The sequence below is a fragment of the Pleurodeles waltl genome, chromosome 12, assembly GCF_031143425.1.
Source record: "Pleurodeles waltl isolate 20211129_DDA chromosome 12, aPleWal1.hap1.20221129, whole genome shotgun sequence".
NCBI classification, from domain to species: Eukaryota; Metazoa; Chordata; class Amphibia; order Caudata; family Salamandridae; genus Pleurodeles; species Pleurodeles waltl.
The window spans coordinates 420,610,932-420,683,020 of record NC_090451.1 but is presented as its reverse complement, the minus strand read 5'-3'; positions in this window follow the sequence as shown (position 1 = coordinate 420,683,020).

The window sequence follows — 72,089 nt, the reverse complement described above, 5'->3', positions numbered from 1 at the left end:
AGGCAATCATAAACCTTCCCCTTTCTGTATTTAAATATAGCATTATATTTACATTCTGTTTTTATTTTGTTATAATGACAGATTTATTTTTTAGGGGGGGCTATGTCCTGTCACTATTTAGGATTGTAAAGGGATGGAAGGAAGCTTAGTTGCAAGAATATGCATGTAGAAAAAAGATAAAGACTTCCTGTTTCTGCATGTGGCACATTACACTTTATACATCCAACTCCAGTTGATTCTGGTAGTTGATCTGGGCCACAGCAATGGTTATATCTAAAAGAAATGTTTTAATTATATGATCTTCTATGACTGGTGTATGTGCCATGATGTTTTTTTTGCTGTTTCAATGTGCTAAATTATTATAGTTTCACATAACTAAAAACAATCAAATGTGCTTACTTACTTGCTATGTAAAGAGCCAAAGTTAGTTCTGTTAGTGGACCAAAACACTGCTTTATAACCTTTGATGTTTCAGCAAGGCTTTTTTTCAACATTTTCAGAACTGCTTATGGTCGTTACCTGTAATTGCCTACTGAATTTTCCCCCATATTTGAATTTCTCCATTCTATTTTATGTGCAATGCAGTTTATTAGGGTTTGCTTGTTGATACTTGTGAGAAATTGGTTTGTTGTTTGACTAGGGTATGAGCCCTGGTCAAGCAGCAACTACAATCGGTGGCCCGGTGAAGCACAGGCTAACTCTAAATTAACTTGTGCTCAACCCTCTGGTAGCTTGGCACAGAGCAGTCCGGTTTAACTTAGAGGCAATGTGTAAAATATTTGTGCAGCACTTTAAACAGTAATGAAATGAAAACACCACACAAAAATCCCACACAAAGTTCTAAAACAGGATTATCTTTAATATATAAAACAAAACTGAAATGACAAAAATCCAATCAGTAAAACTGGAGATATGCAATTGTAAATATTTTAGTAAAAATTGTGCCAAATGATACAAAGATATCTGGTTGTGTGGAACAGGGGAAATGTCAGAACTTCAGGCCGACCATGATGGAGCTTGAGCCTGCTACGGGGACCAAGCTAGACCTGCTGAACAAAGTACGTTAAATCCTGATTTGTGGACCATTTAGAGGATCTGAGTTTGAAGATGTGCCAAGCAGTGCTTTGGTTCTTCTGAGATAGGGCAAGGCTTCAATGTGAGAGCCTGCGTTGTTGTTAAAGACCCCATTGACGGGGTTTGAGATGCGAAGTCCAGCATTGTGGATGTGGAGTGCAGTTGAGTGATGCACCAGTTCCAAAGAGCTGTGCGACTCAGATGCAGAGTCTGTTGTCAAGGCTACCTTTGATGATGGATGCAAGTGTGTGTGCCAAGGAAGCAACATGCAGTGGAGGAGTTGAAGGGGTACCAACTGCGGAGGCGATGCGAGGTGTTGTGGTGGGTCCAATCCACACAACAATGGATATACGTTGGTTCTGCTCAGGGCTGCTCTGCATAGTAGAGGAGATGCAATGTCTCCTCTGGATCCACAGAGGCTGGCAGAACACCTTAATCCTATTTCTGAGGGTCCAGGACATGGGTGGCACCACTTGCCATGTACAATCACAGATGGCAGAGTCTAGGTGCAGCAGCAATGCTGTTGGAAGCCTGTTGTGTCCCTGAGGCTTCAGATCAGGAGGCCAACCAACTAGTCCTTGGAGTCACTCCGGGGTCTGGGTTGAAGAGGAGCAGATCCAATTCTTCTCATTAGGCAAAATGGAAGCTGGTAGCACATCAGTACAACAGGGCAGCAGTTCTTTCAGAGCAGCAGTCCAGCCAAGTGGCAGTCCTTTCAGCAGCACAGCAGTTCTTCCACCTGGCAGAGTATCCACAGGTCCAGAAGTGTACTGAAGTGGTGGTGTCTGTGGTCCTGTATATGTACACAGTTGTCCCTTTGAAGAGGGGAGAAGCTTCTACAGACATGCCTTTGAAGTATACAGGTGCCCTGCCTTCCTGGTCCCGGGTCCTGACTCCAGACTAACTATATGGTGTATTCATCACTTTGTATGGAGGCATAACACAGTCTATTCATGTGAATTGGGGATGGGCCCAGTTTCTCCTTCCCATCCTGCCAGTGATGGCCCACCCAGTTACCCCTAAACTTCCCATTGTGTCTGGCTGTCTAGGAGGAATGTACAAAGTCCATCACCTACACCAAGTGACGTGGCTGAAAGACAGGCTGCAGGCAGCAAATGGCTAAGGCAAGAAAATGGCAACTTTCTTAAAGTGACATTTTCAGAATCGTAATTTAAAGTTCTACATCACAATAATTTAGGATTTTAAGTTGCGATTTCAGAGACTCCAAACTTGAAGGGGTTGCCTGTTCCTATTTGGAAGTTACACTTATACAATGCAAAAAGGCAATTCTAACATTATCCTATGTGAGAGCTTGTCCTTGTAGTAGTAAAAAATGAATTTACAAGGTTTTCGCTATCAGGACATGTAAAATGTCCTAATTTTAAATACACTGAGCCCTGTCTTCCGGGCTGTCTGGGGCATACTCTTTGATGGATATATGCTATAAAAATGAAGGTTTGGGCCTAGCAAAAGGCTCATACAGGCTGCAATGGCAGGCCTGAGACATTTTTAAAGTGCAACTTAAGTGGGTGGCACAACCAATGCTGCAGGCCCACTGGTAGCATTTAATTTACAGGCCCTGGGCACAGGTAGTACCGCTTTACTATGGACTGACAAGTAAATTAAAAATGCACATTGGGTACAAGCCAATCTAACATTCAAACTAACATAATAGGTTATCAAGCCACCTATTGTCACCCAAATTGGTGTGAAAATAAAGGGAATGGACAGAAACTGGCAAAAGTACTGAACAGTCACATGTCAGGAAACCATTCCAAGGCTTGCTTGTTGTCTAAGCCAGTGGGGCTATATTGTAAAAGGGTAGGGATAAACATTGTTAGACCACTGCACCCAAGAAGCCACTTACAGCACCAACACATCTTATGTGTTGTTGATTGTACTTCCAAGTACCCTAATGGTGTTCTTGGTTCTAGCAATAACAACCCATTAGTCACTAGGACTCTGAGTGCAATTTTCTGAAGAGTGGGTCTCCCATCAAAGTTATACGCAACAAAGAATCACATTTCCTCTCTGCACACCTAAAAAATATGTTGTATAAATGTGAACTTGTCAATTGCTTTGCCCCAAAAGAACAATAGGGTTGTGTGTTAAAATAAGTTAAACAAGACACTGAGGGCCATGATAAATTACCTCAAAGAGCCCCCCTAGGGAAAGGTGTGAAATCTACAGATTTAAAAAAAAATTAATATTACTACAAAACTCAGTACCATTGTTATCAATACTGTAGAAATATTTGTAACCCTGCAGGGATTCAAAGTATGCCAATCAGCCAACAAGTAGATGTTAAAGCAGGTACATAATACAGAGAATCATGTTCTGGAATAGAAACGTATGACTCTGCAAAAATGAAATGAACTTATTGAGAAATCATTCTTGGATTGTAACCTGTGATATGCAGATTACATCCAGTGCTGCACACAAGGCACAATACCTTTGCTACTAAACTGCAAGACTGCGGAAAACAAATTGCTAGTAAAACAATGAAAAGCACAAATGTGTGCTTAGGCAAATATAGCAATGTGCTATGGCTAAAAACATTAATGGAGGATATGTGCTACTTTCCCGTAAGTAGGACTCATTGGGCCAGAGAGCAGAGATAAAGCTATTATGGGGTTACATGGGCTGCAAGAGCTACAAAAGTGTCTTTTAATGTCTAAAGGACTTTGGGGCACTGAGTAGGGACAGAGCCTTTTCACTCAAGTGAGAGTCTGTAGACTAGCAGACATGCTTAGATGATGTATGAGAATTAGAAGAGAGGGTATGTGAGTCAGATGATGTTGTCTTCCATGCTATATACTAGGCTCAGAAAGACACAATTGGAAGTCTGAGCAGCTCTATTGGTTTGCAGGGGTCAGTGAGAGTCTTTGTGGGCCACCAAACAGTCAGTTCTTTGGGGGCTAGCTATTGGTCAGTGATGGATGACTGTTGAAATCTGGAGCTCAGCTTTTGGCTTCTCAGATTTATCTTAGCTCTTGGCTCTTGGCTATCTACAGTATCTTTGGGTATCTGAAGGCCAAAAGAGTGAACATATAAAGGCTGATGGCAGTTTAATGGTAACTGACAATGGACACACTTATAATATGGATGACAGTGACATTAGAGGGATGGGTCTAAAGGACAGGCAGATACTGTCTTAAAATGAGCTGAGTGTCACAGAGGGCAACTGAGGATATGGTTGTGTGAGATCTACCATGGAATATTCTGGGTGTGGCTTAACATCTATAATGGCTGATTTGGGATGTAGAAGGTCCTGAAGAGGCGCTGTGGGCAGCTGTCTGTGAATGAATTCGGGCTGAGAGCATCCAAATAGCCAGGAGCTGTCTAAGGAGCTTGAAGGCAAAGAAGCTCTGGGAGAAGACAGATGTTCTAGGGGATGATAGATGCCTTAATAGCAGGACGGTATCCCAACATTCAAAGCAGACTTCCGCCCATACCTAATCCCTTGTAAATACAAACAAAGTGTAGCCAAGGAAAATGGGTCTTCTAAAGTTCTGTTTGGTGGTACAATGGCAATAACTGTGGTGAACTGAGCTGCAAGAAACACTCCTCCCCTGGTGCCTATGCATCTAGGGCACTAATAATTGATGTGCTTCTGTCTGTACCAATGCTGCTTATGCTGTTCATATTCTTTGAAAGTTGTAAATGTTTTCCCTTCTCACAACAGCATTGTGCATTTTGACAGTGTATGCAGGACACATGCTTCTTCAGTAGATTCTTGTGCTGTAAACATTGTTGGTCAAACTTTACACAGAATGGTTAGAGGATGAGGTGGAATATGTACCACTGAATATAATTTTCTTTCTGCTAAATGATTTCTCCAAACAAAACCCGTTGACTTTGAATGCAATATGCGGGTTATCCAAACCATTGATTCTGTGGAGGGGAGATAGTTTCCAATACATTTTTTTACTCAAGGAGGACTTGACATTTTAGGAACTGTTTAGAATTCCAGATTGAAAGCCAAAGAGGTCTAACATAATATAATAACCATCACTATAACATGGTGGCAGATTTATCAATCTTTCACACAGGGCAAAGCAGCAAGCCACCTTGCTGTGGTGCGTGAAAGGGAAAAGGCAGAAATGTGCCAGATTTACCATTGTATGGTGCATTGCTGTCCTTTCTTAGCACTGGTGCTCTTTGGCTGCCTAATGCCAATGCAGGCACCCTTGTGTCATGTTGCAAGGGTGCCTGTATTGTAGAATTATATTTGTGCTGGGAGGGGCACCTTCTGGCACTAAAACAATCTTGAGAGGCACTTTTCGCTTTTTATGTGTGATGCAGAATGCAGTACACATAGAAAGAGAAAAAATTAGGATAAATAAAGATGTTCCTCCTCTGTACGCCTCACTGGGGGGCGCGTAGCATTTTGACACATTCCTAAGTCTACCGCTAGTGATTAATCTGGAAATGCTCCAGAATCCATGGATGGACTCTTTGGAATACTCACATGCCATCCCTGGAATGCTTCCCTGGGGCAGAGTATTGCAAGGCAGTGATTTGCGTTGCCTTGTACACCTCTAGATTTATTAATCCTTGCAGAGCCACACAACGGCGATGCAAAACCTTGATAAATATCGGTCAAGATGTTTAACCCACTTTCACATATAAATGCATCTGATTGTATTGTAAGCTCCTTGTGCTTTACAGTTAATGGATACAAAGTAATGCTAGGAAAAAAATAAGCATGCTTGCTCACTCACACAAAGACAAAAAGGAGTGCCTGAGTGTAGGAAGTTGGGTCTGTATGTACTATTTAAAAGTAAAAAATAGCATGCACAGAGTCCAAGGGTTCCCCTTAGGGGTAAGATAGTGGCAAAAAGAGATAATTCTAATGCTCTATTTTGTGGTAGTGTGGTCGAGCAGTAGGCTTATCAGAGGGTAGTCTTAAGCATTTGTTGTACACACACAGGCAATAAATGAGGAACACACACTCTAAGACAATTCCAAGCCAATAGGTTTTTATATAGAAAAATATGTTTTCTTAGTTTATTTTAAGACCCACAGGTTCAAGATTTACAAACAATACTTTAAATGAAAGGTATTTCACTCAGGTATCTGAGGAACATTGAATCATCACAATAGCATGTACAGTTGTGGCACAAATGGCAATAAGCTATTTTAAAATTGGACACAATGCAAAAATCAACAGTTCCTGGGGGAGGTAAGTATTTGTTAGGTTCACAGGTAAGTAAAGCACTTACAGGGTTTAAAGTTGGGTCCAAGATAGCCCACCGTTGGAGGTTCAAGGCAACGCCAAAGTTACCACACCAGCAGCTCAGTGCCGGTCAGGTGCAGAGGTCAAAGTGGTGCCCAAAACACATTGGCTTCAATGGAAATAGGTGTGCCCCGGTTCCAGTCTGCCAACAGGTAAATACCCACGACTTCGGAGGGCAGACCAGGGAGGTTTTGTAGGGTACCAGGGGGGACACAAGTAGACACAGAAAGTACACCCTCAGCAGCACATGGGCGGCCGGTGCAGAGTGCAAACAGGCGTTGGGTTTCCAATAGGATTCAATGGGAGACCCGGGGGTCTCTTCAGCGATGCAGGCAGGCGGGGGGGGGCTTCCTCGGAGTAGCCACCACCTGGGCTAGGAAGAGGGCCGCCTGGGGGTCACTCCCGCACTGGAGTTCGGATCCTACATGTCCTGGGGGCTGAGGGTGCAGTGTGTTTCCCAGGCGCAGGGTTGTTTGAAGCAGGCAGTCGCGATAAGGGGGAGCCTCTGGATTCCCTCTGCAGGCGTCGCTGAGGGGGCCCAGGGGGGTCAACTCTGGCTACTCACGGGCTCGCAGTAGCTGGGGAGTCCTCACTGTAGAGTTAGTTTTCCGCAGGTCGAGCCGGGGGGGCTACTGTCCTTGAGGGTGGCTACACCCTCTTTGTGCCTCCTCCCTGAGGGGAAGGGGGCACATCCCTATTCCTATTGGGGGAATCCTTCAAAATCAAGATGGAGGATTTCTAAAGGCAGGGGTCACCTCAGCTCAGGACACCTTAGGAGCTGTCCTGACTGGTGGGTGACTCCTCCTTGTTTTTCTCATTATCTCCCCTGGACTTGCCACCAAAAATGAGGGCTGTGTCCAGGGGGCGGGCATCTCCACTAGCTGGAGTGCCCTGGGGCATTGTAACACGAAGCCTTAGCCTTTGAGGCTCACTGCTAGGTGTTACAGTTCCTGCAGGGGGGAGGTGTGAAGCACCTCCACCCAGAGCAGGCTTTTCTTTCTGTCCTCAGAGAGCACAAAGGCACTCACCACATGGGGTCAGAAAATCGTCTCTCAGCAGCAGGCTGGCACAGACCAGTCAGTCCTGCACTGAACAATTGGGTAAAATACAGGGGGCATCTCTAAGATGCCCTCTGTGTCCATGTTTTAATAAATCCAACACTGGAATCAGTGTGGGTTTATTATTCTGAGAAGTTTGATACCAAACTTCCCAGTATTCTGTGTAGCCATTATGGAGCTGTGGAGTTTGTTTTTGACAAACTCCCAGACCAAATACTTAACATGGCTCCAACTGTACTTACAATGTCTAAGAATAGACTTAGACACTGTAGGGGCATATTGCTCATGCATCTATGCCCTCACCTGTGGTATAGTGCACCCTGCCTTAGGGCTGTAAGTCCTGCTAGAGGGGTGACTTACCTATGCCACAGGCAGTATTTTGTGTGCATGGCATCCTGAGGGGGATGCCATGTCGACTTTGCCTTTATCTCCCCACCAACACATACAATCTGCAATGGCAGTGCGCATGTGTTAGGTGAGGGGTCCCTTAGGGTGGCACAACATATGCTGCAGCTCTTAGGGACCTTCCCTGGTCACAGGGCCCTTGGTACCACTGGTACCTTTTACAAGGGACTTATCTGTGTGCCAGGGGTGTGCCAATTGTGGAAACAATGGTACATTTTAGGTGAAAGAACACTGGTGCTGGGGCCTGGTTAGCAGGGTCCCAGCACAGTTCTCAGTCAAGTCAGCATCAGTATCAGGCAAAAAGTGGGGGGTAACTGCAACAGGAAGCCATTTCCTTACACAAGCCCCCCCAGCCCACAGGCCAGGAGACTCAGCCAAGCTGGGAGAGACTTCCTAGTCTGTCAGGCGAGGAAGAGTAGAGGAAATAGGCTGGTTTGTTGCAGGGCCTACTCTGCCTTACATCTTCCTGTTCAGGTCATTCCTTCTGGGGAACTGACCCACTTCCACAGTGATAGGACCTAGTCTGAATTGCCTCTTGTCTGTGCTTTTAATGTCTTCACCCATTCTCTCTATTTTGGGTTTAGAGGTATTCACCTCTGCTAATCTTATCTTAGACCGGGTCACCCCTAGCTTACTCAAAGAGGTTACCCAGAGCTGGAGTAACCCCACCATGACCAACAGGGTCAGGGGGCCTAACTTGCTATTTGGCATGGGGTCAGACCACCATGCCAAGGATAGTGCAGCCTTAAAGGCTAACACCCAGCAGAGGCCACTGACAGCTGTCAGTGCCCAGAACCACACCTTTAGCTCTTCACCTGCAAGGAAAGGAGTTAAGTTACAGTCTTCTTTGGGTTCAGGGTGCCTGTCTGGTGTGTAAGAGTGGGGGGTTACTACATCTTGTAGTAAACACCCTTCTTCCACTCTTTCTTCTGTTAACTGAGGAGCCACCCACTCAGGTTTAACAGTTGCCTGACTAGCCAGGACTTCTTATGGGTCAGGTTGTACTTTACCAGTGCCATTTTTGGAGTTCTCCCCTACTGGGGCAGAATCTCCTTGGCTTGCTGGAACCTTGGCTAAAGGTTGTCCACCTTTCCTACTCTGTTTTTCTTTCTTTTGGGGCCTACTTGCAGTTACTGCAGGGGTAGCACCTCCAGAATCCTTGGGAGAGGACTGGCACTAGACCAGTTCCTCTCTTGGGCTCTGACTAACCTCTGGGTAGTCATTTCCAAGGAGACAATCAAGGGGGAGGTCTGTACTGACTACCACCCTTCTCCAGCTAAACGTCCCACCCACCTCTATTGGCACAAAAGCCACAGGCCTATCAGTGACCCTGTCTGGGCTAACTCTTACTCTGGCAGTCTCACCTGGGATATACTGGTTTGAGAACACCAGCCTGTCATGCACAATAGTATGAGTGGCGCAAGTGTCTCTCAGGGCAGTGGCTGGGGTTCCATTCACCAGTAGGTGCTGGAAGTGTCTACTTCCCTCTGGAATCTCCAACTCACCTGTTGGGCCCTTTTTCCAGTTGAAGGCTCTGAAGACCTCCTCATCTGAGGAGTCATCCTCAATGGCTACACTGGTCCCCCCTGGGATTTTGCTAGGGGGTTTGTTTTTGGGACAAGAAGTGTCCTTGGTGTGGTGCCCTGTCTGTCTACAGTTTTGGCACCATGCCTTAGTGGCATCCCAGTTCTTACCCTAGTACCCACCTTTGTTTTAGGTTGTGTCTTGGGGCCCACCCACCTGGTCTGGTTTTTGAGGGCCTACAGAGGACTCTTTTTCTTTATTTCTAGTGTCACCCACTTTCTCCTTGGGAGGCTTTGTAACTCCTTTCTTTTGGTCACCCCTGTGGAAGTTTTGGTTACCCTAGTCTTGACCCAGTGGTCTGCCTTCTTTCCCAATTATTGGGGAGAAATTGGACCTAGGTCTACCAGATACTGATGCAACTTTTCATTGAAGCAGTTACTTAAAATGTGTTCTTTCATAAACAAATTATAAAGCCCAACATAGTCATGCACTTCATTTCCAGTTACCCAACCATCCAGTGTTTTCACTGAGTAGTCTACAAAATCAACCCAGGTCTGGGTCGAGGATTTTTGAGCCCCTCTGAACCTAATCCTGTACTCCTTAGTGGAGAATCCAAAGCCCCCAATCAGGGTAGCCTTCATGAGGTCATAGGATTTTGCATCTTTTCCAAAGAGTGTGAGGAGTCTATCCCTACACTTTCTAGTGAACATTTCCCAAAGCAGAGCTCCCCAGTGAGATCTGTTTACTTTTCTGGTTGCACAAGCCCTCTCAAAAGCTGTGAACCATTTGGTGATGTTATCACCATCTTCATATTTTGTTACAATCCTTTTGGGGATTTTTGCATGTCAGGAGTATCTCTGACCCTATTTAAATTGCTGCCACCATTGATGAGAGCTAAGCCCATCTCTTGTCTTTCCCTTTCTATGGCTAGGAGCTGGCTCTCCAAAGCCAATCTTTTGGCCATCCTGGCTAACAGGAGGTCATCTTCATTGAGGCTGCCCTCAATGCTTTCAGAGTTGTTGGACTCTCCTGTGAGAGAAGCAGCATCTCTGACTATCACATTTGGAGTCAGGGTTTGAGAGATCCTGGGCTCCCTATCTAGGACTGGAGGTGGGAAATCCTCCATGTCACTAGGGTCCCCCTCTGTGAGGCCATCATCAGAGGGGTTGTTTCTAGCAAACTCTGCCAAGAGCTCCTGGAGCTGTACTTTGGTAGGGTTTGAAACAGTTTTTATCTTTTTGATTTTGCAGAGAGTCCTTAACTCTGACATCCTAAGATGCAGGTAAGGGGTGAGGTTGAGCTCCACCACCATCTCTTCTGCAGTAGACATTATTTCTCTAAAAGTTGGGATACTTTTTAAGAATCTAAAACTATCTCTAGAACTTAATCCAAACTTTTACAAAAACTTTTAAACTCTAAAAGAAATGCTAACAGGGACTAACACAAGGCCCTAGCAGGACTTTTAAAAACTTAGAAAAATAGCTCAAATTTCAAAAATCAGTTTCTAATGACAATTTTTGGAATTTAGTCATGTGATCAGGTATTTTCCTGAGTAGTCCAGCAAATGCAAAGTCTTAGACCCCACCGCTGATCCACCAATGTAGGAAGTTGGCTCTGTATTTACTATTTCAAAGTAAGAAATAGCATGCACAGAGTCCAAGGGTTCCCCTTAGAGGTAAGATAGTGGCAAAAAGAGATAATTCTAATGCTCTATTTTGTGGTAGTGTGGTCGAGCAGAAGGCTTATCAGAGGGTAGTGTTAAGCATTTGTTGTACACACACAGGCAATAAATGAGGAACACACACTCAAAGACTTACTCCAGGCCAATAGGTTTTTAGATAGAAAAATATCTTTTCTTAGTTTATTTTAAGAACCACAGGTTCAAGATTTACAAACAATACTTTAAATGAAAGGTATTTCACTCAGGTATCTTAGGACTTGTTAGGTTCACAGGTAAGTAAAGCACTTACAGGGTTCAAAGTTGGGTCCAAGGTAGCCCACAGTTGGGGGTTTAAGGCAACCCCAAAGTCACCACACCAGCAGCACAGGGCCGGTCAGGTGCAGAGGTCAAAGTGGTGCCCAAAACTCATAGGCTTAAATGGAAATAGGGGTGCCCGGTTCCAGTCTGCCAGGAGGTAAGTACCCACGACTTCGGAGGGCAGACCAGGGGGGTTTTGTCGGGCACCGGTGGGGACACAAGTAGGCACAGAAAGTACACCCTCAGCGGCACAGGGGCGGCCGGGTGCAGAGTGCAAACAGGCGTCGGGTTTGCAATAGAATTCAATGGGAGACCCGGGGGTCTCTTCAGCGATGCAGGCAGGCAGGGGGGTGCTCCTCGGGGTAGCCACCACCTGGGCTAGGAAGAGGGCCGCCTGGGGGTCCCTCCTGCACTGGAGTTCGGATCCTTCAGGTCCTGGGGGCTGTGGGTGCAGTGTGTTTCCCAGGCGTTGGGTTCTTTGAAGCAGGCAGTCGCAGTCAGGGGGAGCCTCTGGATTCCCTCTGCAGGTGTCGCTGTAGGGGCTCAGGGGGTCAACTCTTGCTACTAACGGGCTTGCAGTCGCCGGGGAGTCCTCCTTGTAGAGTTAGGTTTCTGCAGGTCGAGCCGGGGGCGTCGGGTGCAGAGTGCAAAGTCTCACGCTTCTGGTGGGAAATGTGTGCTCTTTAAAAGTTGCTTCTTTGTTGCAAAGTTGCAGTCTTTGTGGAACACAGCAGCTGTCCTCAGGAGTTTCTTGGTCCTTTTAGATGCAGGGTAGTCCTCTGAGTCTTCAGAGGTCGCTGAACCCTAGGGGACGCATCGCGGTTGCAGTTTTTCTTGAAGTGGGGAGACAGGCCAGTAGGGCTGGGGCCAAAGCAGTTGGTGTATCCGTCTTCTCTGCAGGGCTTCAGGTCAGCAGTCCTTCTTTGTCTTCAGGTTGCAGGAATCTAGTTTCCTAGGTTCTGGGGAGCCCCTAAATACTGAATTTAGGGGTGTGTTTAGGTCTGGGAGGGAAGTAGCCAATGGCTACCGTCCTTGAGGGTGGCCACACCCTCTTTGTGCCTCCTCCCTGAGGGGAGGGGGGCAAATCCCTATTCCTATTGGGGGAATCCTCCAAAATCAAGATGGAGGATTTCTAAAGGCAGGGGTCACCTCAGGACACCTTAGGGGCTGTCCTGACTGGTGGGTGACTCCTCCTTGTTTTTCTCATTATCTCCCCTGGACATGCCGCCAAAAGTGGGGTCTGTGACCAGGGGGCGGGCATCTCCACTAGCTGGAGTGCCCTGGGGCATTGTAACACAAAGCCTAAGCCTTTGAGGATCACTGCTAGGTGTTACAGTTCCTGCAGGGGGGAGGTGTGAAGCACCTCCACCCAGAGCAGGCTTTTGTTTCTGTCCTCAGAGAGCACAAAGGCCCTCACCACATGGGTCAGAAACTCGTCTCTCAGCAGCAGGCTGGCACAGACCAGTCAGTCCTGCACTGAACAATTGAGTAAAATACAGGGGGCATCTCTAAGATGCCCTCTGTGTGCATGTTTTAATAAATCCAACACTGGAATCAGTGTGGGTTTATTATTCTGAGAAGTTTGATACCAAACTTCCCAGTATTCAATGTAGCCATTATGGAGCTGTGGAGTTCGTTTTTGATAAACTCCCAGACCATATACTTAATATGGCCACAACTGTACTTACAATGTCTAAGGATAGACGTAGACACTGTAGGGGCATATTGCTCATGCAGCTATGCCCTCACCTGTGGTATAGTGCACCCTGCCTTAGGGCTGTAAGGCCTGCTAGAGGGGTGACTTACCTATGCCACAGGCAGTATTTTGTGTGCATGGCATCTTGAGGGGGATGCCATGTCGACTTTGCCTTTTTCTCCCCACCAACACACACAATGTGCAATGGCAGTGTGCATGTGTTAGGTGAGGGGTCCCTTAGGGTGGCACAACATATGCTGCAGCTCTTAGGGACCTTCCCTGCTCACAGGGCCCTTGGTACCTCTGGTACTTTTTACAAGGGACTTATCTGTGTGCCAGGGGTGTGCAAATTGTGGAAACAATGGTACATTTTAGGTGAAAGAACACTGGTGCTGGGGCCTGGTTAGCAGGGTCCCAGCACACTTCTCAGTCAAGTCAGCATCAGTATCAGGCAAAAAGTGGGGGGTAACTGCAACAGGGAGCCATTTCCTTACACTGAGCACATAGTGGGAATGGTACTGACATTCTTCTTTCCACACCACTACTTTTTTGCAGTTTTGTTTTTATACTATAAATGTGGCCCACGGTCATTAGAGCACTTTAAAAAAGAGCTAGGCGCTACACTTTTATTTACTTTTACCAAAAGGGAGATTAGGTGGGTCACCCAGGATTAAGACTGCTGAGTCGAAGCTGAGAATGGAAACCATCTCCCCATTTTCAAAGTCAGCAGCTCTTACTGTTAGGCCATATCCCCTCCCCCATGCAGTCCTTTAAGGGTTAGGTGCTCATTGAGTTCCCCCAAAAGAGGCAAAGCAATGGTACCAGGAATAAAAGGAAGTAGTTATCTATCTAGGAGAAGTCTTGCAGCCATGACCCCAACAGCACAAATGTACATGGAAACACTGTCTGACTATAGCATAGAAACCACATCAAATTTTGAGTGATATGAAAGAGGATCTAGAAGGTGTAAATATCTAGAGGACATAACCTTGAGCATACAACTATAGAAGGAATCTGTAATGCCTGTTGATAAAAGTAACAGAAATAGATATTATTAAAACACTTTATTAACAAGAAAAACAGTAAAGTGACAACATCTGCTTTTTTTAGATTCTAGAGTAAGAAAATGGCAAACACTAAGTAGCCCTTTATGGAGCTATGGATAACAAATGTAATGACCCCAAAATAGTGGGTACTACTGCAAATATTTAGAGCATATATGATTATCCCATTAACCTGAAGTATTAGGAGTGTGTACTGTTGTGCTTGTCCTACCATCATTCCTCCCCTTCATTGCAAACATCAAATAAACACTAACTCACACAGCTTGGTTACACTGGAACTGGTGCCATTTGGATACTGCAACTGTAGGGTAAAGTATTATGAATATTGTGGTTGTTGGGGAAATTGCAGTCAAAACATCATGCAGCATCTGGAGACAACAGCACCATGTGGGGGATGCCACTGTCAGGCAAGCTCTGCTTTTATACTACAGCTCACTCTGATACCCCCATTATACACCCTTTCAGGATACCTAGAACCAATTACCAGTTTTTGAAAGGCTTATACATATGTACAGCCTCTGCAACAGTATTGTTACAGGACCTGCCTTTATTGCCTTCCTCTTTAATGAGAATGCTATTGATATGTGTTCCTCTCTATTCTTGGACCCTTCTCATGTCCTCCATTAATGTGCCTCATTTGCATTCCTGATCCATTGAAGTCTTCCTTGGGGGTTCCCTCAGACCTATTACACTGACTTACACTGGTGTTAGCTTACAAAAAACAGCACAGTACATCACGACCACCATAAAATGCACCACATAACATATGCCCAAACATTGTGGTCTCAAATAATCACCTCCACCCACAAATGTGATTTCATAATAGTGGCAAACGTTGTGTTGAAAAAACACTGCATGCATGCCATGTGTACCAAGCACTGCGTTACTTACTATCATGGACATGGCCCACAACCAGCAATAAATATTTTGTCTTCAGCCTTGGTGTTTGGGTAACACTGAGAGAGATGGATTTATCTTTATTGTAATGTGATTTCTAACAAAGGCATGGTTTCTCATCACAGGATTTTCGATAGGAGATGTGATTGTGTTAGAGGGTGGACAGGGAATTAACATTTCATGTAGCTTTTCTATGTTACACTGTGAAGGCAAAGAAAGTTTCACTTTCTTGATTAAATAATTTCTAGTTCTGAGTGGAACTCATGGAGTTCTGTGACTGGGCGTAATTCAGGCATGTTGAGCTGCTTTTTAGTGCTGGGAGCTTATTCCAAGCAGCAAAATTAGCACAAAGGGCACCACGTGGCATGCCAGGGGGTGATGCTGCTTTCATCCACTCAAGTAGATTTTCTACTCGAGGGGCAGCTTTCTCAATGTGAACGGTTGCCAAATGCTGCAACAGCCCGCATTGAGACATCTCGCCGGGAGGCATTCTAGTGCCCAAAAAGTGTGCTAGAGGATGGAAAGTCCTGCTCACCAACTTAATGTTTGTGAGCCGTGTGCAAGAAAAAAACTCTGCCATACAGAATTTAGCTAGAACTCTGTGCTCCAAGTGGATTGCAAAGTTGGCAAAGCTTTGCAAGCTCTGCCAGCAAAGAGGAATTTTTTACCCACCCCTAATAATTTCAATCAATTCAAGAACAGCTAATATCCATTTCGGGGTCACATGGTAGTGAATTTAGGAAAAAGCAGAAAAGAAGCTCACAGCTCCTCTTGAGCATCTTGAGAAGCTATGACCAAGAAGGTAAGCAAAACAACACTTCTTTTAGCACCACTGCTGCAAATGAATAATTAAAATAAAGACAGGCCCTCATTGCGACTAAGGCGGTCAATTCCCACAATTCGACCCCAAGTGCTGGCGGTCAGCAGACCACCATATTACGAGTGATGTCAGCACACCCCCATTTTTGAGGTGGAGGGCAGCCATTATTCGTTCTGGCGGTCGGTGGTGCAGAGGCTGTTCCCTCTCCAGCACCGCCATTGCCAGCTGGACTCCGCCTGCCGTATTATGAGCCATAATACAGCTCGGCTGTGTCCTGCTGGCGTGGTGGTGGCAGAGAGGGAAGACCGCCAGGATCCATCCCCTCCTGGACGTCCTCCTCGACGGAAGAGGTAAGTGGGCATCTGAAAAGGAGGTGGCGGGAGAGGGGTTTGTGGTGTGTTTGGGGGCGTGTGTGTGTGTTTGCGGAGGGGATACTAAATGCATGCATGTCTGCGAGTTTATGTATGTGTGTGGGTGTGTCTGAAGGCATGTATGCTTATGCTGAATGGGTATGTATGTGAATGCATGCGTGCATGAAGGAGTGGGGGGTGCTTGTGAGTGTATGGATGGGTGGGGATATGTGTGCATGTGTGGTGACAAGTGTGTGTGCCAGCGACAGGAATGAAGATTCCTGCCGCCAGGTGCGAGACTGCCAGGATTTTCATGTGGGGGTGACCGACACGGAAAGCCTGGCGGTGTGCAACCTCGGATTCTGGACAGCGGCCTGAGGCCTGCCGCCGGATTGCGAAAGGTCACTGCCGGCCGTGGCGGTGCACACACACCGGTGGGCCAGGCGGAGTTGTGGCGATTTGGCTTCATCCAAACCCTACAACACATATTACAGCGGTCTTTATCGCTGGCTCTGCGCCGGTTAGACCGCCACGGCGAGCCTGCCATTCTCAAGACCACCAGACTCATAATGAGTGCCTAGAATGTCAGTAGTGTCCTTAGTTTGGGACAATAATCAAGCAATATGAATGGGCACTATGCTATATTTAAGTCAAGTTTATCATCTTTTCTTTCATAAACAGAATAACTAATGCAGCACAGAGCAGAACTTGTTTATAAAATCTAAGATAGTCATTTAGGGTTTGGTGGGGACAGGTCAACCACTGGAAACCTCTGTAAATCAGCTATTTACCCTTCACACAAAATTCTTCATTTCCCATCTCCATTTAGAGTGGTGGAAATGATGATTGACTCTTAATGGAGCAACACGAAATGGAAGGTCAAAGAAGGTAATCCATCTGCCACTGAATCACTGCCTGTCATGCATCAGAAGGCCTTCCTGTCTAAGTTGGACGGCCGAATGCGTATTATCCCTGCCCTCATCCTCCAAGTCAGGAATGGCAGTCCTAGGCAGGGAAAACAATCAGTGAATCTCACATGCAAGTAGAAAATCAATTTGTTTTCACAAACAGACTTCTTGTATGAAAGGTTCATAGTGAAAAAACACGAAGAATGCACATGGATGAAAAACATGGCACACTCTCGGCATTCAGCTTTTAGCATTTAGCTGCCATGATAGGCAGGCATGGTTCTCTTGTTAGGGTGGACTGGTGCATGCAGGGCATGGTGGGTTGCCTATAAAACCCTTGAAACGAGAATATAAAAATAAAAAATAATACTTATTCTTAGAGTGTAAGTTTTGACTCAAGGTCATCAATTATTGGTGTCATTTTATAGTAACTCAATAAGGGAAATAACAATACATGTATTGTATTTGAACTATGAGGTTAAACCGTAGGGTAGCGTCTATGAGAGAGTTAAAACATTTGATACCTGACATAGTGCTCCGCAAAAGGTCTACAATGCTATTGTAACATTACACACATCAAGGATAGAATGTATTGAGTTAAATAGGATTTAAATGTAATAAAAATAATATAATGCTGGATTAAAATGTATATATCAGCCTTTTCCATCTTCTGCATTGCCGGTGTCTTTAATGGGAGTTATCCTGACAATTACAATCCGCACCCCTATCATATTAGCAACAGTGTTTGTCAGTCTGAAGAATCAAAGCCCTATCATTTATTGCATTTAAAGAAAAGAAAAAAAGAATTCCCCTTGTTTGCCTGAGTTTTAGCAGATGGTTCTTCAGTGGACAGAATTCCAATCCACATTATTAGCCCCGAGATTCAAGATCTTGCTTATGAAAAAAAGGTATGGATACCTGATTTGTTAACAGTATTGACGAAGTTGATTATCTTCAATGTAAGTCTGTAAATCTTGCTGTGGCTTCATGAAACCCCTTTTGCCTCAATACAGTTTTCAATTAAACGAATGTATTTTGCAACACGTCTGGTACAATAATTACTGTACAGTTATTTTTCTGATGCAACATCAAATTCCTACAATGTTTTCTGTGTGGGCCTTTACCAATTCATCGCAGAACACACCTACTTATAAAGGTCAGATCTTGGATGTCAATTTTACTAGATTTACCTTTGTGACTATTAGCAATATTGTTAATGGACTGCTCCGTGGCCACGCTCACACAGGAATATAACTATTGTGCCCACTGTGTGGTCTGATCACTTTGTTCCTGCAGATTGAGAAGTCGAACATCACTCGACCTGTCTAAAAAGACCAGCCTTCATCCACTCTGATTAGTGACCAAATCCAACGTATTATTATTAGAATGTCAGCTACAACTGACTGACAAGAGACAAGACCTGGGAGGGATTTTGGAAAATGTGAACAGAATTGAAGGTTTGTGTAAACTGCAACAGAGACACCTAATAAGCCTATGATGCCTGTTCCAGTTGTATGTGGAAAGAAAGGTGGCAGGTGGGTGAGGCGGAATTATCAGTTAGGAGTGAGAGACAGTGTTGGACTTTTGCTTTTGCAGGGTCATCCCCAGACTTTTTTGCCTCCTGCCTCCTATATTTTTCTGACATGTTGCTGTTGGCTTTTCAACTCTGAGCACTTTACCACTGCTAACCAGTGCTAAAGTGCATATGCTCTCCTGTTTAAATTGTATGTAAGTGGTTTATCCATGATTGGCATATTTGATTTACTAGTAAGTCCCTAGTAAGGTGCACTAGAGGTGCCAGGGCCTGTAAATCAAATGCTACTAGTGGGCCTGCAGCACTGGTTGTGCCACCCACATAAGTAGCTCTGTAATCATGTCTCAGACCTGCCACTGCAGTGTCTGTATGTGTATTTTTACACTGTTAATTCGACTTGGCAAGTGTACCCACTTGCCAGGCCTAAACCTTCCCTTTCCTTACATGTAAGGCACCCCTAAGGTATGCCCTAGGTAGCCCCAAGGGCAGGGTGCAGTGTATGGATAAGGTAGGACATATAATAATGTGGTTTATATGTCCTGACAGTGAAATACTGCCAATTTCGTTTTCACTGTTGCAAGGTCTGTCTCTCTCTCATAGGATAATATGGGGGTTACCTTTAAATATGATTAAAGTGTAGATTCCCCTAGAGAGTAGATGGACAGGTGGAGTTTGGGATCCCTGAACTCACAATTTAAAAATACATCTTTTAGTAAAGTTGATTTTAAGATTGTGAGTTTGAAAATGCCACTTTTAGAAAGTGAGCATTTTCTTGCTTAAACCATTCTGTGACTCTGCCTTGTTTGTGGATTCCCTGTCTGGGTCAGTTTGACAGTTGGGTTGTTTTTCACCTCACACCAGACAGTGACACAAAGGGAGCTGGGGTGTGATCTGCATTTCCTGATTAGCCATCTCTGCTAGGAGGGAGGGGTGGAGTGGTCACTCTCATCTGAAAGGACTGTGCCTGCCTCTGACAATGCTGTCTCCAACCCCCTGGTGTGTGTCTGAGGCCTTGCCTGGGCAAGGCAGGATTTCACAAGAAGGTGTGAGTCCCCTTTGAAGGAAGGTGACTTCAAAGACTAAAATGGGTATAAGAAGGGCACCCAAACTTACAAACTTTAGAAACACTTCTGGAATCAAGAGGAACCTCTGCCTGGAGAAGAGCTGATCGCTGAGGAACAAGTGCTGCCCTGCCTGTGACTGTGCTTTGTGGAGCTTTCCTGCAGTGCTGCTTCTGCCAGAGTAAGAGGGCAAAGACTGGACTTTGTGTGCCTTCCATCTTGAAGAAGAAATCTCCAAGGGCTTGATGTAGAGCTTGCCTCCTGTTATTGAAGTCTCAGGGATAGCAAAGACTTCTTCCTGCCAGCACCTGGAGTCTCTGGAGAGACCCCTACTCTGCTCTGTGGTGCCCTTCCAGTTCCTGGGACCCTGAAAGGAGAGGCTGGCAGCCTAAGGACAAAAATACACGCACCGAGCACCGTGCGGAGAAAAGATCGACGCGAATCCGATCGCGGCTGAGAAAACGACGCGACGCCGGCTCCGCAGCTGAGAAACGACGCCGCAGGAAACGCGACCGGAGAATCGACGCCCGGAGCAGGAGAAACGACGCGCAGCATCGCTGACGAAGGCTGAGAGATCGCAACCTGCGCCGCGGGACTTTCGGACCGTCGCGTGGCTGGCTTTTTCGACGCGCATCGCCGTGCCGAGTTGTTTTCGACGCATATAACCGTGCAGGGTTATTTTCGACGCACACCGCCCGTGCGGGGTTATTTTTGACGCAAACCAGGTACATTTTCACGCTAGCAGCGCTAGTGTGTTGTTACAACTACCTAAAGACTCTTTTTATTTTAAACCTTTAAAAAATCATAACTTGACTTGTGTATGTTGGATTTTTGTCGTTTTGGTCTTGTTTTGTCTAGATAAATATTTCCTATTTTTCTAAACTGGTGTTGTGTCATTTTGTAGTGTTTTCATTAAGTTACTGTGTGTGTTGGTACAAATACTTTACGCCCAGCACTCTGAGGTTAAGCCTACTGCTCTGCCAAGCTACCAAGGGGGTAAGCAGGGGTTAGCTGAGGGTGATTCTCTTTTATCCTAACTAGAGTGAGGGTCCTTGCTTGAACAGGGGGTAACCTGACTGTCAACCAAAGACCCCATTTCTAACATTGGTGACCAGCGGTCGGGATTTGGACTTGTATTTGTACTTGACATACAGTAATTAAGTGTACACTACTGTTTTGATCTCAGACCACTACGTGACCACATACTACTTGTCTTGTGATTCTGCTTTTTGTTCTCTGATGTCCTCCTGGAAGTATTGATAATATTTTTGGACTTTGTTTTTTGGTTGTGAAGCCTTTGCAGAAATGGAAGTCAATTTCTGGCACCTATCTATGTATAAAAAGTGGCAGCTTAAAGCATTCTGCATGGAAAGGGGACTGGCTGTGAACAAGGAATCCAGAAGGGAGGATCTTGAGTCAGCCCTGTTTCAGGATGAATTGAAACGTTGTCAGGCAACACCACCAAATGAGTCTGAGGAGGATAACTACTCTGAGGAGGAGGATTACTCCAAAGAGGAGGGCAGTGGCCCTGAGGAGGGAACAGAAAGAGATGATAGGCTCCTAGCTCGAATCCGGAGTCTGGAAGAGTTTAAGAGGGCCGAGGAGAAGAGAGCCTTAGCCCTGGCAGAAAGGAGGAGGGACTTAGAGATTAAAAAAATGATTTATGCTTACGAGCTTAAATTGAAAGAGCTGGAAGTCATGAGGGCTGAGTCCAGCTGGAATGGTGGCAGCAACAATTGTATATCCAGTGATGCTGCAGAAGTACACATGCCCAGAGAGGTGGTGCCCTACTTGAAGGAGGGAGTTAACACACGCCAGGAGGTTCAGGGGTATGAGGTAGCTCCAGTGATGCACAGGGTCCCTGAGGTGGATTGGGGAACTGGCATGGGGAGTCATATTCCTACTGGTGGGAGGGACACTCTACTGACTCTAGTTGAGAGTGACAGGGAGAGGGGTTCCCCCCAGGTAGAAGTCCTGGTTATGGAGTGTGAAGACATCCCAGAAGAGTGTGGGTTGAGTGTCAGGGACAGTCAGGTACTGTCTCACCAGTCTCAGGAGGGTGATGTGGGGTGCTTTTTCAAAGCAGAGTCACTGGATGGTTGGGTGAAGGGTACTTTGGTTAATTCATGTGAGGGGCTGAGTGATGTAATTGCTGGAGAGCATATGTCTAGTCCTTATTTTCCAGAGCTATGCCAACACCAGGTGGAGTGTGAGTTCTCTGACCCCAGGGAGCTTACAATGGAGGCAGACTTCTGGGTGAGTACCAGAGAGTCTGAAGAGGCATTTGGGGGTGCTCCTGAGAGGAGTGGTCTAGGTAGTTCCCAACCAGGTGAGGTAGGGAAGGATTGTAGTGTCCCAGGTAGGTCCCAGTGTAGTGGGATGGGTGAGGGACCCCATGTCCAGTCTCAGAGGAGAGGGAATGGGGATGGGTTGAGGCCCAAGGTGCCCGAGATCCGGTCCCAGGTCCTGGAGAGTTCCCTGCGGGAACCCCAGGAGGGGAGCCTAGCCTGTACCATAGGGCCATCTGTTGAGGGAGACCCCACAGTGTCAGGAGAACTTGGGGGGGCGGCTGTAGCCAGCGTCCCACCAGTTCTGGTGTCTGGCAGTACCACTCCTAGTGAGGGGTTGCAGAAGTCCAGACAGAGGGTTGAGAGGGGGTTGCGGACCCCAGTGGAGAACCTGGAGGGTCAGGGGTCAGCTCTGAGTGCAGAGCCCCCCAGGAATGACCTTGGTGAGACCATTTCTGGGCTGGGGGGAATCCAGACTCTGTCAGATGGGCAGAGGTCAGGAGACCTGCGCCAGCCAGACTCTTGTATGGCCCTTGGGGAAAGTGTTTCCCTTGTGGGGGGTAGGTGTGCCCCCCAGGAAGTCCTGGTGCGCCAGGCAATGATTCAACCGCAGGATGGTGACTCTGGGTTGGATGATCAGGTTCAGGGGGTAAACTCTGACCTGATGGGGAGTACGTGTGCTCCCAAGGAAGTCCTGGTGCGCCAGGCAGTGGTTCAACCGCAGGGTAGTGACTCTGGGTTGGATTGCCAGATTCAGGGGGTAAGCTCTGATCTGGTAGGGGGTAGGTGTGCTCCCCTGGAAGTCCTGGTGTGCCAGGCAATGGTTCAACCGCAGGGTGGTGACTCTGGGTTGAAGGATCAGGTTCAGGGGGTAAACTCTGACCTGATGGGGGGTAAATGTGCTCCCAAGGAAGTCCCGGTGTGCCAGGCAGTGGTTCAACCGCAGGGTGGTGACCCTGGGTTGGATGACCAGGTTCAGAGGGTAAACTCTGACCTGGTAGGGGGTAGGTATGCCCCCCAGGAAGTCCTGGGTTGCCAGGCAGTGATCCAGTCTGTGGGTACAGACCCTGGATTGGGAGGCCAGGTTAAGGGTGTCCCCCCTGACCTGGAGGAAGGGGCTACTGCTAACAGTACCCCTACCATGTTGTCTTCTGGGGGGGCCGCTCCTAGTTGGGTGGTTCAGGACCCCAGAAGAGAGGGCAGGGGGAGGGAAGCCTCACCCCTGGCCCTGGTCCAACCTGAAGGTACAGACCCCAGGTTGGAGGATCAGTTGCAGGTTAACATCCCTGCACTGATGGAAGAATTGTGCAGGACTGCTTCTACAAGCACCCTGACAGTTTTGGACTCTGGGGGTGCCGCTTCTGCAGGGAGGGTACAGAGCCCCAGAGGGGAGGGCCAGGGTCAGGTTGTCATCCCTGACCTGGTGGAAGAGAGAGTGGTCAAAGGGTGCCAGGCACCTGGGGCTACCACCCCCCACTCTCCACGGTCACCGTGGTTAGAGAGGCCTGAGGTCGGGCTCTCATCCCTGACAGTTGTCTGGGGCCACTGTGGCTTGATGTCCTGGTGGACAGAGTTGCCCCTGGGGGGGGGAGGACGAGAGTCACACCCCGGGGGTGGAGTGGGCAACACCACTGTGTTGGCCCTGGTGGTACTATCTGCCCATTGCAATACATCTGTGAGCAAAGTAAAGTTAGGTGTTGCACAGATGGTGTCTGTAGATGCGGAGAAGGGTTCCCCATGGGTTAGCTTAGTGGGCCCTGAGAGTATGGACAGAGGGATCCAACTGGAGTCAGGAAGGCGTAGAACTGGAGCATGCCCCTGCTGTTGTGGGCCTGGGTCCCTGTTCTATCGCCCCAATCAGGGAAGTACATCAAGGTATTGATTGTTCTCCCCTGGCTTTAGGCTGGTAGGGGGTCGTGTTGGACTTTTGCTTTTGCAGGGTCATCCCCAGACTTTTTTGCCTCCTGCCTCCTATATTTTTCTGACATGTTGCTGTTGGCTTTTCAACTCTGAGCACTTTACCACTGCTAACCAGTGCTAAAGTGCATATGCTCTCCTGTTTAAATTGTATGTAAGTGGTTTATCCATGATTGGCATATTTGATTTACTAGTAAGTCCCTAGTAAGGTGCACTAGAGGTGCCAGGGCCTGTAAATCAAATGCTACTAGTGGGCCTACAGCACTGGTTGTGCCACCCACATAAGTAGCTCTGTAATCATGTCTCAGACCTGCCACTGCAGTGTCTGTATGTGTATTTTTACACTGTTAATTCGACTTGGCAAGTGTACCCACTTGCCAGGCCTAAACCTTCCCTTTCCTTACATGTAAGGCACCCCTAAGGTATGCCCTAGGTAGCCCCAAGGGCAGGGTGCAGTGTATGGATAAGGTAGGACATATAATAATGTGGTTTATATGTCCTGACAGTGAAATACTGCCAATTTCGTTTTCACTGTTGCAAGGTCTGTCTCTCTCTCATAGGATAATATGGGGGTTACCTTTAAATATGATTAAAGTGTAGATTCCCCTAGAGAGTAGATGGACAGGTGGAGTTTGGGATCCCTGAACTCACAATTTAAAAATACATCTTTTAGTAAAGTTGATTTTAAGATTGTGAGTTTGAAAATGCCACTTTTAGAAAGTGAGCATTTTCTTGCTTAAACCATTCTGTGACTCTGCCTTGTTTGTGGATTCCCTGTCTGGGTCAGTTTGACAGTTGGGTTGTTTTTCACCTCACACCAGACAGTGACACAAAGGGAGCTGGGGTGTGATCTGCATTTCCTGATTAGCCATCTCTGCTAGGAGGGAGGGGTGGAGTGGTCACTCTCATCTGAAAGGACTGTGCCTGCCTCTGACAATGCTGTCTCCAACCCCCTGGTGTGTGTCTGAGGCCTTGCCTGGGCAAGGCAGGATTTCACAAGAAGGTGTGAGTCCCCTTTGAAGGAAGGTGACTTCAAAGACTAAAATGGGTATAAGAAGGGCACCCAAACTTACAAACTTTAGAAACACTTCTGGAATCAAGAGGAACCTCTGCCTGGAGAAGAGCTGATCGCTGAGGAACAAGTGCTGCCCTGCCTGTGACTGTGCTTTGTGGAGCTTTCCTGCAGTGCTGCTTCTGCCAGAGTAAGAGGGCAAAGACTGGACTTTGTGTGCCTTCCATCTTGAAGAAGAAATCTCCAAGGGCTTGATGTAGAGCTTGCCTCCTGTTATTGAAGTCTCAGGGATAGCAAAGACTTCTTCCTGCCAGCACCTGGAGTCTCTGGAGAGACCCCTACTCTGCTCTGTGGTGCCCTTCCAGTTCCTGGGACCCTGAAAGGAGAGGCTGGCAGCCTAAGGACAAAAATACACGCACCGAGCACCGTGCGGAGAAAAGATCGACGCGAATCCGATCGCGGCTGAGAAAACGACGCGACGCCGGCTCCGCAGCTGAGAAACGACGCCGCAGGAAACGCGACCGGAGAATCGACGCCCGGAGCAGGAGAAACGACGCGCAGCATCGCTGACGAAGGCTGAGAGATCGCAACCTGCGCCGCGGGACTTTCGGACCGTCGCGTGGCTGGCTTTTTCGACGCGCATCGCCGTGCCGAGTTGTTTTCGACGCATATAACCGTGCAGGGTTATTTTCGACGCACACCGCCCGTGCGGGGTTATTTTTGACGCAAACCAGGTACATTTTCACGCTAGCAGCGCTAGTGTGTTGTTACAACTACCTAAAGACTCTTTTTATTTTAAACCTTTAAAAAATCATAACTTGACTTGTGTATGTTGGATTTTTGTCGTTTTGGTCTTGTTTTGTCTAGATAAATATTTCCTATTTTTCTAAACTGGTGTTGTGTCATTTTGTAGTGTTTTCATTAAGTTACTGTGTGTGTTGGTACAAATACTTTACGCCCAGCACTCTGAGGTTAAGCCTACTGCTCTGCCAAGCTACCAAGGGGGTAAGCAGGGGTTAGCTGAGGGTGATTCTCTTTTATCCTAACTAGAGTGAGGGTCCTTGCTTGAACAGGGGGTAACCTGACTGTCAACCAAAGACCCCATTTCTAACAGACAGGAATATCATCTGACAGAGGGAAGGAGCACGGAAAAGTATAAGATAATTCGTTTTGGCAAATAAAGAAAATTAACTCATAGCATCTTGGCAGACGTCAGTAAAACACCGCATTCTCAAGCCAAATGCAACCAAATGTATTTAAGTGTCCTGAAGTGCAATTGAGTTTCTCCACCAAAACAGGTGTTTCAGTTTCCAGACATTTCTCTTTTCAACTCACCGTCCTCTGTTACCCATGGACACGTCGTTTGGTGCACAGATTAAAGAAGTAGCGTGAACCTGGGGGAAATAGCGGCAGGTTTTTATTTATAGTGATAAGAAGTGGCAAACTGCAACAGAAAGCACTATGTACTCCCCAAATATTGGAATAAGCGTCAAGTTGAGTATTTTGTTCAAAAGCTGACTGCAGAAGCATGATAGAAGAATAATACAGCGCACACAGTTGAGAAGCCTTTTATTTATCAAAGCAAGGTTAGCCAAAAATAGGTTTTACAGCTGCTGGAAAGAAAATCACAAAACACTGTATTTTTCAATACAGAAACATATGAGAATACACATTGCAATGCAGCGTTGGAAGATAGTTAATTTTCGCAGAAATACCTGCTAAAACAATGTTTTTAGAATACTACATTCTCTGTGATCTACACGAGTACATTTTGTAAATGGAAATTTATTAGATTATATCTGGCTCACCTCACTAGAAACAAGAGAATGGTGCAAGAACTTCCACCCATGGGGGTAAGTGTCAATGAATGTGTTGTATGTAATATTACTCCTAAAAAAGCAAGCCGGATCAGGATTATGAAATAAAACCAGAGGGTTTTGAAAGAGTTAATGAACTATCCATGGGTAAGGTTCATACTGACCTGACCCGTATGGTAATGTTTCATCTAATATTACTGTAGGGAGAGAAATCAAATTTCAGCTTTGCACATGATTGACAGGTGAGGGATAGGATGAGAAAGGCATTTGCTCAGATGGGGAATTTGGGAAAGGGAAGGCCAAATCGTGGAAACCAACCAAACTGCATGCACAATGAATAGTTGTGCACTTTATGCTGTAATGAAACGTCTTTATAGAGATTTTCCCCAGAATATCAACTGAATACACTGAATTGCAAAACTCTGTACATATGTGACCTGCGTTGCTTTTGCTGAAAATTGCATAGTGTTATTTATGCGAAAAGGATGAATAAGGAAAATCGTGATATCTGACTCTACATGTGAGTATTTATTGGGGTACCTAGCGTGTTTTCAATAAATCGAACACCTTGGTTTTCATACTTATTACTTGGAATTGTGCATCATAAATATCTGCTGCCATGACACCTGCAGACATCGTGTGTAATTCCCATTCCAATTTCACGTGTAATTTATTAAATAACACTTCTGAGATACTCCTATTTAGTAACTCCGAGTTTTATATACGTGCTTGTTTTCTATTGGGTGATGGTATAAATGCAATTTCTTTCAGTTTACTAACTTAGAAATGTTTTTCACACTGTTCTATAGAGCAGAACTCGGAAAGAAATGCCATTAAAAATGCGTTTGCACAACTTGCTTTGCAATAAGAGTCTGTTCCAGTGCAAGAAATGTACATGGGCTCGTGCCAGGGTACAGATGTATGCAAACCCCTTATTTTACCCAGGAATGGTCACAGTTGGCCCCAGCACACAACTACATCACCGCCACAAAAACACACGAGCTAATCCAATGCCGTTTTCCCAGTGTGTAACTCGTGAAAGAAAGTGTGCCGTGCCGAAACACTTTAGAAGCCGGCGGCCGGTGCATCTATTCGTCGGCGCGCCCATTACCAATATTGATAGTCTTTCATCCTCTACCAGAGACTCCCTGTCCCTTCTTCTCGCTCTTGAAGGTTCGTCCTTTCTCCATTTTTGAGGGCTTTGCAGCCTTTCTTCTCCCCCGTCTTTCTGAACTGTTGGTCGGTAAATATCTAATGTGGGGAAATAAGTGCCGGTGGCACCCAACCGGCACCTACCGGCTCAAATTAAGGACTGCTTTTTCCCCTACTGTTCACCATACCCCTTTAATATGGAACAGACTTTAAAACTAAAAGGAATAATTGAACTTAGTACTCCCACGAAGTGAAAACATTTTAAAATAAAGCACAAGGCAACCACGGTAGCATATTTAAAATTGAATGTGCTGCTTTATATTTCTATAAATATTGGTCTTGTATGCTAAGCGTGGGAGCTGGCACATAAAACCATTACCATTTAACAAGATACAAACATTTCATTTACTCAGTGAAAGCAAGCTGAGTGTTCTGCCTGAGACCAAAATATGCATCTCAAAAGCAGCCTTTAATGTGACCACTTGTACATGTTCTTTGAGAAACGGACATGCTGCCACTAAAGTTTCTATTAAATGATTTACTTGGTTGACATGATTTTACGGACCCTTTAGCTCCTGGTTCCGTATGCAAATTTCGGAGTGTCCCAGAGTACACCTCCTTCCCCTAGGGTATTTTAGTCTGGCACTGAACTCGTGCAGTGAAACAAGAAACGCAGGAAGTCTGGGGCCCAGCTCCAAACCTGCATCTCAAACCATAAGCCTTGGTTTAAAGGATGAGATTCTCGCCTCTAATTTAGGAGAAGGAATGTGCCACTGTCCTCATGGACTCTTGCAGGATCAGTGCAGCAGAATGTACTGCTTGGCACACGTGAGTACGATGGTGGTGGGACTGTTGGGGCTGAAGTACATTGTTCCCTCACCTAAGTTGCTCGTGGGAGGCAATAGAGATTTCAGAAAGTAAGCACAAACCTGTTACTTTACTGTTAATTATGGGTCTATGGTAAAAAGACAGCCTAGCATGAGTTACTAGCCTGGTTCAATATGTTCATTCAGAGGGCAAAATACCTTTAAAATGGAAGGAAGTCATATAACTGTACGAAAATATGTATCTAGTTTTCTTATTATAGTATTGTTCACAGGTCTTCAAATGTTTTTGTGCTTCCCTGAAGGGAGCGAATTGTTTTCATTTTCGGAATGTGCACATTAAGGGACCCCAACCAAGTTAAGTTTGCACTCGTAGATAAGTGTAAAGCTACTCCTGCACCTACGTGCAACCCTACCTATTTTCACTATTTACCATTTCTGAGTGTCTTTTTACACTTAAGTGTGCACTTGCCTATTTACACCCCATCAGTTGAAGTAAATCCCCCTTCATCATTATTTACGTCTATAAAGTTACTTTTAGTACATTTACAACCATATTTTATGTTTCGCCTACTTGGCTAGACATGTCTACAACTGGGATGAAGACTTCTGCCACAGGCATGGAGGCCTCCACCACCAAGATGGAGAACTCGGAAAGGAAGGGAATGTGCACATATTAAACAAATTATCCAAATCACACACAACTGACACCCATTCACTGAAAAAAACATAAATACAGTGCAAAGCCTCTGGTGTGACTATTTCCTATAGGACTACCTGACCCTGTAACCACCAGGAGCAATACTCTGCTTCCTTGATGCAGGCAACAACTCTGAAGAAGAAGAGGAATTTTACTGTGAAGGGAACAACTCTTGTAGTGAAATTTGAAGTAAAACACAACAACCAAACCATCTATGCTTCCTTCTTTGACCCTCCGTGGAGCAGAGAATACAGCCTTTTGGTCGGAGGTGGCAAACTCTTTAATTGCATTAGAGGCAAGCTCTTAAATCGGAAAATCAGTGAGTGAAAAGGATATTCTCCAGTATTCAGTTAGCTAAAGCTCATCCTGGAGGTACACCTGTATTCCATCTGTGCCTCACCACACTTGAGGAGGATTTGTTTTCCAAAGTGTTCCCTCACCTATATAGGAAGCCTGTTGCACACAATGATAATGTTACACCAAACATGGATTAAACTCCCCCCTCTGTCCCTAAAACTGAATCTACAACCACTCATCCAACTCTGTCCTTCCCCAGACCTACACTGTTTTGCTGCTCTGCGAGAAAGGGAGAGGGAAGGAATGCACTATGGGGCATATTTATACTCTGTTTGCACCAAATTAGTGTCATTTTTTTTTACTCTAATTCGGTGCAAAACTAACTCCATATTTATACTTTGGTGCTAGACCCCTCTAGCACCAAATTTATGGAGTTAAAGTCATTTTTTGAAAGTGGAGTCCTACTTTGCCTTAATGAGATGCAAGGTAGGCGTTCCCGTGCAAAAAATGACTCTATGGCCTTAACACCATATTTAGGGGCATATTTATACTCTGCGGCGTATTTATACTCTGTTTGCACCGAATTAGTGTCATTTTTTTTTACTCTAATTCGGTGCAAAACTAACTCCATATTTATACCTTGGTCCTAGACCCATCTAGCTCCAAGGCCCTGATTTAAACTTTTTTTGCACCGCATTAACGTCATTTTATGACACAAAAGTGGCGCAAACTTACAAAATATTGTCCCTTATTTATACTTTTTGCTGCAAAACTCCACTAACTCAGTTTTGCACCAAAAAGTTGAGCACCGGCTTGCACCATTTCTGTGCACCAGCCGGGCACCATATTTATGGAATGGTGCAAGCCGGTGCAAAGGGTAGGCTAGAGTTTAAAAAAATGACTTTAGTCGGGTGGGGCTGGCAGTATAGAAGAAGAGGGTTTAGCACCAAAAAATGGCTTTAGGCAGGTTAGAGTAAAAATAAATGACTCTAACCAGATTAGCGTCATTTTATGGTGCTAAACCTACCATGCCACATGACTCCTGCCTTAGGAAAGGCAGGAGTCATGCCCACCACCCCAGTGGCCAGCACAGAGGACAGGGGTCCCCTGGGCATGGCCATTGCACCCGGTGCCATATATGGGGGCCCATTTCAGGGCCCCCTATGGCACTTTCAAAAATAAAATGCACTTACCTGTACTTACCTGGGATGGGGTCCCCCATCCTCGCAGTCCCTCTAGTGTGGGTGGGGGTGCCCCTAGGGCCTAGGGAGGGCACCTCTGGGCTTATTCCATGGTGTTCCACCATGGAAATAGGGCCACAGGTCCCCTAAGACCTGCCCTGACCCAGGTCTTAAAAAATGGGGCAAAGCAAGCTTTGCCCCATTTTTTGACCCTTCCTCCCTCCCTTGCACCATTTTTACATGGGAGTATAAATATGGTGTTAAGGCCATAGAGTCATTTTTTTGCACGGGAACGCCTACCTTGCATCTCATTAAGGCAAGGTAGGTTTCCACTTCCAAAAAATGACTTTAACTCCATTAATTTGGTGCTAGACGGGTCTAGCACCAAAGTATAAATATGGAGTTAGTTTTGCACTGAATTAGAGTAAAAAAAAAATGACGCTAATTCATTGCAAACAGTATAAATACTCCACTTAGCGTCAAAAAATGATGCTAATCTGGTCAGAATCATTTATTTTGACTCAAAACTGCCTAACGTATTTTTTTTTTTAAGCTAGCCTACCCTTTGCACCGGCTTGCACCATTCCATAAATATGGTGCCCAGCTGGTGCTAAAAAATGGTGCAAGCCGGTGCAAAACTTTTTGGGGCAAAACTGCCTTAGTGCAGTTTTGCACCAAAAAGTATAAATAAGGCCCTATATGTATCAAGATATGGTGCATGCCTGCTCTCTCCTTGAGCTGGTGCTCTTTTGGCTGCCTAGTGCCAGGGCAGGAAGAGACACATTCCTGTACAAAGACAATGCTTTGAGGCTGTTTTCTCTTTCTATGTATGCTGCAGAATGCAACACACACAGAAAGAGGAGAAATAAAGATATTTCTCCTTGTTAATCTTCCCCTGGGGAGGTATAGCATTTTGACGCATTCCCAGGTTTACCACTCATGGGTGGATGCATTAGAACATCTACGCTCCACCCAAAGAACATCTCCCTGGGGCAGAGTAACAAAAGGTTGTGACATGCGCTGCCTTGTGGTACTCCAGATCAACTAAGCACCGCAGGGCTATACAAGGTGGCCTTGTGTGGCTTGGTTAATCTCATCTAGGTTTTTACATTCCCCTTGCATTACCTTGCGTGGCACAAGGGCGACACAAAACTTTGATAAATGTGCCCCAAGCCTTTAAATAATTTGCTGTATTTATTTTCTTCCTTCCTTCCTCACTTACGGTCAATATTTCAATTACATTGGTTACTACTACTGGGTCAGGAACCCTTCCTAATACAGTGTGGCCAGCACATAGGCTCCGTTTCTTAACTTAGCCAGAAGACACACATGTATGTTCTTATAATAACCAATTTCACTACCACTCTACAGAAGGTTCCCATAACTTGTGCTCTGTTTTTTAATTGTTGTTTTGACTTATAGCTCTACTGAACTCTATCTTGGATAGCTATGCTCTTAGTAATATTATCCTCATATACTTTTATTGGTTATATTCCAGACTATCAAGAACAATATTTTGACACAATAATATTGTGTCAAAAATATTGTCTTAATTTTATTAAATTGCATCAGCAACAAGCCTTACAATAATATACAATAATGCACACAACGATAAACTTAAATCCATGTAAAACCATAATCATAGTTTAAAAGCATATCAGCAGCAATCAACACTAGTCTAGTAAGTCCATTGCTCATAAAAAAGAAATCACAAACCCTGAACAATTAATATAAATAATTAATAAAACGCTACACCCCCCATATACATTTTAAGAAAAGGGTAGCTCCTTATCAGCGCCTACCCTTTACTGGGGGGCGGGGGCAGAAGAAAAGTGCTTGTGCTCGCAGCGTTTTATGTTAGCGGCAGTCATTTTCATGGTTGCCAGGATTTCTGAGGGGAACAAGGGGAAGGCCTTGTACTAGTGTGGGGAGGGCCATAATTCTATCTCACCACCAGCAACCTGGCCCTATTGGGTCTTATAAGATTTTATGGATCAGCCACCCCTAGTTTAATTGGAAATTCCTTTAACCGGGGCCAAGTGGCCCATACATATGAAGTTATCGAGTTATGTTTGCTCATGTTACCCGGCCTTATACAAAGTGCAAGTGCAGTTTTGGTGCAATTTACTCCATTAGACTTAAAAAGAGGTAGGAGCAACCAGCGCCGTGCCTCATCAAATTTCTTGCAGGCCAGGGTAAAATGAGCCACATTGTACACGTCCCTAGTAGGACAGTCGCAGAGCTCCAAACCTGACGCCAACCTGCGAGTGCGGACCAGGTAGGCTCTTAACGACAGCACTCCCAGCCTGTATTTTATATAAAGAGTTCACTTCAATTCAGGATACAACATATCCAAATATGCCTGGGGGACTACATAGTGAATGTTATTAAAGTATTAATGTGTAATCGAGTCAGGCCTAAGTTCCCGGTACACCCTCATCTTGTTAAATTCCTGGTACCGATCTTTTACCAGTCCCACCGTATCCTTGCTGACTCTACCCGTGTCCGCCCGTAGGTCCTCCAACCGGAGATTCCCCAGAGTCTTTTTGAAGTGAGCTCCCCAGGAGTGCTCCACAAATCCACTGGACGCAATGACCTCTTCCAAGGTTTCTAAGTATACCGCCGCCCTAGGGTTACGAACTAGCCTCACCCAATACAGTATTGTCCTTAGGGCTGCTAGCTCCGATATCGGTGTCAGGTTTAATTCTGCAAAGAGGGCTTTCAGGGGGATCCCCTGCCCCAACCCCAGTAGGGTTCTCAGAAAATTGTTCTCAGCGACCTGCAGCACTCTAGTATTCGTATATCCCCAGAGCTCCGCTCCATAGAGTGCTTACCTCAATTGCGGAATGATTAATCGTTAGTTTCTTCCGCAGGCTAAGCGAGGGCTGCAAAGTCATCCCCATGGTCTTCATGCGATTTATAGTTAATGATTTCTCCTCGCAATATTTGACAAAGCGGGTGAGGAGCCTATGGGGTGCGTTTTCAGTGCGTGCTATAAGGACTGCATCATCCGCGAATAATAGTATTGGAACCCTCCTTTCGGCTAAAAGAGGGACATCTAGCTGCTCCCCTAAGACGAATTGGGTCACATCCTTCAAGAAGAGGCTGAAGAGTAGGGGTGCCAAAACATAACCTTGCCGGGCACCCATTTGTACCTGAAAGGGGTCTCTACACTCCCCACCCATCCCGTATCTCACTCTAGCCGTGTTGTCCGAATGCAGTGCTGCTATGGCTTTCAATAGGGAGGTATCAACCCCTAATCCTAACAGTGACTTCCATAATTTGCCTCTATCTACTGAACCAAAGGCATCTTTCAGATCAATAAAAAACAGGTACAGCAAGGACCTCTCGATTACTGTGAACTTTTATGCAATCAGATAGATGGATGATCTGGTTGATGGTTCTAACACCGGAATGAAAGCCCACTTGCACTTCTGTTATCACACCCTGGGTATCAACCCACCCCCAGAGGCGATTAAGAAGAACTTTCCCTAGATCCTTCCCGCCCTGTCTAACGGAGAGATCAGCCGATAGTTGGTGGAGCATCCTCGGTCGCCCTTCTTATAAAGACTATGACAACAGAATGCCAGGACTGGGGAACTGTTTTCCCCTAAAGGGCTGGGTTGAACACTTTAGTAAGGATTTTAGACCAATAAAAAGGTGCCTCACAGTAGAGGCCCACCAGCACCATATCTGGGCCCAGAGTCTTGTTCCTCTTCATTGCGCCCAGTGCTATGATTCCTTCTGGGATCAGAATTCCTATTTCACAGGAGGCAATAGAAAGGGCATCTTGCGCCTGCCTGGAAACCAATTAATCAACCGCGGAGATACTATATAGTGTACTAAAATGGTCAACCCAAGCAAGGGAGCCTATGCAGGTTTCTACAACATTCACTACCCCCTTCCCCACTCTGGCCACCAGTGCCCAGAATCTTTTTGGGTTGTGGTCGACAGTAGTTTCTATAAGTTCAGCCAAGAGTGTACTTTGGTATAACCGTTTCTTTATTGCCAGTGGATGCTTATAGCCCCTTCTCTATGCTCTAAATTTCTCTTTGCTGGCTGAACTATCATGGTATCATGGCACCAGGATAGGGCAAGCAAGACTTCTCTTTTCGCCCTTGTGCATTCCTTATCGAACCAGCCTTTGCAACCCATCTGCTTTTTTCTGCTGTTGTCATCTGGCTTGTATGTTGCAGATTTAGACCACAGGGCCCTCAACTCCTCTATCATTGTGTCATATGGCGCTAAGACCGTGGGGCTGTCATTGGGCAGAGCATCTATCATAAATTGTCCATAGTTAACCATTATGGATTCAAGTTGCGGAAGACCCTGCAGGTACTTTTCGCCGTCCCACTGTATTCTCTTTCTGCAATTGGAGGGGACAATCTCCCTCTCATATAGCCCAGGTGCCTGCCCTATCATACTTCCTATCCCAGGGACATTTGGCCTCATATTAAGAGTGAGTGGGTTATGGTCGCTTTCCATTCTACTGACCATGGCCATGTCGAGGACAGCTGACAAGCTTCCACATTAACAATAACATAGTCAATGACCAATGAGGATCTACCATCGTGAAAGGTTGCCTTTGCTGCACCATCCGACTTGGAACAACCATTGACAAAGCGGAGGTCATTGCCAAGCATAAGATCAGTAAAGGCCTCAGCTTTTTTTGTGGGCTTTGGGCAACTCATCGCTGTCTCAGGAATCCCCATGCTGTGGTCTTCTGTCACAATTTCACTAGTATTAACGGCATCACAGGCCAAGGTGTTAAAGCCTCGGCAGACCAGTATCACATCACCATCTCTTTTGTGGCCACTTGTAGTTTTATCACTTTCACTGCCTTTTCTAAATTCACTAATGTATGCGGAACACTCTTTCCGAAAATATTGAGTTACATGCTTTGTATGTAAACTTCAAAACTATTTAGTTAAAATATCATGTAACAGAATATCGTCAAAAACAGGTACATATATTGAGATATTCATATATATGTTTATCATTAAAAAGTAATTTATGTAAAATATTACTACATAAAATAATCATATATTTACGATAAATTATTGTAGATATTAATGTAAATGATATGGAATATATATACTTATATATATATATATATATATATATACATACATGTATATAAATGGACTTTAAACATATAAAAAGCAACAGATGTATAAATATAAACTTTAAACATATAAAAATATTAATTAAACATTTTTAACAAAATACATTAAACTATTAACAATAACTTAAGTTAAAAATAACACACACATAAAATGACAATCACATTGAAAATATTAGCAATTAACTTACACATTAAAATTGACAAATATATATTAGAAAACATATATTGCACTTTAAATGAAAAATTAAAAGTCTCTTTTAAATTTATTAACAATGAAGACAAAGGAAAAGAATAATAAAAAAATAAACAATTCTAGCAAAGTGTTGCACTTTAAAGAAAAATTTATGATTCTAACTCACATTTAAGTGAAAGCAAGGGCAGTTTAGGTCTTTAGACGTGTTAAATCTACCATTCCCACTGCAATGTAAGCAAAAGCAGGGAAATAGTTGGACTTTGCATGGTTTAACCCCTTCGCTGCCAGGCCTTTTCACCTCCTGTACCAAGCTTTTTTGGGTTATTTGGGGTAGTTCACGCTTAGGCCCTCATAACTGTTTGTCCACATACGTTAACCTCGCCAAATTTGTGTCTTTTTTTTCCAACATCCTAAGGATTCTATAGGTACTCAGAGTTTGTAGGTTGCGCTGGAGGAGACCAAGAAATTAGTCAAAATACAGCTAAAATTTTGTTTTATTCAGAAAAATGAGAAAAGGGACTGAAGAAGAAAGCATGTGTTTTTTTCCCCCCTGAAATTGAGACAACAAAGGGTTTGCAGTGCTAAAATCACCATCTTTCTGGCTTCCGGGAACAGGCAGACTTGACTCAGAAAACCACATTTTTCAACACAATTTTGGCATTTTACTGGGACATACCCCATTTTTACTATTTTGTGCTTTCAGCTTCCTTCCAGTTAGTGATGGAAATGGGTGTGAAACCAGTGCTGGATCCCGGACAGCTAAACATATCTGAAAAGTAGACAACATTTTGAACTCCGCAAGGGGTCATATGTGTAGATCCATCAAGGTTTTCCTACAAAAAGTAGCAGCTAAAAAAAAATATATATATTGAAATTCATGTGAAAAAAGAGCCCTTTCTGTCCACGTTTTCTTCTATAACTTTTTCCAGCTATTGCAGATTTTTGAAAGCAATATAGCATTAGGTCTGCAGGACTCTGCTGGTTGCAGGGATATATAGGGCTTGTAGGTTCATCAAGAACCCTAGGTTCCCAGAGCCAATAAATGAGCTGCACCTTGCAAAGGGTTTTCATTGTATACCAGGTATAAAGGCAATTAATTTGGTGAAATGTAAAGAGTCAAAAATAGGTATCAAGGAAACCTTTGTATTTCCAAAATGGGTACAAGATAAGTTGTGGAGAAGCAGTGGTTATTTGCACATCTCTGAAATCTGGGGTCCCCATTCTAGCAGGTGAATTTCAGGACATTTCTCAAATAGACTTCTTTTTTACACACTGTCTTAAATTTGGAAGGAGAAAATGTAGAGAAAAACAATGGGCAATAATACTTGTTCTTCTATTCTGTATTCCCCAAGTCTCCCGATAGGAATGCAACATGGACACATCACATTTTTACATTGAAATCTAGCATGTTTTTTGGAAAATGCCTAGCTGTGGATTTTGGCCTCCAGCTCAGCAGGCACCTAGGGAAACCTAGCAGACCTGTGCATTCTTGAAAACTAGACACCAAGGGAAATCCAGGATCGGGTAACTTGTGACGCTCTCACCAGGTTCTGTTACCCAGAATCCTTTGCAAACCTCAAAATTTGGCAAAAAATATACTTTTCCCTCAGATTTCGGTGTTGCAAAGTTCTGGAATCTAAGAGGAGCCACATACTTCCTCCCACCCAGCATTACCCCAAGTCTCCTGATAAAAATGGTACCTCACTTGTGTGGGTAGGCCTTGAGCCCGCGAGAGGAAATGACCCAAAACACCATGTGGACACATCACATTTTCCCAAAGAAAACTGACCTGTTTTTTACAAGGTGCCTAGCTGTGGATTTTGGCCTCTAGCTCAGCCAGCACCTAGGGAAACTGGCAAACCTATACATTTTTTTAAACTAGACACCTATTGGAATCCAGAATGGGGTGATTTGTGGGGTTATCACTAGTTTTTTTTACCCAGAATCCTTTGCAAACCTCCAAATTTGGCAAACCCCCCCCACCTTTTCCTCACATTTTGGTGATAGAAAGTGCTGGAATCTGAGAGAAGCCACAAATTTCCTTCCACCCAGCATTCCCCCATGTCCCCGATACAAAATGGTACCTCACTTGTGTTGGTAGGCCTAGTGCCCGCAACAGGAAACGCCCAAAAACACAACATGGAAACATCATATTTTTACATTGAAAACTGACGTGTTTTTTGGAAAATGCCTAGCTGTGGATTTTGGTTTCTAGCTCAGCCTGCACCTAGAAAAACTTACCAAACCTGTGCATTTTTAAAACCTAGACACTGAGGGGATTCCATGATGGGGTACCTTGTGGTGCTCTCAACAGGGTCTGTTACCCAGAATCATTTGCAAACCTCAACATTTGGCAAAAAAACACTTCTTCCACACATTTCGGTGATAGAAAGTTCAGGAATCTGAGAGGAGCCAAATATTTCCTTCCACCCAGCATTTCCCCAAGTGTCCCGATAACAATGGCACCCCAGCTGTGTGGGTAGGCCTAGTGCCCGCAACAGGAAATGCCCCAAAACGCAACATGGACACATCAAATTTATTTTTGGAAAACTGACCTGTTTTTTGGAAAGTGCCTAGCTGTGGATTTTGGACTCTAGCTCAGCCAGTTCCTAGGGAAACCTAGCAAACATGTGCATTTTTTAAAACCAGACACCTAGGGGAATACAGGATGGGGTGACTTGTGAGGCACTTACCAGGTTCTGTTACCCAGAATCCTTTGCAAACCCCAACATTTGGCAAAAAATACTTTTCCCTCAGATGTTGGTGCTGCAAAGTTCTAGAATCTAAGAGGAGCCACAAACTTCCTTCCACCCAGCATTCCCCCAAGTCTCTGGATAAAAATGGTACCTCACTTGTGTGGGTAGGCCTAGTGCCAGGGACAGGAAATGACCCAAAACACAATGTGGACACATCACATTTTCCCAAAGAAAACTGACCTGCTTTTTGTAAAGTGCCTAGCTGTGGATTTTGGCCTCTAGCTCAGCCGGCATTTAGGGAAACCTAGCAAACCTATATATTTTAAAAACTAGGCTCCTAGGGGAATTCAGAACGGGGTGTTTTGTGGGGCTCTCATCAGGTTCTGTTACCCAGAATCCTTTGCAAACCTCAAAATTTGGCAAAAAAACACTTTTTCCTCATATTTCGGTGATAGAAAGTTGTGGGGTCTGAGAGGAGTCATACATTCCCATCCACTCAGCATTCCCCCAAGCCTCTTGATAAAAATGGTACCTCACTTGTGTGGGTAGGCCTAGTGCCTGCAACAGGAAATGCCCCAAAATGCAACATGGACACATCAAATTTGTAGATTGAAGACTGACCTGTTTTTTGCAGAGTGCCTAGCTGTGGATTTTTGCCTTTAGCTCATCTGGCACCTAGGAAAACCTAGCAAACCTGGACATTTCTGACAACTAGACACCTAGGGGAACCCAGGATGGGGTAACTTGAGGTGCTCTCACCAGGTTCTGTTACCCAGAATCCTTTGCAAACCTCAACATTTGGCAAAAAAACACACTTTTTTCCTGACATTTTGGTGCTGCAAAGTTCTGGAATCTGAGAGGAGCTACAAACTTCCTTCCACCTAGCATTCCCCAAGTCTCCGGATACAAATGGTACCTCACTTGAGTGGGTACGCCTGGTGCCCGCGACAAGAAATGACCCAAAACACAATGTGGACACATAACATTTTCCCAAAGAAAAACTGACCTGCTTTTTGGGAAGTGCCTAGCTGTGGATTTTGGCCTCTAGCTCAGCTGGCACCTAGGGAAACCTAGCAGACCTATACATTTTATAAAACTAGACACCTAGGGAAATTCAGAATGGGGTGATTTGTGGGTCTCTCATCATGTTCTGTTACCAGAATCCTTCGCAAACCTCAAATTTAGCAAAAAATCACATTCCCCCACTTTCCTGTATGGAATCACTGCACCAGCACAAACTTCCTACCACCCAACATTCCCCTTAGTCTTCAGATAGAAATGATACCTTACTTGTGTAGGTGGGCCAAATGCCTGTGACAGGGAAGAGCCAAAAACCTGTCAAAATTGAGAGGGAACCAAAGCTGGTCAAAAAGGGCAGTTTGAAAAAAAAAAAAACGCTTTTAGGCAAGTGAGGCAGAATTTTTATCGCTATAGATGTGATAATGCTGGGTGGTAGGAATTTTGTGGATTCCTGCAGATTACGGAAGGTTCCATCACAAAAATGTGGGGAAAATATGTGATTTCCAATGTAGTCAGAGGTTATCACGGCATTGTGGGTAAGAAAATGGTGCACAGTGCATGTGAAGCACTCCACCCTGGACTCACAAAGATGTTTAGTTTTCAGATGTCTCTAGATATCATAGATTTTGCTAGATGACAGCGTCCCAACGTCCAAAAAGTGCAGCTCTCACCATTCCAAGTGGGGCGATTTTGAGAGTAAGCCAAGCTCTCATGGACAAAATGTAAAACCAAAACCCAAAATAATCAAATGTCCTCTTGCTTGCCGTTGGGATAAGAAAACAAAAAAAAAGTCCCTGGTGTCTAACGTTTTCTTCCCCCCTTGGGGGCAGACTTGCCTAATTAAAAAAGGCCGATCTTCCCCCAAGGGGGGGCAGAAATGGCCTTAAAATAAATTTCCCCCCTGGGGAGAGACCCTTGTCTAAGGGGTCGCTCCCATTATCAATAAAAATAAAATAAAAAAACAAGCTCCCTCATGTCTTGTTGGCAATCGTGCTGCAGAAATGCTCTGAGAGACTTGAAAGGAAAGGAAAAACCTTTCCTTTCCTTTCATGCCTCTTCAATCTCCCCCACCCCTTGATCGGAAGAGAAATGAAAGAATTTATCTTCCGATCACGCTGGTAGCTGGGGGCAACCTCTGATGAGATCAGTGTGCGATCGTGCACTGATGTCATCAGACGTCACGGGGGTCGGGGTGGCAGGGGAAGCGCTTCCCCTGCCATCCCTGCCATGGGTGGGGGAGGTCATGGGGGGGCACTAGTGCTCCACCCTTGGGCCTGTGCCAGGACGTAATGTTTACGTCCGTGGCTCAGCATCGCTGTGCCACTGGACGTAAGCATTACATCCGTGGATCCAAAGGGGTTAAATTCACCATTCTTGCTCTTTCGTAAGCAAAAGCAGGGAGGTATTAGACTTTGAAGGGGTTAGATTTACTATTTCTACTCCAATATAAGCAATAGTAAGACAAGTGTTAGATTTTGCAGGAATTAAGGGGCATATTTAAGAGCTCCTAGAGCCACCTTAGTGCTGTCACAGCTTCATATCTTTACACTAAGGCGGTGCTCAAATTGCATTTTTCCTGCGCCATACTTACAAAGTGGTGCAATGGATTCATTGTTCCACTTTGTAAACCCTTGTGCCACATTATGCCTACGCCAGGCATAATGTACGCAAAGGGGTCTTTCCCCTTCAGGGGGGCCGAAAAAATGGCGCAAGAAAATCTAAGAGATTTCCTTGTGCTTTTTGTTTGGCACTTTTAACACCTGCTCGGAGCATACCATTATCTATAATGTACAGAAGTAACATGAACATTTTGGTGCTACTCCTGCTATTGCCCCCTACCCTGTGCCATGGTATGCCGTATTTTAAATACGACACACACATGGTGGTGGTGGTAGGGGGGCACTAAGTGGCGCAAGGTTCTCAAATCTGCTCCTACATTTATTAATCCCACTAGAAAAATGTAAGCAAATTTAAGGAAATTGTTAAATTTTGGAAGGGTTAGATTTATGATCTTCACCCCATTTTAAGCAGCAGTAGGGAAAGTGTTAAACTTTAGAACGGTTAGAAGGTTCAGCTTTGGATCAAAAATAGGCCCGTTCAACACAAAAATAGTGGCCGACATTTGCAAATTCTGCTGGTAGTGGGCACTGTAGAATCCAGTAATTTATTTATCTAACCTGGCAAAACTGGTCATGGGAATCAGGAGATAGAAAATATTTCTTGAAATTACCACATGCCTTCGATCCATAACCCCCTAGCTGAATGAAAAAGGATGGGATTAGAGCCTTAAAGCAGAATCCTTCCCCCAGGCCTGCTGTTTTCAGTGCCATCTTGAGGGTTTTTGGGGCTCTAGGCAAGACCTATTTCAGGGCTCCCTGTTGATAAATGCGGGCATGCAGTAACAGCCATAAGCTGAAGCTGCCACAGCATCTGCCAGCCAGATAAGACCAAGATAATACTTGAACAGGCATTGATAAATCAATTTCTTTCTATTTCTTGTACAAATCAGTGTCTAGCAAGTTGGTCCCAAACACTGTATGAAAGACACAGTAAAGGTGACTTGGTGGAAGCTTAGTAGACCAGTGCGTAATATTAAAACATGTACACATAGTGCTTGAGATTGCATTTTTCATTGCTGAATATTTGTAATCACAAATAAATCCCTCTTCACTATTGTCCCTTTTGGTGTAATAGTGAAAATCACATCAGTTCTCTGGAATGTTCCCTGTTATATTAGGTGAAATGAACTATTTTTCTGCTACAATCTTTTGCCCGGCCTTTCCGTTCTCCTTATTTTCTGGCTAGGTAGTGATCGTCAGCTCTGCTGAGTAAGCAAAGTAAAAATGACAGCAATGTAGTGATAATGTCATAGTAAGATGTAAAGCAGCATGAGAAGGGATGTAGAAGCAGAGATGATGTAGACTGATAGGTAAGATAAGGAGAGACATAATTTAAAAATAGTGAGGTGGCCAAAAAAAGATACTGAGAGGTAGACAGAGGAGGAGGTAGATAGAAAAAGAGTGCTAGCGTTATAGATAAGAATTTGTACTGAGGTAGAGAAGTAGGTAAGTAGAGAGAGAGAGAGCAGATGGACAGCATGGAAAATTAACAAGCAGGATGACATTTCTTTAAATAATAGCATATGCCAACATGCATTTGTGGAACAACGATAATATAAACCAGTGGGCATTTTGTTGTGTAATATTTGGCAGCTTCAGTAGCCAAAACACAACAAATATCAAAGTATAAGTACACGTCTCTCAGTTAAATAAACATGGAAATGTACAATTTTACAACTTCATTTACTAGCAAAACACAAAATAATAAGGATAATTAGATAAAATTACCTACAAATAAATATGGATAAAAACAAATGGAAATGTTAAAAAAATTAATACCATAAATACGGGAGCCCTACATACAAGCCACCCTGCTAGGCAATCTTTTCTCAACAGAAGACAGCCCTTTCTGAGCGACCTGTGCTGGCTTCCAAAACACATGGGGATTCAAAACTTATCTCTTATTCTAGTGCTCCTCTCATGATCGCTGCATCTTCTCCAACTGGCACACACAAATTGGCAGACCCCACCTGGTTCTGCACAATAAAAGAAACATGAAACAACATTCAGTTGAGTGGCAACGAAGTGATGCATGCATGCATGTATAATAACAGGTCATCATTTTAAACCACTAAACCGCGTAGCGGATCTGCTCTTGAGTGAGTGGATGCTTTGTGATTTGCAGTCCAGAATTCATATCATGCAACCTCAGATTGTGAATATCAAGTGTACTAAAATCACTTAAACTACAGATTGTGATTATATGCATAACAATCATATAGAATGATCTAAAAGCTTTTGCACTTGAGTGAGCATTGAGAATCAGAGCTTCTTACTTGAATGGTTAAGTGATCATTCACAGGTTTAGAACTTCAGTGGGCTCTGAGTCACAACTATGGATGAAGAATGATGAAGTGTGCAATGTGACTTTAAAGAAAAAGGGTGTGAATAGTGTTTGGCGGGGGGAGTTACTCCATCACAAACATGACAGATATCCCATCCACTGTTTTACAATTCCATTATAGCCTATTGACCTTGTAATATATGGACAGGAACTCCATCATGTTTGTGATGGAGAAACCCCTCCACCAAACTCTAAATCAAGCCTAAAGTGTTCAAAGTCAAAGAGGTCTGAGAACCTATCACAAACCTTAGGAGAAAAGATTGCAGAACTTTGGGTGTAATTTTGAGTGAATCCAAAACTCCAGTTATAACTCTGTGATTCAGCTAAACAGCCATATCATACATGTGAGTGACCGGCTATCTGTGAGCGTGGCTTATCAGTAAGGCAATGACAGTGTGTGAGTGGCAACAGGTACATCATTGTGTTGCTCACACCTTGTCCACTGTTTTCTTACAGAAAATCACAAGTAGCACTTGACTGGCTCCTACCTTAATACACTCCTGGAGATGTATGCAGGTGTCACATCGAAAGGAGATCCATTCAGACTGTAGAGTGCCAGTAGGCTGTCTTTTATTATTTTATCCACACCCCAATTGCCTTGGGTGCCCTCAGGGGTGAACAGTGTCTTCTGGTACTGTGTAGAACACTAAAGGAGATGGTTAAATTGTCTTCATACCTTTATTCCCACTGGGTCAGGACATATCAGCTTAGTGCTTGTTTGTATGAGCAGGCTTCTAACAGATTGCCTAGCCCACGTAGACAACCAGCCTCTATGATGAATACCAATACAGTGCTAACCACAATTTTAGAAACCATTATGTGCTTACTGGTTGAGGTGCAAGGTGCATGAACAGAAAGCTAGTAGCCGAGAAGAGAGTTAGGGTCCATCTATAGGGGAGTAGCAAGACTCACACATAAAGGTAAACCAGACAGTGGTGGAGCACATTTAAAAACATGGACATTACTCGCTCCCCTAAATACTTCTGGGACATCGTCCAACCTCTTTACCATACCTTCCACCATGGGGGAGGGAACGCAGGTCATAGGTTTTTATAATTCCCCACAAGCCCCTAATGTTCTTCTTACAATTCCTTCCTCCATTCAAGTAGTTAAAGCCACAAAAATAACACTGTCTCCCCCAGAACATTTCTATGGTGGCCTAAAGAAGTTTAGTGTTTTTCTCAACCAATATAGATTACACATTCTCTGTAAGCCAGCTTTATTCCCAGATGTGCAAACCAAGACCATGTTCGCTCTTTCAAATCTGGTGGTAATGCAGCCAGCTGCCCAACTACATTGACTGAACAAAATGATCCACTACTCTATTATTTATCAGTATTTTGTGGGGAAATTAGGAAACTATTAGATAGAAAGACCCATCTCCTCTCTCTGGACAGTGAGTTAATTACACTAAACAGGAATAACAGTACAGCTAGCCCACAAACTCCTAGAAATACAATGTGATAAATCTCTGGGAGACTCAAAATTAATTGTGTTTTGTCCAAAACCACAAGTAAAGAAGGGGCAGAGAACACCGCCGGGCTTGAACACATGCATGTGAATGGCATTCGAGGACCTCTGCCTCCTCTCCTGAAGAGCGTGAGAAATGACAAAAGCAAAAGCTCTGCTTGTATTCCAGCAAGAGTGGACATTTCATTAAAGAGTGTTGAGCCTGAGCTAAATTTAGGTTTGAGCCTGGGCAACACCCTGAAAAAGCCAGGCTGTGGTCCATAAAGGTTCCAAAGAGGATACAGAGATATCCCAAAGAAGTCAGAGGTCCCTTGTTTCGGTAAAGGAGAAACAAAGATCTCAACAGTCCTTGCTAATACTCTACAAGCTTCAGTGGTATATATAAACCTACACGTGACTCTGTGTTTGCTAGATGGGCAACAAATGAAGGTCCAGGCCTTGTTAGACTCAAGAACCACTGGCAATTTTTATTGATCAAATGTTTGTTCAACAACTAAACATCGATTGCATCCACAAAGATGCTCTGGAACCGGTCATGGCAGAAGACGGCACACTCTCAACCTCCAGACCAGTGTGGTATCATAAGGACAACTTAATAATGCATCTGGATGTGGACCACTTTGAATCAATTCACTTTGACCTAATTGACATATCACAGATCCAGTTATTTTTTGGGATTCTATGGCTTATGCTATATGACCCTACAGTTTGCTGGGCTACTCACTCTGTATTCATGGAGTCCTCATTCTGCCATAATCACTGCACTAAAGAACAGGCGTTCTCACATATGGCTTTTAATAACCCCATCAAACACTTGACCTGTGCCAGTGTAGAAGCCGAGATATGTTGCACTGTAACATTACCAGAAGCCTATCAGTATCTGATAAAGAGAAGGCAAGCCATGTCCCTACCCATAGTGATTATGACTACAAGATAGACTTGATCCTTGGAGTCGCCATTCCACACAGTCAGATATATGTTCTGACAGAACCAGAGATGTAGCACTTACGGGAATACATTGATGATAACCTGGTCTTGGAATTTTTTCATCTCTCTTAGTCTCCGGCCTCCTCCCCTCATTTCTTTGTGCCTTAGAAGGGAGAAGAATTAAGAACCTGCATTGATTACAGAACTATTTACTAAGTAACTGGACCTCTGAGGGGCTTATCACCTAGTCTGAGTAAGACAAGCTGGGGAGTGGAAGACTGCAGTCAGGACCTAGTTTGTCTTGTTGGAATATTATGCCATTGCATTTGGTCTTTGCAACACCCTGGCAGCATTCCAGAGTTATGGATGAGGTCCTGTGGGGATATTTTGATGTCTTTTGTATCGTCTATAAAGAAAACATCCTTATCTACTCTGAAACATTTCCAGGATCAAGTGACTAATGTACAGGCTGTTTTGGACAGACTAAAGCAACATTGTTTATACGTGACCCTAAAGAAATGCCTGTTTTATGTCAATGAGGTTGAATTTCTAGGATACATCCTCACTCCAGAAGGAATTAAAATGGACAACAGAAAGGTGTCAGCAATCACACAATGGAAAGGATCTACATCTATCAAAAACCTACAGATGTTTTTTAAGGTTTGCCAATTATTGCCACCATAGTACAACCTATACCTACCCTGCTAAGAAAAGGTATTCTCTTTGTATGGACCAACAAAACTGAACAAGCTTTTTAGGAATTGAAACAACAGTTTAACCATGCACCCATCTTATGACATCTATATGTAAATCTCCCTGTTGTACTGCAGACTGACGCTTCCCATTTTGCAATGGAAGATGTCCTTTCACAAAGACACCTGAGACTGGGCAGTCACCCAGTGGCCTACTACTCCCATAAATGAACACCCTGTGAATGAATTAGAATATGAATGACAAAGAAAACTTGCTATTAAGCATGCATTCAAGGAATGGCTTCATTATCTGATGGGAGCTCGCCATACCATAGAGATCTACTCAGATCACAGCAATCTGCAGTTTTTAAAGTCCTCCAAAGCACTTACCCCGACAGCTATATTGGTTGTTATTATTCTGCGACTTTGATTTCCTGATTCAATATCGACCTGGTCAACATAATGGGAAAGCAGATGCTCTCTCCAGATCTGAACCACCAAGTGGTGATGTTGAAAACCTATTAAATGAGCCCCTGTTAATATTATTAGAGTCTGAGTCTCAAGGACACATCGCAGCTCTTGTGACACCATTTGCTAATTTCCCAAAAGACCTTAAGACTCAACTACGGGCCAGAGACATCCAAGCATGGGAACAAGAAGACCCCAAAAACAGAACCCAAGAGGGTGAATTGTTGTATCAGCACAAGGCCTTGTATATTCCCAAGGATACCTTACAACACCAAGTGTTGCAATGGGTTCATAACTCAACCCTGGAGGCCACATGGGCATACGCCAAACAATCATGACTACGAAGCGCCATTTTATGTACCCAACTTGTGTCACGATGTCAAACAGTATGTGGAGTTTTGCGTTATCTGCAACCAAGGGTCTACTACGGCCAATTCCAGTGCCTCTGAAAACCTAGGATACCATCTCAATAGACTCCGTCATAGAGATGCCCTCTAGTTAAGGTAACACAGTTATCCTCATGGTGGAGGATCATCTGACCAAGATCGGGCATTTTATTGCCTTACCAAAATTACCAACTGCAGCAGATCTAGCCACCGTGTTCCTACACTGCATAGTGAGACTACATGGTATTTCTGTGGTTCTTAAAACTAGTCGTGGCTTAAAATTCACGTCACATTTTTGGCAGAGACTTTGAGAATCCATGCATAGGTTGTCTACTAGTTACCACCACTACAGTGATGGAAAAATTGAGAAACTAAATCAAACACAAGAGAAATGTATTAGGTGTCTTGCACTACAACAGGTGGAAGCCTGGAATACACTACTATGGCTGACAGGATTTCTCTACAACACAGAACACACCACTCTAGGATGCTCCCCTATTTATTGCTTAAATGGGTTTCACCCAAACACATTGCCATTCGAGTGGGTGGCCACAACGCCCTATCCCTCCATACAAAAACACCACAGACCCATTAGTAATGTGCTATAGGAGGCAAAGAGACACCTAGAAAAAGCAAAACACTCTTATGAGCCCCACTATTAAGATGGAGTGAGGTGTGGCTCGCCACAAGGAATTGAGCCTTGAAGTGATAAACCAGTGGTGATGTGGCTAGATTCACCTACCTAGTGGCTGTTAGACCAGGCATCCTTGGTGTGGTTTCCCCAGTCTTTTCGCCTCTGCTTCCTGTGTTTTTGACTGTGTGCTGAAGTCTGTTTTTGCGTGTTTTGGTACTCTGGGCACTTTAGCACTGCTGACCAGTGCTAAAGTGCAAGTGCTCTCTGTGTAAACTGTAACTCTAATTGACTTTTCCATTATTGGCATATTTGATTTACTAGTAAGTCCCTAGTAAAGTGCACTAGAAGTGCACAGAGCCTGTAAATCAAATGCTACTATTGCACCTGCAACAATGATTGTGCAACCCACATAAGTAGGCTTGTAAACATGGCTCAGACCTGCCACTGCTGTGTCTGCAGTTTTGTGGTGCCAATTCAACCTAACAGGTGTACCTACTTGACAGGCCCAAACCTTCTCTTATTGTACATGTAAGGCACTCCTAAGGTAGGTCCTAGGAAGCCCCCTGGGCAGAGTGCAGTGTATGTTAAAGATAGGACATGAACTGATGTTTTTTACATGTCCTGGCAGTGGCATGCTGCCATATGTGGTTTTCACTGTTGCAAGGCACATCTCTCTTATAGGTTAACATGGGGACTGCCTTTAAATCTAAGTGCATTTTCCCATTGGCAGCAGATAGGGATAGGGAGTTTGGGGTCTCTGAACTCACAATTTAAAAATACACCTTTTGGTAAAGTTTTAGGCTGTCAGTTTGAAAATGCCACTTTTAGAAAGTGGGCATTTTGTTGCTTAACCATTCTGTGCCTCTGCCTGCTTGTGGAATCCATTTCTGGGTCAGACTGACAGTTGGTCCGTTTGCCAATTCCCTCTAGAAAGTGACACAAAGGGAGATGGGATGTAGCCTGCATATCCTGATGAGTCTCATGGGCTAGAGTGGGGATGGAGGAGCTGACACTTACACCTGAAAAGGCTGTGCCTGTCTTCACACAATGCAGTCTCTAATCCCCTGGTGTGCGTCTGGGGCCAGGCCTGGGCAAGGCAGGATCTTATCAACAACAGAGACTTCCCTTTGAAGTTTGCCTACTTCAAAGGCAGAAACGGGTATAAGAAGTGAACCCAAAACCCCAGATTTTTAGATTACTTCTGGATCAAGAGGAACTTCTACCAAGGAGAAGAGCCAAAGAGCTGGAGAAGGAGTACTGCCCCCTTGCCTGTGAGTGTTGCTTCTACCTTTGTGAGGACCAATGTCCTGCTGGTGAAGTGTCTCCAAGGGCTTGGACTGAGCTTGCCTCCTGTTCTGAAGTCTCAGGGCAATCAAAGACTTTGGGGGTCATTCCAACCCTGGCGGTCGGTGTTAAAGCGGCGGCCAACCCGCCAACAGGCAGGCGGTCAAGAAAATGGAATTCTGACCCTGGCGGAAACCGCCAACACAGACCGACACTTTAACACTCCGACCGCCACGGCGGGACAAACAAACAGCGCGGCGGTGACCGCCAACAGACAGGCGGGAGACAATGTACCGCCCACCCTATCACAACTCACCAATCCGCCACCTTTTCCGGGGGCGGGAGCCCCGCCGATAAAAACACGGCGGAAACAGACTACGAACGGGAAAACGCTCACCTCTACACACTCCACGAGGAATCTGGACAGCATGGAACCAGAACTACACATCCTACCAGCTATTGTCTACCTGCTCCTCTACCAGGAGCACGAACGCCGGCGCAGAAGACAACGGTGAGTACTGCACCTACGACACAGGGGAGGGGGGAGGAGAAAAGATTACGGGCACACACATACGCGACACACCCACCCTCACCCACAACTACCTACACATCAATGCAGGGCAACAACTCAGAGTGACACTCCCCAAGCCCCCCGGAAGAATGCCAAGACAAAATAAAATGATCATGAAATTCAAATATATTGTAAGGCTAAGTAAAAAATTATTTCCAACATCTATAACTATATACACATATGTAAATTGTCCTGTCCAAATTGGGTTTCAGTCATTGTACGTGGGCCAATGGGCCTCAACACATGGGCAAAGCCCACACAGGAGACCCAAATCCATTGGAGAGAACACTGCAGGGGCATCAGATAGAAAAACTACAGGCACCTCAATGGGAAGGGAAGGGGAGGCACCTCAGCCACATGAGTCCACGACGCCAGATCCACGAGGGGCCTCCATGGCCACTGTCCCATCCTGGGGAGTGCAAAGCCACAGTCTCACAAGTCTCTACAGTGGGTGGCTTGCCCACTGTTACATCCTGGGGAGTGCAAAGCCACAGTCTCACAAGTCTCTACAGTGGGTGGCTTGCCCACTGTGCCATCCTGGGGAGTGCAAAGCCACAGTCTCACAAGTCTCTACAGTGGGTGGCTTGCCCATTGTTACATCCTGGGGAGTGCAAAGCCACAGTCTCACAAGTCTCTACAGTGGGTGGGTTGCCCACTGTGCAATCCTGGGGAGTGCAAAGCCACAGTCTCACAAGTCTCTACAGTGGGTGGCTTGCCCACTGTTACATCCTGGGGAGTGCAAAGCCACAGTCTCTCAAGTGGATTACAGACTCCACTGGTACTGGAGGAGGCATGGTGCCCAGAGTGCATCATGCAGCCCTGCCCGACACAGATCCGGGCCTGCCCCTTCTGCCAATGGGCCAGCGGTGCTTGACTTGAAGGGCCCAGCGGAGCGGTGCTTGAGATGAAGGGCCCAGCGGAGTGGTGCTTGAGATGAAGGGCCCAGCGGAGCGGTGCAGAGATGAAGGGCCCAGCGGAGCGGTGCTTGAGATGAAGGGCCCAGCGGAGCAGTGCTTGAGACGGCGGTGCCCAGCGGAGCGGTGCAGAGATGAAGGGCCCAGCGGAGCGGTGCTTGAGACGGCGGTGCCCAGCGGAGCGGTGCAGAGATGAAGGGCCCAGCGGAGCGGTGCTTGAGACGGCGGTGCCCAGCGGAGCGGTGCTTGAGATGAAGGGCCCAGCGGAGCGGTGCTTGAGACGGCGGTGCCCAGCGGAGCGGTGCTTGAGACGGTGGTGCCCAGCGGAGCGGTGCAGAGATGAAGGGCCCAGCGGAGCGGTGCTTGAGACGGCGGTGCCCAGCGGAGCGGTGCTTGAGATGAAGGGCCCAGCGGAGCGGTGCTTGAGATGCCGGTGCCCAGCGGAGCGGTGCTTGAGACGGTGGTGCCCAGCGGAGCAGTGCAGAGATGAAGGGCCCAGCGGAGCGGTGCTTGAGACGGCGGTGCCCAGCGGAGCGGTGCAGAGATGAAGGGCCCAGCGGAGCGGTGCTTGAGATGAAGGGCCCAGCGGAGCAGTGCTTGAGACGGCGGTGCCCAGCGGAGCGGTGCAGAGATGAAGGGCCCAGCGGAGCGGTGCTTGAGACGGCGGTGCCCAGCGGAGCGGTGCAGAGATGAAGGGCCCAGCGGAGCGGTGCTTGAGATGGCGGTGCCCAGCGGAGCGGTGCTTGAGATGAAGGGCCCAGCGGAGCGGTGCTTGAGATGGCGGTGCCCAGCGGAGCGGTGCAGAGATGAAGGGCCCAGCGGAGCGGTGCTTGAGACGGCGGTGCCCAGCGGAGCGGTGCAGAGATGAAGGGCCCAGCGGAGCGGTGCTTGAGACGGCGGAGCCCAGTGGAGTGGTGCTTGAGATGAAGGGCCCAGCGGAGCGGTGCTTGAGATGAAGGGCCCAGCGGAGCGGTGCTTGAGATGAAGGGCCCAGCGGAGCGGTGCTTGAGACGGCGGTGCCCAGCGAAGCGGTGCAGAGATGAAGGGCCCAGCGGAGCGGTGCTTGAGACGGCAGTGCCCAGCGGAGCGGTGCTTGAGATGAAGGGCCCAGCGGAGCGGTGCTTGTCTTGAAGGGCCCTGTTCAGCGGTTCTTGAGACGGCGGTGCCCTGTTCAGCGGTGCTTGTCTTGAAGGGCCCTGTTCAGCGGTGCTTGTCTTGAAGGGCCCAGCGGAGTGGTGATTGTCTTGAAGGGCCCTGTTCAGCGGGTCTTGAGACGGCGGTGCCCTGTTCAGCGGTGCTTGTCTTGAAGGGTCCTGTTCAGCGGTGCTTGTCTTGAAGGGCCATGTTCAGCGGTGCTTGTCTTGAAGGGCCCTGTTCAGCAGTGCTTGACTTGAAGGGCCCTGTTCAGCGGTGCTTGTCTTGAAGGGCCCTGTTCAGCGGTGCTTGTCTTGAAGGGCCCTGTTCAGTGGTTCTTGACATGTGTCTCCAGGGCACCATATCTGGCCAATATATGGAGTTCACTCGCCATCCGACTTCTCGCTTGCGGGGCCCTCCTGTGCTGGAGTCCCGGGCCCGTGGGTGTCCTCCTTAACACCCGGAATGGGGCTGGTGGGGCCCTCCTGGGAAGCTCGCCTGCTGCCGGACTTGTCGGCCGTGCTGCCCTTGCCATCCTTCCGTGATTCTCTGTGGCCCTTGCCTCCCTTTATAGATGTGCCAGGTGGCACCCCACTTCCTGACGGTGCCAGGGTAGTGCCTTTGGAGGCTGCCGTCTCTGGCCTCTCGCGCCGGGCCTTGCCTTTCTTGGATTTTTTCCCAGGTGGTGGGCTGGCTGTCCCTTTACTGCTGGCCGATGTAGCTGCCCTTGAAGGTGGTGGACTCCAATATCCTTGTACTATGGTCCTTGTAGGTCCAGGGGTTGTGGTGGCTGAGGTGCTGATTGGACTCTTACGAGGTGGAGGGGGTGGGTCAGGTGATGGAAAGAGGTTAATTTTGGACAGAAAAACTTTTTAGGAGCAGTGGGAAGGGTAGGTGCAGTGGGTATGGGAGTGGAGGAAGAGGATGTGGTTGTAAGAGAGTCAAGTGTGATGTCTTTGGGTGCAGGTGCTTGTGACGGAGGCTGTCGTGAGGTGGATGGCTGTTGGGTGGGTGGCTGCCTGCGTTTGTGTGGTTTGGAAGAGGGGGTGACAGACACACTGGGAGAGGACACAGGGGACGTGTAAATGGCAGTGGGGGTGGTGACTGCACGTGTGCGGAGTGTTCTGGTGGGTGTGCTGGTGATGGACGTAGTGGCTGATGATGTTGTGCATGCAAGTGTGAGTGGAGACGTCACAGGGAGGGAGGAGGGAGATGAGGAGGAGGGGGACACAGAGGAGGCAGTGGCTGTTGGTATGTCTGCATGTGGCTGTTGCTTGTGTGAATGCTTGTGTGATGTGTGGTGCTTATGTCTGGATGAGCTGCCCTTGGGTGTTGAGGTGTGTGCAGGCTGGTCTGTAGGTGTGTCTGGGATAGGCAGAGGAACAGGGGAGTGGGACTGGGTGGAGGAAGTTGGAGGAGGGAGGCAGGAGACAGGGACAATGGCTGCCGTCAGTCCTGAGGCTAGAGCGTTGAACGATCGCTGATGGGCAGCCTGACCCGAATGAATGCCCTCCAGGTATGCATTGCTCCGGTGCACCTCCCTTTCTACCCCCTGGATGGCATTCAAAAGGGTAGACTGCCCAACAATGAGCGTCCTGAGGAAGTCAATGACCTCCTCACTGAGGGCAGCAGGGGTAACTGGGGCAGGGCCTGAGGTGCCTGGGGCGAAGGAGATGCCGGCCTTCGTGTGTGAGCGGGCACGGGGCGAACGCTGAGGGGCTGCTTGGAGGGCGGAGCTGGTGCGCTGGGTGGCGGCTGTACCTGTTGTTGCGGTGGGCACGGATGTTGCCGCCACCACAAGGGAGCTCCCTTCCGAGGACGTGTCTGTGTCGCTGATGTCTCCACGTGTCCCCGTTGTGGAGCTCCCCTCGCCCTCCGTCTCACTGGTGAACTCCGATTCGGTTGCATGGCCCTCCAGGGCCATGTGAGATGCAGCTCCCTCGTGCTCCGATGCCACTTCTCCTCCGCCTGATGATGCTAATGCACACATGAACAGGAAGAGCAGCAAAAAAGGGGGGGGGGGAATAAAGACATGTTGAGTGCATGCATTGGCAACACAGTTGGCGGAAAGGACAGACACAGAAGCCCCCTGCACTACGCCGCGCACTTCGGGTACACTACTCAATCATTGGGACTTGGCCTACAAGCCTATGGATGACAACTGCACACATAGGTGACACAGGGCCATGGATAGCTGTACTTAGAGAGGTGGGGGGCGGGGGCAAAGGGCCATGCCTTACGGAGGGGCCTAGCCTACAGAAATCGCCCTGGCCTAGGGATACCCACAGCCCTCCTCCCCCACCCAGACACCTCCACTGCGCGCTAAGATAGCAGAATGTGCTGGTACTCACCCCCTTGTGTCTGCTGTGATGTCCTCACGCGCCCATCCAAATCTGGGTAGGCCACCGCCAGGATCCGAGACATCAGGGCGGTCAATTGATGAGTGGCACCCCTCCAACGTTGGGAGGCCATCCCCAGCAGAGCCTCCGCGGTCTTCCTGCTCCCGCGGCGGATGTCCTCCCACCTCTTGCGGCAGTGGGTGCCCCGTCTGTTGTGGACCCCCAGGGTCCGGACGTCATTGGCGATGGCACACCAAATGTCAATTTTCTGATGGGCGCTGACCTATGTCACATGTAGAGGGGGAGAAATAACATTGTCATAATTTTCTGCATGCTCGATGTGAGTGGCCCCCCATCCCCACCCTTGCCATGTGGCACATGCTCTCATCCGTCGTTTGATGCATGCCTCAATCGCTCCCCTCCCCACCATCTTTCATCCACCCGACTCAACACAGGCATTGCCCCCAAAGCATGCTCCCAGTGTACTTACCTGTTGGTCTGGAGGACCGTAGAGTAGCGCATACTGGGGAAGGACCCCATCCACGAGTTTCTCCAATTCTTCAGAAGTGAAGGCAGGGGCCCTTTCCCCAGTCGCAGCAGCCATTGTATCTTCCAGCAGCATTTGCAGTATAGGTCCTCTCCTGTGGATGATCAGGTCTCGAGTGATTAAGCAGATAGAAAATGGTGATCACGTCCGCGGCGGTGCGTACCGCGACCGCCGGCGCACTTCGTCATTGGCTCCTGAAACCCGTAGGGTTCAATGTTAACCAATGCGGCTTTGCGCCGCGGTCTTCGACTGCCTACCGCCACGGTGTGCCACGCCAGCGCATTGACCTCACATCCCATTGTCGCACTTCACAGGTCAGGCAGCCGCCATTTCAAGGGCCCACATGGCTTAATTTCTACTGCGTCACACATGCCTAGGCCTTGCAGCGACACTCATACAAGCCATTCAATGCATAGAGAATCGTGTACTGTGCAAGCTGTGGGAACGTACCTGTGGGTTGATTGACTCTGTGCTCCCTGTTGTCCTTCCTAGGCACCGTCCGCTGGGACTTGCGAGGAGATGGAGGAATGTTCCCGTGTACAGACCGCTGGTGGACCTGTCGACAATGGAGGATCGACATGTCATTCTGACATACAGGCTTGACCGAGCCACTATACAGGAACTGTGTGCCCAGCTGGAGCCAGACCTGATGTCACCCATCCGCCAACCCACTGGGATCCCCCCTCCAGTGCAGGTGCTGTCAGTACTCCATTTCTTGGCAAGTGGGTCATTTCAAACAACAGTGGCCATTTCATCAGGGATGTCTCAGCCTATGTTTTCAAAGGTGTTGTCCAGAGTGTTGTCTTCCCTGCTCAAACACATGCGGAGATACATCGTTTTCCCTGAGGTGGGGGATTTGCCTACAGTGAAGGGTGGTTTCTATGCCCTTGGACATATTCCCAACATCATTGGTGCCATTGATGGGACACATGTGGCTTTGGTACCCCCCAGAGAAAGTGAACAGGTGTACAGGAACAGAAAAAGTTATCATTCCATGAATGTCCAGGTGGTCTGTTTGGCTGACCAGTACATCTCCCATGTAAATGCCAAGTTCCCTGGGTCAGTGCATGACGCGTACATCATGCGAAATAGCAGCATCCCTTATGTGATGGAACAACTACAGAGACACCGTGTGTGGCTAATTGGTGACTCAGGTTACCCCAACCTGTTGTGGTTACTGACCCCAGTGAGGAATCCCAGGACAAGGGCAGAGGAACGGTACAATGAGGCACATGGGCGTACTAGGAGGGTGATCGAGCGGACCTTCGGCCTCCTGAAGGCCAGGTTTAGGTGCCTGCATATGACAGGTGGATCCCTAATGTACTCACCAAAGAAGGTGTGACAGATCATCGTGGCCTGCTGTATGCTTCACAACCTGGCTTTGCGACGCCAGGTGCCTTTTCTGCAGGAGGATGGTCCAGATGGTGGTGTTGTAGCAGCTGTGGAGCCTGCGGAGAGTGAAGAGGAGGAAGACGAAGAGGACGACACAGACAACAGGGACACAGTGATACTGCAGTATTTTCAATAACACACAGGTAAGAATCAACACCAGCATTTTACATTTACTTACAGTCTCCTGCCTCTCTACTGTCTGTCCTTTTCACCCAGTGTATGCTAACAGAGTTGTGACTTTCCCTTCCAATTTCAGAGATGTGGGCCCCACTGCGTGACCTCTGCTTTGTTTGCCCATGGACTACAGCTGTGTGGCAGTGGTATGTTGTCATCACAATGTAACTGGTCATTTTGGCACGTTTATGTCTAATACATATTTTCAAAAATACAGGCAGACTCCAGATTATTTGTGTGCAATAAGTGTGTTTATTAAAGTGCTTAATTTTGGGACATGGTTGAAAATCGGTGATGGGTGATGGTGGAGGAATGTCCATGTCAGAGTCCAGATTCTCAGTCTCACAGGTGCATTGTCCATATGCCTGTGGAAGGTGGAGCAGGGGCAGTTTAAGGTTTGACAGGGTGACAATGTGGGACAGTGGGATGACATCAGGGGGTATCCTTTCCTGGCGGGGGTCTTGGCATCCTACTCTGTCTTCTTCCTAGATCTCAGGCCCGCTTGCGGGGTGGTTCTTCTTCTGCAGGAGGTGGGGTTCTGGTGGCCAGTTGTTCTTGTGTCGGGGCCTCCTGTCCACTAGCGCCGGCAGAGGTGGTAGCCTGTTCCTGGTCCATGCTAGTGGCAGGGACCTTTTGTGGTGCCACATGGTCCCGCAATGTGGTGACAATCTGGTTGAGAGCCACAACGATGGTGCCCATTGCGGAACTAATGTTTCTCAGTTCTTCCCTGAACCCCATAAACTGTTCCTCCTGCAGTACCTGGATCTCCTGGAACCTGGCCAGGACTGTCGCCATCGTCTCCTGGGAGTGGTGGTATGCTCCCATGATGGAGGTGAGGGCCTCGTGGAGAGTGGGTTCCCTGGGCCTGTCCCCCCCCTGTCGCACAGCAGCCCTCCCAGTTCCCCTGTTTCCCTGGGCCTCTGTCCCCTGGACTGTGTGCCCACTACCACTGCTCCCAGGTCCCTGTTGTTGTTGGGGTGGTGGGTTAACCTGGGTGCCCTGTAGTGGTGGACACACCGCTGATTGACGTGTCCTGGAGACAGAGGCATGGGCCCGCTGGGTGGGTGCTGTGCTGGTGTTCCCAGAGGGGGTAGGTCTGCTGTGGCCTGTGGCTGTCTGAGGGGAACCGACTGTCCTGAGGTCCCCAATGGGCCGGGCTGGTCATCTGGGTCCAGGGAGACAGAGCTGCAGTCATCACTGGGGGCCTCTTCTGGGGGTGGGATGGACATATCTGGACCCTCCTGGGCGGTGTGGTGGCGTTCGGGTCCTGCAGGGGTATAAGAGTATGGTTATTGCTTCTGTGTGTGCCATAGCGTGCAATGGGTGGGTGCCCGTGTACCCCAGTGCTGGCATTCCTTTGTGGGGGCTGTTGTGATGGCGGTTTGTGGGGGAGATTGGTATGTGCAGTGGGCATGCTTAGGTGATGGGTGTCGATGGTTTTTGGTGGCATGCAGGGTTTGGTGTTTGGATGGGTGGGTTGTGATGGTGAGACATTAGCAGGGAGGATGTGTGATGAGGGTGGGGGGGAGGGTGGGGGTATGAGTTGGCATGCTGGTGGGTGGGGAGGATGAAGTAGTTGAGATTAGACTTACCAGAGTCCATTCCTCCAGATACTCCTACGAGGCCCTCAGGATGCAGGATGTTCAAGACCTGTTCCTCCCATGTTGTAAATTCTGGGGGTTGAGGTAGGGGTCCGCCGACAGTCTTCTGCACCGCGATGTTGTGCCTGGATACCATGGAACGCACCTTCCCCCGTAGGTCGTTCCACCGCTTCCTGATGTCGTCCCGATTTCGTGGATGCTGTCCCACAGCGTTGACCTTGTCCCCTATTCTTTGCCACAGCTCCATCTTCCTGGCAATGGTGGTGTGCTGCACCTGTGTCCCGAAGAGCTGGGGCTCTACCCGAACTATTTCCTCCACCATGACCCTGAGTTCTGCGTCTGAGAAGCTGGGGTGTCTTGGGGGTGCCATGGGGTGGTGTGGATGAGGTGTGGGGTGGTGTTTGCGGTGATGAGTGTGGTGAGTGTAGTGGTGTGTGGTGTTTTGTGCATGGTTGTTGTGTGGGTGATGGTGTAGTGTGCCTCTGTGTGATGGTGTTCTCTATTCTGTGCTGTCTCTCTCTGGGCTTCGTATCTGATTTGTGGTCGTAGGGGTTTGTGGGTGATGTGGGTGTGTGTTTTATAGTTAATTGGGTGTGTGGGAGTGTTGTGTATATGTGTCTCAGGTGTGTGTATTTCAAATTGTCCAACGTGGCTGTGTTTTGGAGCTGTATGTGTATTTTGAGCGCAGCGGTGTGTACCGCCAATGGAATACCGCGGTTGAAAGACCGCCGCATGGATTCGTGGGTCGTAATGGCATGGGCGTATTTCTGTTGGCGTGACGGTGGAGGTTTGGTCTTCGCCAGTTTAACGCTGGCCGTTGGTGTGGCGGACTTTTGTGGATGTCGGGTTTTTGGCGGTTTGCCTCTAGAGGGTCAGAATGACCGTGGCGGTTTACCGCGACCGCGGCGGTGTTGTGGCGGCCTTCTGACCGGCGGCAAGCGCCTTTTACCGCCGAGGTCAGAATGACCCCCTTTGTCTGCTAGCACCTGGACTCTCCTGCTGAGACTCTTACCCTGCCAAGTGGTACCTAATCCAGTCCCTGGGCCCTTAACCCTTTAGCTGCTGGGCCTCCCCCGGGGTGCTGAACCCTTTTTAGCTATTTGGGGTAGTTCGTGCTTAGGCCTTCGTAACGTTTTGTCCACATAAGCTATCCATGCCAAATTTGCGCACTTTTTTTCCAAATCCTAGGAATTCTAAAGGTACTCAGAGTTTGTGGGTTCCTCTGGAGGAGACCAAGAAATTAACCAAAATACAGCAAAAATGTTGTTTTAAAAAAAAAAAAAAAGGGAAAAAAGGGCTGCCGAAAAAGGCTTGTAGTTTTGTTCTCTGAAAATGGTGTCAAAAAAGGGTTTGCTGTGCTCAAATCACCATCTTCCCAGCTTTCAGGAACAGGCAGACTTGAATAAAAAAAACACATTTTTCAACACAATTTTGGCATTTTACTGGGACATACACCATTTTTACTATTTTTTGTGCTTTCAGCCTCCTTCTAGTTAGTGACAGGAATGGGTGTAAAACCTATGCTGGATCCGGGAAAGCTAAACATTTCGGAAAAGTAGACAAAATTCTGAATTCAGCAAGGGGTCATTTGTGTAGATCCTACAGGGTTTTCCTACAAAAAATAACAGCTGAAATCAAAGAATATTGAATTGAGCTGAAAAAAACAGCCATTTTTCACCACGTTTTACTCTGTAACATTCAGCTGCGATGACAGATTTTTTAAATATACAGTTATGTCTGCTGGACTCTTCTGGTATCGGGGATATATAGGGCTTGTAGGTTCATCAAGATCCCTAGGTACCCAGACCCAATAAATGAGCTGCACCTTGCAATGGGTTTTCATTCTATACCATGTATACAGCAATTCATTTGCTGAAATATAACGAATGAAAAATAGGTATTAAGAAAACCTTTATATTTCCAAAATGGTAATAAGATAAGGTGTTGAGAAGCAGTGGTTATTTGCACATATCTGAATTCCATGGTGCCCATACTAGCATGTGAATTACAGGCCATTTCTCAAATAGATGTCTTTTTTACACTCTGTCTCACATTTGGAAGGATAAAATGTAGGGAAAGACAAGGGGCAATAACACTTGTTTTGCTATTCTGTGTTCCCCAATGTCTCCCGATAAAAATGGTACCTCACTTGCATGGGTAGGCCTAATGCTTGCAACAGGAAACGCAAGATGGACACATCACATTTTTACATTGAAATTTGACATGTTTTTTGCAAAGTGCCCAGCTGTGGATTTTGGCCTCTAGCTCAGTCGGCACCTAGGAAAACCTACCAAACCTGCGCATTTTTAAAAACTAGACACCTAGGGAAATCCAAGATGAGGTGACTTGTGGGGCTCTCACCAGGTTCTGTTACTTAGAATCCTTTGCAAACCTCAACATTTGGCAAAAAAAACCATGTTTTCCTCATATTTCGGTGACAGAAAGTTCTGGATTCTGAGAGCAGCCACAAATTTCTTTCCACCCAGCATTCCCTCAAGTCTCCCGATAAAAATGGTACCTCACTTGTGTGGGTAGGCCTAGCACCCGCCTCAGGAAATTACCCAAACCATAACGTGGACACAACACATTTTCCTAAAGAAAACAGACCTGTTTTTTGCAAAGTGCCTAGCTGTGGATTTTGGCCTGTAGCTCAGCCAGCACCTAGGGAAACTTACCAAACCTCTGCATTTTTTAAAACTAGACGCCTAAGATGGGGTGACTTGTGGGGCTCTCACCAGGTTCTGTTACCCAGAATCCTTTGCAAACCTCAATATTTGGCAAAAGAAAAAACACCTTTTCCCCACACTTCGGTGATGGAAAGTTCTGGAATCTGAGAGGAGCCACAAATGTACTTCCACCCAGCATTACCCCAAGTCTCCCGATAAAAATGGTACCTCACTTGTGTGGGTAGGCCTAGTGTCCGCAACAGGAATAGATCACACAACGGTCAATGTCGGTCCTTACATGAGGGCAGCTGTTGACCCTTGGGTGAGCCATTCCCGATGCAGGCACTAGGTACAGGCACTCAAGTGGGGTAATGTTTTTATCGCGACAGGTGGGGAAACACTGGGTGGTAGGAATCCCAGCATATTCCTGTAGTTTGTGTGACAGAAATGCAAGAAAAAATAAAGTTTTTATTCAACATTTCAGCTTTGCAGGGTATTCTGGGTAAGAAAACTTTTGGGAATCCACACAAAGGACACCTCTGTGGACTCCCCCGGATGTCTAGTTTCCAGAAATGTCTGGGTTTAGTATGTTTCCCTATATGGCCGCTGAGCCCAGGACCAAAAACACAGGTGACTGCCTTACAAAACCATTTTGTTTTGTGATAGATTATTTTGATGTCTCCGCAATAGCATTTGGGAAGTGGAATTTGGGGCTGAACTAAATTGGGGACCTCCCAAGAGAGCACTGTCTCTGTGCTTGCTGCCGCATGCACCTGCTCTCTGGGTTGGGCTAACCCACTATTGTCCCGTTGCACAGACTGTGCTTGCGAAGGGACAGCAGGACTATCCTCATCACCTCCCTCATAAAAGAGGAGATATCAAATGGGACTCCTTCGACTGAGAGACTCCCAGAGTCTGCGCCATTGTCCTGTCCCTCAGTTGCTGTCTCAGTATCTGCTGTCTCAGTCCCTGATTCATTATCAGAGCTGTCCTCTATAACCCAAATGAGGGATTGAGAAGCAGTCCTCCAATGGTATGCCATCTCTGCAACTGGCTCAACTGTTGATCTTAAATACTAGCCTACGTAGACAGTCACAAAAGTGCTGGTGTGTGTGTGTGTGGGTGTGTGTGTGTGTGTTTGATACGTTAAAAGAAGGGGGCCCTTACCTTCGCTTTTTCCCTCAATCAGCACATTCTTTCAAAACACAAAAAACACCTTGTCACATACCAATCGTCACAGTCTTTAGCACCTCTAGCGCCCAGTCCAACAATCATTATTGGTGCTTCCACTCCCATGTCCTCCTCCTTGGATTCCCTCACTACCACCCAGCAAAAGTGCCCTTCATCTCTCCATAGCCGCCCCCACATATACATTTTGTTTGTATTATAGCGCAGGTAATGGCTGACTTTACTAATGTACTCAGCTCTTTACATAAAATACAGATTTGCTCTTGCAGTAGGCATATAAACCTTCTATATATATAGATCACTTTTATATGTGGGTCCGGATGCATTGACAAATGTGATATATATATATATATATATATATATATATATATATATATATATATATATTTTTGTAGTAGTTGTATGTTGGGGGAAATCAAAATGTAGGGGTTAAAAGGAGAAGCTGGTGGAACCAAGACTGCAATCCATGTACAGGAGCCGTGCAGGAGAAAGGTTGCCCATCCAGATATATCACTCTTCTGGGAAAGAGAAAAAAGACGCATCTCCTACCCGACTGGAGAAGAAAATTAGGGAATCGATGAATCGCTTACTTTTCTGATGCACCCTCACCCATGCGGCTTTATTTTTTTACGCAAACCAGTTACTTTGTGTAAAAGCAACACATCGATTGAATTCTATGGATTAAGACTCTTTTTCATTTAAAAAGTCATAACTCTGCTTGTGTATGTTGGATTTTTGTCATTTAAGTCTTGTTTGATTCAGATAAATATTGGCTATTTTTCTAAACTGGTGTTGTGTCAATTTTGTGGTGTTTTCACTGTCTTACTGTGTGTGTGGCACAAATTCTTAACACATTGCCTTGGAGATAAGCCTGACTGCTTGAGTCACGCTACCAAGGGGGTGAGCAGGGGTTGTCTTAGGAGTGTAAATCCATTACCCTGACTAGAGTGAGGGACCCTGCTTGGACAGAGTGCAAACTGACTGCCAACCAGAGACCCCATTTCTAACAGTGGCACATACATTCAGTATTACATGTGCCTTCCTTTGCCCTTGTCCTCCCAGTAACTGACTGGAACATTCTCCCACACACATTGAAGTTAAAGGAGAATTGGAGTATACAGTAAAACAAATTCTGGACTCTAGACTGATGAGGGGACAAGTATATTATCTGATAGATTGGAAAGGGTCCATCCCGGAGGAGAGATCTTAGGGGTCAGTCTACAATCTTCATACTCCCATACGCTTCCACTAACAACACCCATTGAAACCAAAACAACCGCCAAGCTGGCAGTCTTTAAGTGGGGTAACTTTTATCGGCATGAAGAGACAGCACATGCATAAATATGTGTGTTCCTATGTATGGTGCCATTTTCATACTCTTTCTCCATATTGTCAATAGCACATGAGATGACCATTCTCTATGACTTGCCAAACACTCAGAGGAAGTAATGCATGATTGCATGTGCGATCCCAGAAGCAATGCGACTTGTATATACATTTAGGGGGAATGCAAAGCTGTTTTTATTGGCAAGCAAGAGCATGCAACTAAAGGACTCCAATTCCCAGGAAGCTGTTTTTTAAGGCTTACAGCAAGAGTGCATGAGATTTCGAAGTCTCTGCAACCATCTTGGATCCTGATGGCATATAAACCACGCCCTCACAAAAGCACCCTTCTAGACAATCTTGCCTCAACAGAAGTTTCTTCTCCTGAACAGCCTGTGCTGATTCCTGGAACATGTGGGGATTCAAAACTTACCCCAGATTCCTGCACTTTTCGCTGTATCTTCTCCGGCTGGCACACTCATCAAGGCAGACCCCGCCCAGACTTGCAAAATAATACTTTTAAACCACTAAATGGCATAGCATATCTGCTCTAGAGTGATTTGGCATCCAGAACTCAAATCACACAACCTCAGGACTGTGAATATCAAGTGTACTAAAATCATGTAATTTATGGATTGTGATTACGTGCATATTAATCATAGTAAATGATTTAGAGACTTTTGCGATCAAGTGTGCGGTGAGAATCAGAACTTTGAATGTGAATGGTTAAGTGCACATTCACAGGTTTTGCACTTTAGTGAGCTATGACCTACATCTTTGGACTAAGAATAATGAAGAGTGCAATGTGAGTTTAAAGACAAGGGGTCATATTTATGACAAAGTGGAGCAGTGCAGCACGGCATGTCACCTTTCTGTGCAGCGCTGCAGCTCTGGGAAAGGCCAGGAATGCACAGTATTTAAGGCATACGGCACATCTCTGTCCTCTCCCTCGCCTGTGGCACACAATTGTCTTCGTAGCACAATCATAGGCACCCTTGCAGCATGGTGCAGCACTGAGCCGCACAGCGGGCTATGCGATATCTACTGAAGTGGTGATTTTTCAGCATCAAAGGAGATGTGTTGGTTCCAATTGGCGCAATTGCACTGATGCATGGATTCTACAGTTACAACACTTTATATCCATTTCCAAGGGTTCAAGACTGAATTGGCACCACTTGGCAGGGACAGACTTGGAGCAAGCAAAGTATAGGTGATTGTGTAGGGTGGGGTGAAGTCTTTGATGTCCCTGAGACTTCAGAACAGGAGGCAAGCCAGCAAGCCCTTTGAGTCACTTTGGTTCTGGGGATATAGAGATGCAGGTCCTGTCCATTACACTACCAGCCAAGGAGGGCAGGCACATCAGAGTAGGAGTCCAGCAAAGTCCAGCAGAGTCCAGAAAAGTGACTGTCCCTTTGGCAGCACAGCAGTCCTTCTTCATGGCAGAATGTCCTCAAGTCTAGAAGTGTACTGAGTTGGTGGTGTTAGGAGTACAGTGCTTATACACAGTTGTGCCTTTGAAGTGGGGGAGACTTCACAGAGAGGCCTTTTAAGTGCACAAAGTCCATGCCCTTCCTGCCCTCACCCCAGACTCTCTACAGGGCAGTATGCAGCTCTTAGTGTGAGGACAGGCACAGCACATTCAGGCGCATGTGTCAGCTCCTCACTCCCATCCAGCCCAGGATTACCCATCAGGATGTGGATGGCCCATCAGGCACACCTAAGCTACCTTTGTGTGTGGCTGTCTAGAGGGAATGCACAAAGCCTAGCTGTCACCCATCCCAGACGGGTATTTAGGGACAGGCAGAGGCACAGAATGTGCCAACTTTCTAAATGTGTCAGTCTTGCAATTTAAAATCCAGCTTTACCTTAAGTTGTGATTAGAAATTGTGAGCTCAGAGGCACCAAACCTGAAAAATCTATATTTTCCCAATTTGAAATTATGATTTGAAATCGCAATGTTAACCAATGGGAGCGATAGGCCTTGCAGTAGTGAAAAATAAATTTAGGGGGTTTTCACTACCTGGACATATCAAACTAAAAGCTACATGTCCAATTTTTTAAAAACATTGCACCCTGCCCTTGGAGCTGTCCAGGACCTACCTTAGGGGTGACATATGTGTTAGGAAGGAAGTTTGAGGCCTGGAAAGAGGGTTAACTTGCCAGGTCAACATGGCAGTTTAAAACTGCATACACATGCTCTGCAATGGCAGGCCTGAGCCATGTTTGAAGGGCTACTGCAGTGGGTGCCATAATCAGTACGGCAAGCCCACTATTATCTTTGATTTACACACGCTGGGCACAGGTACTGCACTTTACTGGGTACTTATAATGAAAGTAAATGTATAAATTGTGGATACGCCAATGTTACCCTGTTTAGGGAAAGAGGAGATGCACTTTAGCACTGGTCAGCAATGGTAAAGTGCCCAGAGTCCTGAAGCTAGCAAAAATGAAGTCAGCAAATCAAGAGGTTAGAAGGCAAAAAAGTCAGGGGAACCACACCATGGATGTGAGGTCTAACACACTGGATCTTAATCTCTGAGCTACTTGACACACAGGAAAAAATCAGGCACTTTAAGGTTAAAAGCAAGAAGAGACAGAGAGTTGATTTTGCCCAAAGTAACCCAACTTATGTTAATCCTTGTTTTCTCCTCAGGGAGAGGTGCAACCTTCTTCTTCTTTCATTTTTTTTACTTTTCATTTTAGCTTATTATTTGGTCCAGGCACCCTTCCCTTAGGCTCAAACAATCAACACTGTGTTTACTATCTGTGGGGGTTGCATGGATGTGGGGACCATTGGGTCTATGTTGCCTCTGCAATCGTACTAGAGAGAATGAGCCCTGGCCTCTAAAGCTTCAAGACAGTATGGCCCCAGATACTGATTTTAGCCAGTCCCAGGTGACCTGCATGGGTAGATCATGTTCAGTCTGAGGATCTCTGCTTACTCTCCAGTCTATACTGGGGCCCGTCGGAGATGGTTCTCCTGTAAAGTAGCATGTTCTCCCAGTGCACTTTGTGTTTGGGCATCCAGACACGATTTTGACCATCTTCATATTTCTGTACATCAGCTTCAGCCTGGAGCTGAACCAATGTTGGATTGCTCCTGATGGGCTCACAGAAATTCCCCTGGTTCTTGAGTTCCAGAGACCGGGGTGTCTACATGGCCATAAGGTACAGTGCCTATAGTTTCTCTTAAGAAACCAATTTACTAGGCTAATCATTTTCTGACTGTTCATGATCACAAATGAGTGGTGGCTTCAGAGCATTTCCCCTTAGTGCTGCACAGGTTGCCTAGTATGTAGCATTCAAAGGAAGTAGTGTATTGGCAGATGACCCTTAAAGGAAACTTTCTTCTAGTTTCAACCCTGAGGAATTTCCTGCAAGCCTGACATGGTGTTGGTAGGGACTGGCAAAGTCCCAGCTTTTGTAGTACTTTTTCCATGACAGCCTCCCCATCCCACTAGAGTATATCCTGTATAATGAGAACATTTTCTTGAATGCTGTTACTAAATAGCACCAGCCTTGTGGACTTCTGTGCCATCCACCATGGTCAAGGTGCAGGCACTGTCAGGTATGAATTGTAATCCACTGGAAACCATTCAGACAATAGGTCTACAAAACGTTTCCTAGCTCACTAAGTATTCCACACTTACCAACAGTGAAACATACTCCAAAGTAAAGAGTCCACAGAGAGTAGAGCACTCTCAGAATCACAGAAGGTCTAACGTGACAGTGTGAAACCGTTGTCTTATTTAGTGATGTTACATGTGAAATGTTAAGTTTTAACCTGTACTCTGAAGATGTGTAAGCTTGCCTGTGTTTTCTAAGATCAACTGACCTTGTTTCCTATGGAAGTGAAATGTTTTGCTAAGTAAGTGCTCTGGTCTTCTGTGCTCCAAAAACAGTCAGGAACTCCTTGCTGATAGGTCGAAGAGATTTTAAAACACATCTTGAACTGTAAAACATTTGCTCACCATAGTGAGCAGGGAAGGAAGATCTTCAAGTGTTGCTGTGTGCAACAATGAGAAAAGGCACTCGTTCTTCGATGTTCATATCTGTGAAATACCAAGGTCTGATATAAATACTGATGGACACTGTGTGAGCCAATGCCTAGATCCAGCTGAGTCCCAGTAGCTATTGGCTGAAAAGGGCCCGCCAAAAATCCTACATATGTATGTATGTTTATTAGGTTATTATGAGCTCTGTTGTGCGGGGTGTGTTGTGTGATGGCTTATTGTCTGCAGGCAAGACCTAAAATGCTAATAGGGCTTATATTTGTTCCCCTAATGCTCTTATTTTTGAAAGGTCTTGGTTTTAAATGATTCTAATATTACTAAAAAAGGTTTCCTCCTCATGCATTGATTCTATTAATTTGTCACAATAAGGTCAAAATAAAGGTGAGTTTTGTACTTTCAGCAATCACTCTTATTATGCAAATTAGATTATTTTAATGTTAGATAATGCAGACCTCAAAAATAGGAAGATCTGAAGCAACAAATGTTATGAAGCTAAACATGAGTGGTGTTGAATCTTCAAGGTTACAAATTTATACTGATTCAAATAAAGCTCAGAGTAAGCCATTGAAAGAGATGGAAGACATTGTGAAATTTCAGATTGATTTACCTGGCTTGGAAAGGTGGGATAGGTGTGGTAAGACTGTAGCACACAGACTCAATTAATTAAATAAAAGCAAGGCAATAAAATAAGAGAAATAACAGACTGACAGTCCATAATTGTTATATTCAGGACCTTCTTTGAGTTCTTGCTCTCCAAAAAGGTAGCCTGACTGGATAATATACAATATATTTTGCAACATACAAATAGCCAAACATATTGTGGAACACAAAAACATCATCAATATCATCATCACAGCATTTGAAGCTATTGTTATCAGAGGTGTTAAAACTTAAAATGTACCTGGAAGTAATGGACTCAAATCCCATTTTGCATGTCCTTTTCTTAGCAATTGTAACTGAGGGTCTTTAATTCTGTTTTATTAAATTTGAATATTCCCAGGACAATGAAGCAGTCTCACATTATTCTCCTGCCCATATTTGGTAAAGGTGCTCTGGTCTTTGGAACTACAGACCTCTAACTTATTTCCAAAATTCTCATTAGGATCTGTGCTGAAAGATTGAAATTGGTAATTAAGGAACTTGAATTTCAGAGTCATTCAGGTTTTATTAGGAAAATAAGCAGTGCCAAATATATGAGAAACGTGGTAGTAGACCCCATGAAAGTTACCAATGACAAATGTGATCACTATTGTCATTTAAGCTTAGATGATGAAAATAATTTCCACAATGTTTATTGTGATCATGTATATGAAGTATTTCACTGCAAGGGACTGAGGGATAATTTATGTTTAGCTTAATATCTTTAGTTCATGTGCAGTAGCACCTGTAAACTCCTAATGCTCACATTTACAATGAAGTGTCCATAGGCAAAGGTACTAATAGTGAGGGTGTCCCTTCAGCTGTACTTTTTGAATCTAGCCTTACAAGCTCTAGACATATGCAACAAAAATAGTAACAACATAAAGGGAATTCTGGTATGCCAAAGAACCAGACATTGCTTCTATTTGCAGACACTATGATCCTGACAGTCACTGATTCCTTAGGTTATCTGCATACTCTTTGGGAACTAGTTACAAAATTTGATGTTATTTCAGGCTAAATGATTGGTCTAAACATTGATGTACATTGCAAAAATTATAAACAAATTAAATTACAGCCAATTTCCATATCAATGGGAGTACAGAGACTAAACCCCCTGGTTTATTATTGACCAAACGTATATACAACTTAATATCACTTTATCCGAATTACAGATTCAAGCTGATCTTGCTAGTCCTGGATAGCATAAGCTGGAAATTAATTGTTGGACCAGAATCAATGTATAAAAGATACAAATATTGCCCAGAAATGTATTCTGACCACATCATGATTGTATTTGAAAAATGTAGGTCCTTATATAGCAATCAGTATATTCTCCCAGAGAAACAGAATGGGTAGCGCTCCATGATTTGTTAGGCCCTATGTGTACCGAAAGTTAGAAGACTTACCTTTAAGATGTGTTAAGGTCCAGGCAATTAGATGTCATTCTCATGTAGAAAATTAGAAATCACTTTGACTAAGGGATTATTTGGTCACCCTGGCATATGTAATTACAATAGGGCTTAGTCTTAGATAGTGCTTGCCTGCAGTGCTGTCAGGAATTCAAGATCTTGGTTTGTTCCTGGGATTCAGCAGAAAAGAACTGTGCTGTGTTTTCCCACAAGACTGATGTAAACTAGTGCATAGCAGCTGAGATGCTGAAGCTACTAAGCTGAATAAAGGTCAAGGAGTGAGACTTCTGGGGAAATGTTGCTAACAGCAGCTTTTAAGTTGCAATCTTCCTCTTAGAAGGTGCTTAGTAATTTTCTCATTGTATTGGAATTGGCAGTGCTGTTTTGTCCCTCCTGATTTCTTTATTTCCCTTTTACACTTTCCTCTTTTTCTGAATACTGTGTGCTCTCGGGGCCTGATTACAAAATCTGTTTTGACATTATTGTTGTTTGGATTTACCTTGTTCCCTTTAAACATCTTGATTCCATGCCTGTGAGCAACCTAGGCTCAGATCATCTTTTGCACCAGCTTCTTTGCTCATTGCGTCTTAAGTTCCCAATGTCCTGAAATTTTGAAGGAGGTAAGCATATTGTATTGAGTTTTTCACTGAATGACTTTGCATTAATTTCCATTAATGATGTAGAAGATATGTGCTTTTTTACAACTTAGCGCATGACTAAATTATCTAAGAATTCCAGCCATTGACAACCCTATTCCTAAAGACATGAACAGAGAGAGATCTGTGCATGACAAGACTGAGGGGTTGACTGTGAGTTTGGCCATCAGAAAACTCCGTCCACCAAACTCCCGACAGGGTGGCCGACGCCTACATGGTTACCCCCCGCCGGAGCTATTATATGTTCCTGCTAGGTTGGTGGCAGAAACCTAAGTTTCCATCTGCTGGCCTAGCGGGAAGCAGGCTTCAGCATTGTCTGTGGCTCATAACTGAGCCAGCGGCAATGCTGCCACCTGCAGGGTGGACCAGCACCCTCGCAATGTTCACTATCCGCAAAGAAGACAGTGAACAATGCAATGGTGCTGGCCAGGGAGGCCCCAGCACCTTTTCTCCACCAGCCTTTTCATGGCGGTGCTACCTCCATGAAACCGCTGGTGGAGAATGAGGCCGTAAACCCCAGGGCAGCCTTGCCCTGGCAGATTAGGACCTCTGCCACAGCCTGACCGCCGGGATCCAAATTCCAGGTGGAGCTGGTGGTTCCTTGGTAGTCCGACCGCCAAGGTTGTAATGTGGCAGTCCAACCTCCATATTTGTGGTGGTCACATATTGGCGGTGGTCAAAACCGCTACACTCGTAATGAACCCCTGAGTCTTCCTGGCTGTCTATTTTCTTTCTCATGCTCAGTTCCCATTGCCGCTAGTATCTGGATCTGCTTCCAGTGTTTCACTGTATGCTAGCAAAATCCTTTTCTGGGGAGCAGGGTGGGTTGATACCATACTTTTCTAGACAACACTTCCATACCTTACAAATACATTCTGAAACATCTAAATGGATGAACACAAAATCACAGGAGTCAACCATTGAAGGTCCTTTTGACAGTGTAAGATACAGTAAAAACTGGGTCTCACCTTTTAGACTATAAATGTTTCAGATCTAAAAACAACTCGGATTAGCTTGACATTTGATGAATCATTTAGATGACTTAAATTATCATGAATCTGGAATAATAATGAATTAAGGTACCAGGGTTCTACTAGCCCTTCATCCTGTTAGTCAGTTTGTTATTTTTTGCCTTCATTGTGTTATATAAATCCTATGTGTTGCCCAGAAACAAGTATTGGGGTTACCTTATACTAAAATCAGTAATAGCCATGATAACTGATATAATTAAGAGTCATTCTTCGATGCTCAAAACTGTATGATGTTCAAACTTTACAAGTTTATTTCTGATTATATACTGGGCAGTCTCTAGGAATCTAAAACTGATCAGGAAAATTAACGGGTACTGGAAAGACTGAAATCCATTTGATTTGTTCACTTGAGGACAATTGCAAGTGGCAGGCTAAGTCTTGATACGTTGTACATTCACAAACAATTGTTATGCACAAATATTAGTCACGTTTCAAAATATGAATTTGTAGATTGAAAAAAGACTCAACTTATACTAATTTCACATGTTCATCAATCCAATTTTCAATCTTGAAATAACGCGTGTACTTCCATTTACCTAGAATGTTTTTTGGTGGGTGTTATCATCTTACATTCTGATAATAATGGATCATGATGTAATTTGCATATACTTCAGCATTTGCAGAGAAAGCAACAAAATGAGTTGAACTAATTTGGACCTTCTTTCTTAAACCATAAAAGAGTTTGTTGATAGCTGCTTAATATCAACAGTGGTCTTACATATTGAAATGAATCTGATGCAAATAATACTATTAACTGTGGTATTATATATATTTTTGCAAACTGCAGATTCCTATAACTTCTATAAATGTTTCTAAACAGGATGCACTAATTCAG